The 60,948-nt window shown below is 41.4% G+C and overlaps 1 protein-coding gene across 1 annotated transcript; it reads left to right on the plus strand.

Moving 5' to 3' along the window:
- Positions 1-50,327: 50,327 nt before the first annotated feature.
- Positions 50,328-50,912, plus strand: LOC134367576 (RNA polymerase II subunit A C-terminal domain phosphatase SSU72-like). Its single transcript, XM_063084321.1, has one exon. The coding sequence runs from the start codon at positions 50,328-50,330 to the stop codon at positions 50,910-50,912; it is 585 nt and encodes a 194-aa protein (XP_062940391.1).
- The last annotated feature ends 10,036 nt before the right edge of the window (positions 50,913-60,948 follow it).

The raw sequence follows: 60,948 nt of genomic DNA on the forward strand, positions 1-60,948 counted from the left end.
AATAACTTTCCCAGAGGAGAGGCTAGTAGGATCTGAGGTCCGAATAGTGATACAGATAAGTGCCAAGCATTAAAAGTCTAATACATGTCAGACACTGTGCCAAGTGCTTTGCATGCATTTCATACATTTCAACAGTCCTACAAGACAAACTCATTAGGACACCCATTTCACAGATGATGAACCTGAGGCTCGGAGGGCTTTGGTAATTTTCCTGAAACCACATGGCTAGTAAGCAACAGGACTGGGGCTGGATCCCTGGTGTTATGGGCAAAATTGTGTCTGCCACAAAACTCCTAACCCCCAGTACCTCAAAATGTGACTGTATGTGGAAATGGGATCTTTACAAATGTTATTAGGTTAAAATCAGGTCATTAGAGCAGGCCCTACTCCAGTATGACTGCTGTCTTTCTAAGAAGAGAAGATTGGAACACAGATATGCACAGAGGAAAGACCACGTGAAGACACAGGGAGAAGATGGCCATCTACAAGCCCAAAAGAGAGGCCTCAGGAGAAACCATCCCTGCCCACACCCCGATCTTGGACTTCCAGCCTCCAGAACTGTGAGGAAATGAGTTTCTTGTTGTTTAAGCTGCCCAGTCTACTTTACTTTGTTAGGGCAGCCCAAGCAAACTAATACACATGGTCTGAATTCCTGTAGAGCTCACACGGTTATCACTCCCCCCAACCTAAAGCAGGCCTTCTGTCGCAATTCATTTCTCTTCCCATGACTCTGTAATGTCTCTCAGGCAACCAAACGATGGGCCCCAGTCTGGTGGTACTAAAAGCAGGCATAAAGAAGTGCTAGGGTTTGAATTGTGTCCCTCCAAAATTTACATATTGAAGTCATCATGCCCATGTGATGGTATTTGGAGATGGGGCCTTTGGGAGGTAATTAGGTTAAGATGAAGTCTTGAAAGTGGAGCCCCTCATGATGGGATTGGAGCCCTTATGAGAAGAGGCACCAGACCCTCCCCGCCATCCAGACACATGGAGAATGTGGCTGTCTACAAGCCAGGAATAGAGCCCTCGCCAGACACCCCCTATACTGGCATCTCGATCTTGGACTTCCCAACCTCCAGAACTGTGAGAAAACAAATGTCTGTTGTTTAAGCTACCCAGTCGATGGCATTTTATCATATATAGCAGAAGGAGCTGACTAACACAAGAAGGAAGGTGACAATGCACATCAAACACAATTGGGGATTGGCTGTGGTTCCTTGAGAGCCAATTCTGCCCAGGTGCCAACATTTTTGCACAGTCCCAGCACTTTTCTGCAATGCTGTGGCCTTCTCCTAGTCTTCGCCCATCTGTCCTCCTATCCAACTCTGGAATCTGGCCTGTTTCCCAGCTCTTCATGGCTGCATCCTCTGAAGGCTGCACCCTGCTCCCAGTGGGACAGCCAAGAATCACCTGCCCTACCCCTAACATACAGCATTTTTACTCTTTGCAGAAGTCCCCTCTGACAGCAAAATCCCTTTGACTTTAAATACTGATCTTTATACACCTACTCATCCCTCTGGATGTCTTCAGCACATTCTCCAAATGTTTTCCAGATAAGCTGGTGGTTGGAGTCTGATTTGGCCCATAAGGTACCAGTTCCTAGGATATCACCCTGAAGTGAGAGTTTTTGAAACCACCCTGATATTACAGTAGGATGTTAATGGGCTCTCTCATTTGAAACTAAACACTTAACACATACATAGATGAATGAGCTTTCCCACATGGTCAAAAACCAAAGCTTCTTACATTAGTGAGCTCAGACTACCATAACAATATACCATAGACTGGGTGGCCTAAACAACCGAATCTATTTCTCATATTTCTGGAAGCTGGGAAGTCGAAGATCAGGGTACCGGCAGATTCAATGCCCGGTGAAGGCTCTCTTCCTGGCTTGGAGATGCACACCTTCTCTGGGTGTCCTCACATGGCAGAAAGAGAGAGCAAGCAAGGTCTCTGGTGTCTCTACTTATAAGGGCACTAATTCCATCATGAAGGCCCCCGCACTTACAACCTCATCTGAACCTAATTACCTAATGGCTGAAGGCCCCATTTGCAAATACATCACATTAGGAGTTAAGACTTCAACATGTAAATTCATATTTCAACGTTATATTAGGACATAGGGGGAAGCAGTTCAGTTATGTCATCTCCCTCATAAATGGTAGATGAGGAAAGACCATGGAAATCACTGTGGAGCAAAGATCTACTAAAGCTAGACAGAGGAGCAGTTCCTACTAAACAGAGGAGCAGTTCCTTGGTGTATATGATAGCTCTGATTACAAATGAAAGAAATGACCATCTTTTCAGTGCCTGTGACCTATGTATCTGCCCCACAGGCAAGTCCTGGCTTTCAGTGTGTCTAATGGCACCTGTACAGGGAGATATTTTGGTGTTTGGAGAGTAGCAGAGACGGGCAGGTTAAGATTTTGCCCATGCATCAAAAGCAGGAAAAATTTTTCGGCCTACTGACATTTGAGGTTAATGCAAAGGATAGGCTATTTATTACATAATTCCATTTACATGAAATGTCCAAACAGGCAAATCCATAGAGACCGAAAGCAGATTGGTAGTTGCTAGGGCTGGGTGGAGGGGTTAGCGGGGAGTGACTGCTAGTGGGTACAAGGTTTCCATCTGGGGTGATGAAAAAGTTCTAGGAGTAGGTTATGGTGATGGTTGCACAACACTGTGAATGGACTTAATGCTACTGAAGTGTACACTTTAATGTGGTGATATGGATTGAATTATGTCCCCCAAGTTTTACATATTAGAAGCTTGATCCCCAGTGTAAGAGTTCAGGGTGGGAAATCCTATTTCGGTAATTGAAGGGTGGGGCCTTGAAGAGGTGATTGGATTCTTAGGACCATGCTGGTAGTGCATGAACTAATAATGGTGGTCATGGGCATGGATATGAGGGCTTTAAAAGGAGAGCGTGCGAGAGTCTCTCTCTCTGCTCCTGCCTTCCTCACAATGTGACACGCTGCATCACCAGATGTATTCCCTAGACTTTGGACTTCCCAGCGTCTGAAACCATAAGCAACAAACATTGTTTCTTTATGCATTAACCAGTCCCAAGTATTTTGTTATAAGCAGCAGAAATGGACTAATAAGGATGGTAAATTTTAAATTATGTGTATTTTACCAGAACAAATAATATGGAACTGGTGACAACAATCCTCAAGCTTCCTTTGTCATATTACCTTGTAAAAGTGACCCCTGAATTTCTAATTGCCATTAGAAGGGAGTGCAAGAGAGTGGAGGTGAGCACCTATGTCCATTCTTACCTTCTCCTCTTGAAGACAAACTTTCCAGCACTCTGGTGACAAGATCCCCAAATATTTCAAGTTTCAGCCCAAACCCCACATTTTCGAGCTGGGTTAATTGGCATGAGAACCATGGATGGGTGGGAACACAGGCCCTGCCATGGTCTGAATGTCCCCTCCAAAAGTCTTGTTGGAACTCAACTGCCATTGTAACAGTGTCGAGAGGTGGGACTTTTAAGAGGTGATGAATGCTGTTACTGTGAGAGTGGGTCAGTTACCGTGGGAGTGGGCGCCTGATCAAAAGAACGTTTTTTGGTGCAGTCTCCTCTCTCTTACTCACTTGCCCGTCCGCACTCTGCCTCCTGCCACGAGATGATGCAACACAAGGGACCTTGCCCGATGCCAGCACCCTCTCTTGGACTTCCCAGCCTTTGGTCCCGTGAGCCACATAAACTTCCACTGTTTGTAAATATCCCAGTGTGTGGTGTTCTGTGACAGCAGCAGAGCACAGACGAACACAGGCCCCCACTTTAGGGAAGGCTCACTAGCCAGAAGTCCTGCTGCCCTGCACGGTTATCCTGCCATCTGTGACTCAGCTTCTCCATCAGTACACTGTGCCTAGGACTCTACCCTGATAGGACCTAATAGGACCGCAGTGAGAATCTGATGAGACAGTAAAAACAGACAGTGCACTCAACACATGAGTGCTGTAACCGAGAGCTTTAAAGGAAGTAGAAGGATGAAGGACTTAAGGGAAGGGGGTGGGCAGGGAGGGAGAAGCTGGGGAGGAAGGATCTGGCAAAGGTGTCGCTCCAGGAGATAATTCGGCTCTCCAGTTAGAAGGGCAAGGCGGGGGCCTGAGTTCCAGGAGGGAGGGGAAGGGAAGTAAGAAAGTCTGTCCCTTGTAGCGGACAGGTGTGCGCACTCAGGTGAGCACCGGGGGCAAGTGTGTGCAAACACCCGAGGGAATAGAGTGGGGCAGTCAGAGTGTCCCCAAGGGAAATGCCTGTGTGGCCAGTAGTGGAGGGGATGCGGGGTGCCTGCCCGCAGATGGCCCAGCCCAAGCTCGGGCCACCTCCTCTCCTCCCCCCCGACTGCAGTCTGTGCCTCTGCAGGGAACGCCAAAGGCATGTGTGTGTGGAATTCCATGTCCCCACAGCTCCTGGCCTTGTTCAGCTCTGAACGCCCTGTCACCATCCGCAGAGGAAGGTTTCTGAGCAGGGATGAGAGCACTCATTCATTCGCTAATCCTGTCAGCAAGCATTATGAAGCAGTCCAGAAATCCTTTGTTAGACTAAGTCCCAAGCACTTGAGGCTGTAAAAACACAGGGTGCCATCCTAGTGGGCAGACAGACGCTATTTTTTTGTTGTTCCTTAGTAAATGTGGCTTCTGGTTGAAGCCCGGTGTTACGCATCCGTGGGCTGTCAGTGGGAGGAGCAGGTACTGTTACAGGACAGAAGGAGCCAGAAACTTGGCCTGCTGTGCTGTGTTCTCCTCCACCTGCCCTCCCTCCCCTGTTCAGCCCCTGCCTGGCTGCTGGCCTGGCACTGTGTGGCAGGCTGCTCGGTCCCCACTGGGTATCGGTGCTGTGTCTCCCCTCGCTTTTCTTTGCCGCCTTACACCTCCTGCCACTGTCCTTGACCCCAGCCACTGGTGACCATGTCTCCAAATGTGCATCTGACTGATGGTTCTTGACTTGGGTATCGGGGCTTACCCTGTTCCCCCTTCCCATGATTCTTGCTTGCCTGCCCTGTTGGGACTTCCTGCTGTCCTCTGACCTCAGCCTCAAACACCTGCTGTTTTCTTTGGTCTCTGCCGTGCATCAGTGATCAGCAAGGCCTGGGTGCCGAGCACCTTCTCGCAACACCCCACATGCAGGAAGAGCTCATAAAACTCAACTCCATCCCTGCAGCTGTCTTTGTATGAATTGCTGCAAATCTTGCTCTCCAGGTATACTCAGCACTGGGTATTCTGGTAGGATTGTCAACTTCTTTGGCAGGAAATAGCTTGCCTAATCAAAATTCACTTGCAGCAGTCTCCCCTTATGCACGGGGGACACGTTCCAAGATCCCAAGAGGATGCCTGACACCACAGCTTGTTCTGAACCCTATATATGCTATGGCACAGTAAGAGATGAACAACAATAGCCAATAACAGAACAGTCATAACAAGGTGCCAGCATTGCTGCTCTTGTGCTTTGGGGCCATGCTGAAGTCAAATAGAGGTGATGTGAGCACCAGCCTGTAACACCACGACAGTCGATCTGATCGTGGCTGCGGCTGCTAAGTGACTCACGGGCAGGTGGTGAATGCAGCGTGGATCCACTGGACGAAGGGACGAGTCATGTCCCATGCAGGATGGAGCAGATGGTGAGGGATTTCGTCATGCTACTCAGCACGGTTTGTGATTTGAAACTCGTGAACGGTTTATTTCTGGAATTTCCATTCAATATTTTCAGACCGTGGATAACTGAAGCAGCAAAAAGCAAAACTGTGGATAAGAGGAAACTAGTGTGTTTCAGTGCACTGTTATAATATCTTACACTGTGAATTCTCTACAGCATTTCCTAATCAATCGGACGAGTGTCTGAGGCAGATGCTGCCTGCTCGGTCAGCAGCTGGCACAGGCACCCGTGCTGAGGTGACCAAAAGACAGGGCAGGGAAGGAGAGGAGAGCCAGGTGGGCACACCACTCAGGCCACAGTGTCCTTTCCTGAGAGTAGCTCCATTATGTGGCTGGGGAAACCTTGGCTCGGTGGTCAAGTGAACTGGCCAACAGCAGACACATGCAAGGAAGTGCGGAGCCAGTCCTATCTGCTGTCATCTGACCCCTTCCCCCGCACAGGCACCCCCGCTGCCTCCCAGACCATATCACCTAAAACTGGCAGCAGCTAAGTGCTCTCATGCAGGGTGGAATCAGTGGTCCCGCTTTGAAGATTTCTGGGAACTTGCAGCTGCTAAACACTAAAACTACAATCTGGGGGAAGGAGTCGCTGGCTGGTATAGAATTCTCAACTGGAACAGTGCAGTCATTCAATACTCAGGGTTCCATTTGCCTGTGCTATCCGTATAAATACTGAAAGGGTAAGTACCGCTGCCTTTTAAAAAATCAAATGCCATATCCAGCACGCAAATATCTCACAGGAAAATAGGACCCAAAGGCTAGTGCTTTGCTGATAAATGGAGGCAGCACTTTCACGTTTGGTGCTGAAAAGATAACTCAGGCTGAAACCACAGATTCCTCCAGATCGGGAAGTGAACTGTCTGGGTATTAAGAGCCTTCCCTTTTGGAGGATAAAGGAAATCTCATCTCTCTGGGGTGTGATTTTTCACAGATGCAGAAAATGCCAGTGGGGATTGCACATGTCAGTCCCAACCGCATTTCCTTGACTGACCGATTTTGCCTGGGATTGCTTTGTTAGAACAAAGACCATACCAAAACTCTCTAGTAAGATGCTTCCCACAAGCAATTTTCTCAGCATAACACTTTTGCTCTTTGCTAATCATATTTTCTTTAGGCTTTGAGAAACTGATGTGCAGATAATCCTTTGAAAAGTAGTTTTGTAAAAGCATGGTGTTTCATAAAAAGTGGTAACACGTTAAGTCATTATCAGCCATCAACACTTTATATATTTTTAAAGTATCTACTTAGCTATCTTGTGAGATGAGATGTGGTTGGGTGAATGTTTTGGGGAAGAGAAAAAAGAAAGATCTTGAACAGGCATCGGCAAACTACACCACCTGTTTCTGTCTGGCCAGAGCTAAGAATGTGTTTTATAGATGAACATTTTTAATCGATTTGATGATGGGAACATTAACTTTGAACTTCAGTGAAGTAAAATGCGCCTTGCCACAACAAATTCAATTATTCTCATTTCTAGACCTGGATTATAAGAAAGTTGTACCAATTATTAGTACATTTTGGATTTTGTCAGTAAAATATTTGTGGAAATCGGTTTTTGCTCTTGTTTATCAGGACCTACACAGAATCCTCGATTTTGCCCCCTGGCTCATAAAGGCTACAGTATTTCCTATCTGGCCCTTTACAGAAAAATGTTGCCAGCCTCTCTTCTAGAACAGGAGGCCCTGGAGGGGATTGCAGACTCAACATTGAACATGATACTGAGCCCTTGGCCAGAAAGTAACTTTGCAAAGGACAGATGAGCGACTCGGGTGGAGGAAAGACTTGGAAGCTAGATCAGCCTCCTTCTCATCTGTAAAGGGGGGACAGTATCCCTCTCCAACTTCCAGGGCTGACGTAAAAACAACTGTGATAAAGGCTTTGAGCTATGCGTTTTAAAATGGCACCAGGCTAGCAACACAAATTGTTCTAGAAAGAAAGGGAGAGTATTGAGATTTTGTGCATGGTGGAGAATTTTTCTGGGTTGCAGAACATCCTATGTAAACGTAGATTCTATAGGAAAAAATGAAATGAAAACTAAGTAATTGAGAATAAAAAGATGAAGAGCAAGATAAAACGATACAAGGGTAAGTTTAGCATAGAAAATGTAGGCTTTGACACACGATATACCTGATAAAGGTGGACCACAATTGAGCTGCAGACAGAAACACTGGATTGCAAAGGAAAGGAAATTAGCATACTGAAGAGATATCTGCACCCCCATGTTTATTGGAGCACTATTCTCAATCGCCAAGATATGGACTCAACCTAGGTGTCCATCGACAGGTGAATGGATAAAGAAAAAGTGGTGAATACACACACACACACACACACACACACACACACACACACACACACAAAGAATGTAATACTATTCAGCCACCAAAAAGAAGGAAATCCTGTCATTTGCAGCAACATGGATGCGCCTGGAAGACATTATGTTAACTCACATGTGTGAGCTCACATGTGTGAGCTAAAAAGTAAATAATAATAAGTTGAACTTTTAGAAGTAGAGAGAATTGTGGTTATTAGAGGCTGGGAAGGGGAGGAGGGAGAGAGATAATGAGAGGTTGGTTAATGAACCCCAAATTGCAGTTAGACAGGAAAAATAAGTTCTAGTGTTGTAGTGCTAAGGGATCTATAATCAACAATTTATTGTATGTTCTCAAATGGCTAGGAGAGAGGAGCTCAAATGTTAAATCACAAAGAAATGATAAACTTTTGCAGTGATGGATATTCTAACTACCCTGATTTGATCATCACACATTGTATACATGTATTGATATATAACTCTATACCCCATAAATACGAGCCATCAATACATTTCCATTAAAAAAAATTAAAAAATTCTCCACCGTGCACTGCATTGATCTGTTAATGTCTAGAAGATGTTTTGAAGGGAAGTACAGTTACTTGACCACTAAGACCCAAGAGGGACTTCTCTACTGAGTAGCCTGGTGAGCAGTCTCCTTACAACAGCACTTCAGTAAACACAACAGGCTCCACACATCTGTTTCTTAAAACACTCCTCAGCACCGGCTCATGGTGTGGCCCAGGGACAGTAAAGTGAGAGGAACTGTTTTCAGGGCCACAATGAGGTCCAAGGAGGAACACAGTTTTCTGATGGCCTTGCTTATTTAAGGGCTACATCAGTAGAAAAATAGTTATAAGAAAGTAGTCACATAATAGCATAATTTACTTTGAAATACATGAGAAGACTTTTCTATTCCGGATTTGCCATTTCATCCAGAAGCAGTCATAGCCTTGAGATGAGCTAAGACTGTCAGAGCTGGGATGGAAAGAAGGAAAGGAGATGCTACTTTTCTGTCATGATTATAAAACCAACTCTCGAAGCTCATTTCCGAAACCACAGTCTGGAAGCCAGGATTGAAATGCATGAGCCATGCTCCAGGGACAGAAAAGCACTTTCTAAATTCCAAAAGCCTCCCTTAAACATCCAGGACGGCAGCCAGGTGAAGCCAGGGGTGGAGACAGTGACACGGCTGCCCAGGTCTCGATGCTGGCTCACCTTAAGAGCAGCTGAAGAGCGTTAGAAAATTACCTGGGCTTGGGCTCATTCTCAGACACTCTTATTCGATTGTTCTGCATTCAAATTTGATTCTAAAGTATAACCAGGGTTGAGAACCACTGACATAGGGGATGTTTCCAACCCCAAAAGGAGCCATTCTTCCTGGGTTGGGGGCAAAGTCTGGAGAGAGAGGAGACTGACATTAGAGAAGGCCTCTCCAGGGGAGTTTCAGCCTCACCTCCTGCTCAGGTTGGAATACAGGGAGTGGGCCAAGAAATCCTGCAGACAGGCTTGAAGACGGGATGGCACAGGAGATGCGTGTGTTGCTTCTCACCTAGCAACTGGGGGAGGGTGAATATCTTGCAGAATGCCCCAGGTAGGGGAGCAGAAATGGTAGGGTGATGCTTAGGCACACAGAGGACCCAACATAACGCTCTCAGTGCCCACAGCCAGCTCCTTACATGCAGGAAATCCTGAGGGGCAGAGGTGGCCAAAGGCTGAACAGGCTGGCTCCCTAGAGGATTCAGGGGATAAGGAGGTACAGAAGGGTGAATACTGTGACCAGAGTACAGGACCAGGACCGTGGACATGCACTGTGAACACAGAGGGGACAAAACCTTCAAGACTGGGAGGTGGGAGACAGGGCAGCAGAGGCCAGCCTGCAGCCCAGACACTTCTCCCACCACCACTGGGCAGCACCAGCCCCGCTCCCCAGCTCTCCCCGCTCCCGTGCTACTCAAGAGGGGAGGCGGGAAAGGGGGCACCTTCAAGAGTGAAGCGGAGCCCTTACAAAGAATACTTTTTAAATCCCGATTTAATGGAGCAATTGTCCTGGGAGAGATGGAGTTGAGTTTTCAACTGGAAGAAACTGAGTTATCTTGAAACAAAAAAAGAGTAGTTTACTTTTCCATCATCAGTGAAAACAAGAGCTAGAGAACAAGTTGAATTCAAATATGGGAAAATGAAGTCCCCAGTTTTTTACATCTGGTGTGCAACTAAAATTTAAAACAGGCTACGGGTTTTAAAGTACGCAGAAAAATGACTGGACTCTAAGACATCAATTGGAAACTAGGAGAGAAAAAAAGAGCAAAGGGCTCACATAAGGAAACCCACTTTTCTGAACAGGATTGTGGCAATCTGTCTCATGAGTCTTAAAAATACATATGTCTTAGACCTAGAAATTCTACTCCTAGAAATTTTTCCTAAAGAAGAAGAAGAATTTCTCCCTCTGAGAACGTCAGATTATATAATCTGGGCCAACTCTACAGCTAAAAACAACTAAAGAAACTAGATAAGATTTTTAAAAATCTTAATGGAACAATTAAAAATGAGCAAAGTGGAAATTATTGGGTTGTGATCTGGCTGAGATCAGAAAATAGAGACAGAAAGAAGACTGGCACTGCGTTTACTTCTGTCCTGAGGCTTATTCTTGTCCACAAAGGGGCTCAGAGGCTGAGCTGCAATTTTAGCAACCTCAAAAATGGCCAGAGAGTCAAAAATTGGACTTCAGTACCCAGCAATGATGAGCAACCTGGTAAACCACCCTCCATTTCTGGCTAGGACTCTGATTGTCTATCCCTAAGAGTAACTGTGACCTAGAAAACCACCTGAAATCCACCTAGAAATCCTCCCACAGACTGCAAGACCACTTCATTTCCTCTAGGGGGTCCAGAGAACCCCAAACCCTGGATATCAATTAAGGGGAGCAGGGCCTGCTCCCGTGTTCCTGGCAAAAGTAAGTAAAAATTCTCATGAGTGGCAGATAACATCATCCTAGGTTTTCAATTAATTCGGAAAATATTTCTTTTCAAATACAACGTTTAACAACATCTCTAGCACATACTCAAAGATAATCAAAAGTATGAGGAGTCAGGAGATCAAAAGACCTGTGGAAGTAGACAACAAAAAGGGAGGCACAGGACCTCTAGGTATGGGAACTATCAGACCTACTGCAAAGTATCCATGTTTACTATGCTCAAGGAGACAAAAGGCAAGATCTTTATAGGAAACTGAAAATTGTAAAAGGTGACACACAACAGGTTTGAAAAAGAAAACACAGACAAATCTAGGGCCAAAACATTCAGTGACTAAGGCTAAGAACCCAGTGGCTAGTTTAACAGTAGATTGGACACTGCTAAAGAGAGTATAACTGAACTAGAAGACAAGTCAGAAGAAACTATCCAGAATGAAGCACAGACAGAAAAAAGGATGGAAAATACACAAAAGAAGGCAGGCAACATAGAGAGTACAAAGATAAGGTCTGACACAGATTTGTGAATTCCCAGAGAAGAGGAAACAGCAGAGGCAATGTTTGAAGAGCTAATGTTTGAGAACATCCCAGAACTGAGGAAAAGACATCAACCCACAGATTCAAGAAGCCCAACAAATCTCAAGCAGAATAAGTAAAAAGAAATCCATACCTAGACATTTAACTAAATTTTAGAAAACAAAGACAAAATCTTACAAGTAGCCAGAGGGGAAAAGGTAAAAAAAAATCAGAGATTAAAAAAGAAAGTTTTTGTGTAAGCATTTTGATCAAAACATTATTTCTCATAACGAAAAACTAAAGTTCCTCCAAATTTCCATCAGTGAAGTATATTTTGACATATCCCCATGATGAAATGTACACAGCTATTAAAACATCATTTAAAAAAGTACTGAATGACAAGGGAAAATTTTCATGTTATAATGCTAAAAAAGTCAAAATACAATTGTATCGATGCAAAATCCCTTTATTTATATATATATATGGTATAATGGAAGGTAATATGCTAACAATGTTGCCAATCATTATTTCGAGGTTGTGAGGTCGTAGCTTATTTTTATTTTCTTCTGTAAACGTTTTTTCTTGCCTTTACCATGAGCCTGTTGACTTTCATAATCCAAAAAGAAAGTGGTTTTGCTTAGTTTCATCTAAAATATAACATTAGAAATCACTGTTGGTTTCAGTTTCCAATTGGGGCAGGACTCCTCTGAGCTGGTAGTTATTTGGTACATATCACATTCTAATTATTCTGTTTTTAATGTATGTCGAGTTTTATACTGTGAAAGATGGGCAGGAGATGGTTTTACGTCCAAACATGGTTATTACTTGAGTGAGAAAGTAACATATTCTTTTCTGGATGTTTCTGTGGAGTCTACAAAGACTTCCCTCTGAGCCTCCTTTTCTGCTTTCCCAGAGGTCCCACGTAACAGAATGGGATTCTTTTTTCTCCAAAATTCTTCCAGGAGCTTGCCATGTCTCCATTCTCCCCTGGGCCTGGCATATACCAAACTGGGCATTTTCTAGCACGATTCAAGAAGATAAAAAGAAATAAAGCCTCTTGTAGAACAATAAGACTGATATGCAATTTTACAGCAAATTGTAGTAAGATTTATATCAAGATCTTTTCTAATGATCTTGTAGAGCTCTGTCACCTCCTCCAGTTGCATAGTGGTAAAAGCCTCTGGAACTCCATTCAGGAATCAAGTCAGCAAAGGAGCTTATGTGCAGAAGGACTGACAACCCTGGTGCAGCAGCCCAGTCGTGAGATATACCAGCATGCACGAGACCATGTGAAACATAGGCTGTGCCGTCCCTGCCCTCTGGAAGATCATGGCATGCTGAAGGGGCACACACAGAAGCCACGTGGGCACAGAGGGTACAGAGGCTGGCAGGGGTTTCCCTGTATCCCAGACCCCCAGAGGCTCACAGGCAAAGCTGCTTCTCACACACATGCCCTTGCTGGCCTCCTGGCTCAATGACATGAACTGCAAAGTCATCTCTCTCAAGGCTGATTCATTGATAACTACACAGAGGTGAAACCCATGCAATTAAGCAACACTCTACAGGAACAGGGCTCTTGCTGCCGTTTTCCTTCAGGAAAGCATTCCTTTCTAACAGTGTCTGTTCTGAGCAGGAGACAGGACACTGGTTCCCAACACAAGGACACCAGCTGGCTCTGCCTCAAACACCATCGATGCCCAAAATGCTTCCAGCCTCCCCCAAGTGCAAAGGCAATAGCCTTCCAAAGGTCACTCCCATGACCTGCCCAACGGATTCCAAACTCCTGGGGCAACACGCAAGGTGCACTGAGATCTGGCCCCTTCCTACCTTTCTGAATCTCTTGTCTACAATGCCCTCTGTGAATCCTCTGCTCCTCACTCAAATGCCGAGAGCATCTGTGCCCCCCCCCAACGCCATGTAGGACATCTTTGCCACCTTCTAGTCAAGTTCTAATAGCTTCTGGGGCCAGCTTCCACCCCGCTGCGTCTCCTCCATGGACTCTTTGACTACAGTAGCTCTTGGCTGCTAGAGTCGCACTGACTGCAGCTCTCCTTTGGCAAGCACATCGTGTTTTCATTTCCCCCACATCTCCCCACCCCTATCTCCAGGTATGCCCACAGGCTTTGGCCATGTGGGGATCCTCCAGGTGGTGCTGCATCTCAGCAGTAGAATCCTCTTCAGCCTTTAGTCATTATGACAACAACTGGCATATCCCTATGATATGATAAGATGTATGCACCTATTAAAACATCATTTAAAAAAATATTGAATGATATAGAAAGATGTTCAGGTTAGAATGCTCATAAAAATGCCCAGGAATGGGATTAGTACCCTTACAAAATAGGCCCAAGGGAGGTCGTCTGCCCCATCTACCAGTTGAGGACACAGTGAGAGGGTACTGTCTATGAACCAGAAAGCAGGCTCTCCCCACAATCTGAAACTAGCGGGTGCCCTGATCTTGGATTCCCAGGCCCCAGAAATGTGAGAAATAGATTTCTGTTGTTTATAAGGCACCCAGTTTATGGCATTTTGTTATAGCAGCCCAAACAGACTAAGACATCCTCCCAACAACCTATGAGGTAGGAACTATTAATATCCCCAATTTAAAGATGAAGAAACTGAGGCACAATGGAGGTAAATCATTTTCCCAACAACAAACCACCAGTCAGGGGTGCAGCCAAGACTCTAACCCTGGCGCTCTCACACAAGGCCGGTGGAGCTTCCTCTCCACTGGATCTGACTCATTAGCATTCCTCACCTGTGCGTGGGCCCTTGCCTCAGAGGACCACACTGTGGAGGAGGGGTCCGTGGAGCCTAGGAGAGGTCTGGTTCTCTCCCCGCCCATGGGCTCCTTCAGGCAGATTCTTCCTGCCCCCCTCAACTGCAGCAGCTCCCTGTTCTTCCAGAATCCAGCCACTCATCCCCAGGAGTGTGTGTCTTCCAGCCCCTCTCACCTGCATCCACCCTGCTTCAGCTGGGCCCACCACCTGCTGTACATTCTCTGGGACACAGAATCTGCCAAGTCACAGCCAAGTTTCCAGCCCTGTGCATCAGGGCACCAGAAGGGTCTGAAGAGTGTAAGGGGAGGCCATTGTGAAGGCATGACATAAGCCTCAGATCTAGTGACGATCCGAGTTGGGGTGTCCCAAAGACCACTCCTAGCTTTGATCATTCACTGGGAAGATTCACACGACTCCACAGACAGTTGTACGAATTATTACAGCAAAAGGATAGAGAAAAAAAAAAAAAGAAAGAAAGAAAAGAGAAAAAAATCAGCACAGGGAAGTTGCAAAGGGGGCAGAACAGTCGTGGAAGCAGACACGCTTCCCATCCGGTGGGTGCTTTGGTCGCTCCTCGTATTTGCCCACACTCCTGACCCAGACCTATCTCGCCCCCCACACACATACACACTCATTTGGAGAAAGTCCATCCGCCAGGAAACCACAGCCCCGGTACCCCTGAGAGCTCATCAGGTCAGAAGTCCTGGGGGCCACCCCCACCCGTTTCTTCCCTGACGGTGGGAGGCCTTGTAGCACATGGCTTACAATGGCATCCTGGAGCATGGCCCCAGGCCTGTGCCTCTGCCCTGTGGCCTGAACCATCTGAGAATCATGGCCAAGGGAAGGCAGTTCTCTCCCGGCTTGGGAACAGCTAAAAGCCCATTGCCAAGTCCTGCACATCCACTGAGGTGATCTCTCATTGAAGTCCCTATTCCTTTCCCATCAACACCGACCTGGTTCAGAAGCTGGCCGCGTCTGCACCTAGGTCAGGTGTACTGGGACAGCCGAGCTGATCTGCCTGCCTCCTCTCCTGCCCTTCCTCCCATCTAGCCTCTCTGCACATCCAGGGTGTCCTGCCTAAAACAGACCTAGATCCTGCCTCTCCTCTGCCGAAAGTGCTTCAGCGAGTCCCGACTTTCTCCCAACCCACCTTTCCACATTCTTTCACTGGGCTCCACTCCTGCCATGTTGCAGCCCAACTGAGCCACACTTGCCTGCACATGCCCTGTCATACATATCCTTGCTCAGGTTGTCCTTGCTGCCTGTAGTGTCCTCTACCCCATGTGTCCCTATGTTCAGAATGGCCAGCTCCCTTTCCCCCGAAAGCCTGGCTGGTCCTCCAATTGGAAACCTTCTCTTTTCTCTGAATTCCCAGGCTGTGGCCCCTGATCTTTGCCTTGTTTTGCTCCCTGCTCGTGCTTTTTCCCACCCCCACCAGGCCCGGAGCTCCTTTAGGGCAGAGCCAATCAGTGTCCCTACAGCACCAAGTGGGTGCTCAGGAAACGTGGTAATCACTTCCCTGGCTTGGAATCCTAGAGCAACAACGGTGACAAAACAAAACAGCCTAAGCAATGGGGATCAGAGTAGTCAGCAGGACTGGGTTGGAGCAGAGGTTATAGACTTCGCTTTCACGTGTGGACTCGGGACGTATGTGAACTCCAAAAAGCGGATGCAGCCTTTGGGGCCTCTATGAGTGAGTGTCTTTTGATGGGAGAGGGCATGTAACTTTCACCAGCTCTTCAAAGAGGACTGTGGCCTAATTAAAAATACAAGCCTGTGGGGTCCGGGCCAGCAGCTGTGGGGAAGCCTGCTTTGGAGGTGGGGTCCAGGAGAGACAAGCTGAGGGGCAGGGGTATTCTTGGTGTCCCGGTGTGTATATGTTCCTGGACTGGGAGGGGGTTGGCCAATACACCCCACATTCCCCACTCAGATTCAGGGAGACTGATGCAGCAAAGGTGCCATGCGGGGAGGAAGGAAGTCAGGACACGGGCTCCAATCTGATCTTCAAATGGGGAGGGCTCAAAAAGCACAAAGAGATAGTCAGAAACTGTGAGAAAGAAAAGAGGCATGTTGGGGGACACTAGAACCTTCCATTCCAGGGTGCACCTGTTTTCACAAGCACTGCCTAGTCATTGATCATAAAAGGCTCCAAATGATGGAACCAAATTAGAGCTTTCCCTTTGCCAGCTCGGCCTCTTACCCACTCAGCCCCAGAAGTTTTCTTCACACTAGCTGCTTTAGCCCAGAGAATTTCCTAGAGAACATTCTCGAGTGATCTGGTCAGGGGAGAAAAGGAGGAAAGGGAGCAAAGGCCTCTCAGCTTTTCTCCTGCACCACAGCCTGCCTCCCAGCAACTCTCTCAAGATGCCTCCTGCAGCAGGTCCTGGGAGATGCACACACCACCGGCTTTGTTCTCCATGGGGAGAGGAGCGATGCCAACTGAGAAAATATCAACTGGGCCCCTGCTATATCCGAAGGGATGCAGAAGTGACCAAGATAGAGCCCTTGCCCTCAGAGAGCTCACAGTCCCACAGAAGAAATGAAATGCAGAAATTAATAACCCAGTGCTCCTTGCCTTAAGAGCAGGGGTCAGCAAACTAATTTGGAGTCAAATCCTGCTTGTCACTTGCTTTGTTAATAAAGTTTTACTGGTACCCAGCCATATTCATTCATTAACATATTGTCTACGGCTGCCATTGTGCTACTATGGTAGAGCTGAGTACTTATGACAGAGACTGTCTGGCCCACTAAGCCTAAAATATTTACTATCTCACCCTTCACAGAAAAAGTTTGCCAACCCTCCTTAAGAGTGACCAATAGGCCAACAAGCACATTAAAAGATGATCGACATCACTAATCATTAAGGAAGTACAAATTGATAACACAATGAGATATCGCCTCACACCCATTACAACAGCTATTATATCAAAAAGTGCTGGCAAGGATGTGGAGAGACTGCAACCCTTGTGCACTGCCGGTGGGAATGTAACACGGTACAGCCAGTATGGAAAACAGTATGGCCTTTCCCCAAAATATTAAACATACAACAACTGTGTGATCTAGCAATTCCTCCTCCAAGTACATACCCAAAAGAATTGAAAGAAAGGTTGTTTTTTTTTTTTTTAAATAACATTTTATTTTTTTGTTTTGTTTTGCTTAAAAAGTTTCATATCACCTTCTCAGTACACCCTTCTCCCCCATAGCCTATTAACAATTTGGGGCATATTCATCCAAAACTTTCCCTGTGCTCACACATATTCTCTTCCTTTCTGTCTTTCTGTTACTTTTCTTTTTTAGTATTATTATTAGCAAATTTGTTATTAGAAATCGTAATTATATTTTAGGCCCCTTACCCGACCAATCACTCCACAACCTTCCTCCCTCCCTCCCCCCATCTCTAGTATTCTTAGGTTCATTCTCTTCTTCTGGAAGGTCAGCATGTTATTGTGGTCTTTTCTTTCTATCTATCTATCTATCTATCTATCTATCTATCTATCTATCTATCTATCAGTCATCGATCTATCTATCATCTATCTTTCTCTTTCTTTCTTTCTTTCTTTCTCTCTCTCTCTCTCTCTCTCCCTCTCTCTCTCTCTCTCTTTCTTTCTTTCTCAGCTCCCAGTTATGAGTGAGGACATGTGTATTTCTCTTTCTGTGTCTGGCTTATTTCACTTAAGATAATTTTCTCCAGGCTTATCCACATTGCTGCAAATGGCAGAATTTCATTCTTTTTTATGGCTGAGTAGTATTCCATGGTGTATACATACCACATTTTCCTTATCCAGTTGTCCATTGATGGACACTTAGGTTGGTTCCATATCTTGGCTATTGTGAACAGAGCTGCAATGAATATGGGAGTTCAGGTATCCCTTCAACATGATTCCTTTGAGTACATACCCAGAGGTGGGATTGCTGGATCGTATGGTCGCTCAATCTGTAGTTGTTTGAGAAAACTCCATATCGCTTTTTATAATGGCTACACCAATTTACAGTCCCACCAACAGTGTAGGAGGTTCCTCTTTCTCCACATCCTCACCAGCATTTGTTATTCTCTGTCTTTTTGATAATAGACAGTCTAAATGGACTAAGACGATCCCTCAGTGTGGTTTTGATTTACATTTCCCTGATGTTTTGTGATGTTGAGCATTTTTCATGTGTCTGTTGGCCATTTGTATATCTGCCTTTGAGAAATGTCTATTCAGCTCCTCTTCCTCTTTTTTAATTGGCTTACTTGTTTTCTTATTGTTGAGTTGTTTGAGTTCTTTGTATATTCTGGATATTAATCCCTAGTCTGATGCATAGTTTGCAGATATTTACTCCCGTTCTGAAAGTTGTCTTTTCGCTCTTTTGATTGTTTCCTTCGCTGTGCAGAAGCTTTTTAGTTGTATAGAATCCCATCTGTTTATTTTTTCTTTTGTTGCCTGTGCTTTTGGGGTCTTATTTATAAGGACTTTGCCCAGTCTTACTTCCTGAAGTGTTCCCTGAAAGAACGGTTTTGAAGAGGTATTTGTACAACCATGTTCATAGCAGCATTACTCACAATAGCCCAAAGGTGGAAAGAACCCAAGTGTCCATCAATAGATCAATCAATAAACAAAATGTGGCCTATACATACAATGAAATATTATCCAGCCTTAGAAAGGAAGGAAATTTTAAGACACGCTAGAGCATGGACAAAACTTTGAGGACATTATATTGAGTGAAATAAGCCAGTCACAAAGGACCAATACTGTGTGATACTACTCACATGAGGTTTCTAGAATAGTCAAATCCATAGAGACAGTAAGTAGAACGGTGGTTGCCAGAGACTGGGGGAGAGGGGTGGGGAGTTAATGTTTAATGAGCACAGAGTTTTAGTTCTCCAAGATGAACAAGTTCTGTGGGTGGACGGTGGTGATGGCTGCACAACAACCTCAATGTGCTTAATGCCATGAACTATACACTTTAAAAATGGCTAAGATGGTAAATTTTATGTTAGGAGTATTTTACAACAATTAAAAATATGTTTCTAGGAAAAGTGGCTAATAAGTAAGTGTGCAAGTGCACAGAGGAAAGAGGGGTCACTACAGGAGAGTTCTCAAGGAGAGGTGACTTTCAATCAGTCCGGAAGGATGAGACCGATTTGGCCAGTTTGAGAAGAGGAGGAACCACCATGGGGCTGTGGCTGGAAATGGTAGATGAGGCTGCAGGGGTCAAGGAGCTTGGACTTGATCATCCCCCGGAAAGTGATATGGGGGCATTTGTGTCTGGATGGTGGGGAGAGTGCAGGGAGAGAGACTGGAGGCAGGGGACCAGTGGGAACTACTCTGTAGTCCAGGGGAAAGATGACAAGAGGGTGTCTGTCCTGGGGAACTGGTAACGGAGGTAACAGAGGAGAGGACATAATTGAGAGATGGTTCTGGGCAAGAATGGACAATACTTGGTGATTGATTGGATGTGAGGCCAAGGGAGAGGGAGGGATTAAAGATAACTAGGAGGCTCCAGCTTCGAGGAACTGGTGGTTAGTAGTGCCTCCTGAGTTAGGGACCTAAAAAAGGGCCACGATTTGGGCAGTGGCAAGGTAGAGGTCGAATTCCATTCTGGCCATGGTGAGTTTGATGAATCTTGGATTTTTCAGGTGGAAATGTCTAGAAGGCAAGAAATAGATATTTGAGGGGAGTTGGACTATTGCTACTGCTTGAAGCCATAGGAATGCGGGAGGATGAAGGATGGGACCTTGGGAATTGAGAACCACCCAATTTGGGGAACCACCCAAAAACTAGGGTGTCAAGGAAAGCTGGGAAGGAGAGGATCAAGAAAGAGGGTGGTCAGCAGTGTCGGGCGGTGCAGAGAAGTTGAGGAGGCTGAAGACCAAGAATCGATACCCAGACAGTGAACAAGGAAATGTCCCTGAAGTCTAACAGTCAACAAATACTGAGCTCCTACTCTGTAACTGGCTTCATACTTCTGGGGTTCAGAAGCCAAAAATCAGTTTCACTAAGCTAAAGTCAAGGTATTGGCAGGGCTGACTGCTTCTGGAGGCTCTGAGGGGGGAAATCCGTTTTCTTGCCTTTTTTCAGCTTCTAGTGGCCACCTGTTTTCCTTAGCTTGTGGCTCCTTCCTACGTCTTCAAATATTGCTCCAGTCTCTGCTTTCATGGTCATATTTCCTTCTCCTCTTCTGTAGTGAAATCCCCCTCTCACTTTCTCTTATGAGGACACTTGTGATTACACTTAGGGCCCACCCAGATAATCCAGGATAATCTCCTCATTTCGAGTTCCTTACCTTAATCACATCCGCAAAGTCCCTCTTGCGTATAAGGTAACAGTAACCGATTCTGGGGGTTAGAACGTGGACACCTTTGGGGGGTTGTAATTCATCTACCAAAAGAATTTGAAAGGGGCTCCACTGGGCTGGTGGGGCGGTGGGGCAGGAATGTTTTGGTCCTCAAAGTTTTGCTTGCAAAACCAGGCAAACATTAGATTCTATCTGAACCTGAGCACAAGGAAGGGAGACAGGACTAGCATAGGTGGTGGCGCCAGACAGAGTTGAATCTGCAGCCTGGTCACTAAGCAGAGATGCAGACACAGGAGGGCGCTGAGCCTCCTACTGAGGCATGGAAGGTACTGGGGCCTGGTTACGAGGCTGGGATGCAGCTGCAAGGGGGACCAAAGTTCAGGCAAGTCCTCATAGGTTCAATTGCCAGAATCCTGGGTAGATAACATTGAGTTCTCTGGTCTCACTCTTACTTTAGTGGCTGCCCAGGTCATCACTTGTGCTGGGGATCTCCTCGTCACTGGAGGTGCTGGGGATCTCCTGGTCCATTTGGACCTTCTATGGCTCTTTTTACTGCAGTTCCTCATTCAGCTGTTGATAGTGGCTGAATAGTGTTGGCCTTTTCCCTTTTTGGGGTTTAATTCAGGGGGCGATAATTTTTGCAGTGGCTTTGGTCCTTAGACTCTCTTGAAGGGGTCTTTTAAGTTTCACGGATGTCTTGGGCCCTTGAAAGGACAACAGGGAGATCACAGAAGGGCAAGGTTTGGGGAAGAGGATGGAAAAGGGATGGGAACAAGGGCTTCCTGAGAATGCGTGTGGGCTGAGGGGGTTGTACCAGGCAAGGACATGGTAGGAGTCTTGGGAGAAAGGAGTCAAGGGGAGGACGAGAAGGAGCTTGAGTGGTCATCTCACCTTGCCCTTTCCTCTGGACTTGGGTGGAGAGGGGTTCTTCCTCTTCTTCCCCGATTTGGTGTTTCCGGTGAGCTGTGCTTTCCTGGTCTCCTTTGCCATGTCAGCACTACCCAGTGGTCTGTCCCAGGGCCCCTGGCCTCCCTATATACGCCCTGCACAGGACAATAAGCAGCCACACCCTCCGCTTCATTTGGTCAGCAAGCCAGTCCCCCACCTGTCTAGCTCTGTCCTGGCCAGGGGTGGCTCAGACATCACAGTGGCACATCCTGACTCCTCCAGGAGTGGGGGGAGGCCAAGGTGCCCTGGTTGGAAAATGGGGTGTTTTCTTAGCAACCGACAGCGCCTTCCAAACAGACCTGCCACACTCCTCATGGTTCATTTCTGGGGGATCACATGGCAAGGAGAGGGTGTCTTCTCCAAGCCCTTCCCCAGGGCCACCTGATTCAGTGGCTCATTCTGTTCTCTCCCACCCTTCACCATTACCTGGTTTTTGTATGTCCTACCTACAATCCACCCATGGTAATGTGGCCACGCTTAAGTCTATGAGGAGATATGAATCATCTTACTACCTTCCTAAAAATTTCTCTTATGTACCCTGATGACCACTCACTTCCTGGCTACCACCAGGAAACTTTTCCATCCAACTTGCTTTCCCAGTGTCCACAGAAGTCCCCTCAGTTTTGTTTTCCAGTCTGAAATCACTGCCTTCAGGCTGGCAGACTCAGTAAATAAACTCGCTCTTCTTCGTATCCCAGTCTTGTTTCAAATCTGGGGGATCTACTTATCTCAATAGGTGTAGTACCGAGACTTCGATTTTAAAAGTGTGTGTGCAAGGGTGAGGCAGATATTTACATGCCAGAAGTTGTGGTGGACATTCGCATGCAGGAAACTATTATCCAAGCATTATAAATTCATGATAAGGGGAGGGGGATTGCTCAGTGTTTTACTTGGGTTTCTGTTCAGTGCAACAAGGAAAAAACTAGGCCTCCAGATTGGAAAAGGAGAACTACAACTGTTTTTCACAGGCCGCAAGTTCGTCTTTGCAAAAAGCTGTACCTATCTAAAACAATGCTACTAAAACTAATGATTGAGTTTAGCAAAGTTGAAGAACAAAAATTCAATACACAAAAATAATTGTGGTTTTATAAAGTTGCAATGAACAGTTGGATATTAAAATAGACAACAGTGTCATTTAAAATAGCTCTAGAAAATAAGAATTATGTAGAGAAGAAGCTAGGAAATAGTCACATTAATAAACTCAACATCACTATTTATTAGGAAAATTAAAATCGAAATCACAATGAGAATTCTATACACTATTAGAATGGCTGAAATTGGAAAGAACATCCCATCTAAAGGTTGGCAAGCATGCAAAATACTGGAACTTTCATACATAACTGGTGAGATTATAAAATGATACCTTTTCAAAACAATTTGACAGTTTCTTAAAAAGTTAATCATATCCCTACCATACACTGAAACCATCCCCCTCTCAAGTATTCATATAAACCTTTTCAAAATTCAAGCTAATCTACCATGACAGACAGATCAATAGTTGCTTGGGACTGGTAATATAGGAAGGGGCTGGAACGAGGAATTACAAAGGGCTAGGAGAAACCTTTTAAGGGTAATGGATATGTTTACTATCTTAACCATGGTGATGGTTTTGCTGGTGTATAGATATGTAAAATTTTCAAATTGGACACTTTGGGAGATTCATTGAATGTCAATGTCAAAAATACCTAAACAAAACTCTATTTTAAAATTATATTCTCTTTACAATAGCCAAGAGTTGGAACCAGCCCAAATGTCCATCATCGGATGAGTGGATATGGGAATTGCGGTATATCTACACAATGGAATACTACTCAGCTATAAACACGAATGAAATACTGCCATTTGCAACAACATGGATGGACCTTGGGAGAATTATATTAAGTGAAACAAGTCAGGCACAGAAAGAGAAATGCCACATGTTCTAACTTATTGGTGGGCGCTAAAAATAAATAAATAAATTCACACACACACACACACACACAAACCGGGGGGGAGGGGAAGAAGACATAACAACTACAATTCCTTGAAGTTGATACGACAGGCAAACAGAAAGGATATTGTTGGGTGGGAGGGGGAAGAGGGAGGAGGGAGGGAGGTTTCGGTAATGGGCCACAATAATCAACCACATTGTATATCGACAAAATAAAATTAGGAAAAAAATAAAATAAAATAAAATAAAAATATAAAATTATATTCTCTGTAGAGTAAAGCAACTTTTTAAAAGATTAAACATAAGAGATTTGTGGGGACAGTATTTTTTCACTTCAATTATGTAGATATACTCAAGGCTGGCTTTTATTCAGTCTTATCACTGTTGTGAAATTCTCCATAGGGATTCAACTTCCATTTCTGGAAACATGGAGTAAATGTGTTTTCCCCCATTTCTCCTGCTAAGTACAGCTAAACACTCAGAACAATATACGTAAAACAAGCATAAGAAGACTCTGAACAGTGCAGAGAGAAAGGCAGGCTGGTGAAGATCTTGGGGTCCAAGGAATAACACAGTGGTGAGTTCCTTATGCCTCATATATCTCAGAAATGGAGCTTAAAAAGCTAGCAATTGAAAACGCCAACAGGTGCAGGGGGCAAAAAAAGCCTCAATAAAAGCCTGCCTTGTCTACCTAAAAAAGGCAGGGGTCAGCCTAATAGGATGGAAGTCTTTTAGCCAATAACTGTCCTGCTCCCACCAAACATCACAACCAGAAAAACAATTTTTTTAAAGTAATCTGTGGCTCCCCTCACACCCACACCAACAATTTTATGTGTGACACTTAAAAATAAACATAATTTTGAAATTATTTTAAACCACACCAAAAAAACCTTTAGATAATGCTAAATCAACAGCCATTAATTTTATATAAGAAAAGAAAGGCTGAGTACTAATGAGCTAAGCACCTCTTTTTTAGGCTAAATTCATGATAAATGCAAAGGAGGGAAATAATAAAGCAGAAAATAATGAAATAGGAACTACGTGATAAAGCAGATGAACAAACCAAAATTTGGTTCATTGAACACATTGCTATAACACCAAGGTCAAGGGTTTGGATTCCTGGACTGGCCAGCAGGCAAAAAAAAAAAAAAAATTGATAAAATGGATAAATCTTAGCAAGACTGATCAAGAAAGAGGAGGAATAGCATGAAAAATATTAAAAGTAAAAAAGGAGACATAAGATGCAGCAGAGATTAAAATGCGAATAAAAGGGCATTATTAAATATTTTATAACAAACTTGCAAATTTGGGTGAAGTTGATAAATTCCCAGAAATATACTGGAACAGACTCAGTAAGTAACAGGAAATGTAAATAGTTCCAGAACACAAAAAGAATTTGTATCTGCACAAAAAATCTTTCAACAAAAAAAAAACATCGGTTCAGATGATTCTGCTATTGAGTTCTATCAAACATTCAAGAAAAATAATGATTCTTATCATTCACAGAATTTTTCGAAGTCTAGAAATAGAGGTGAAACTCCCCACCTGACTTTATCAGGCTATCATAACCATGTTAACAAAGCCAGACTAGGAAAGAATATATATAAAAGGAAAAAAAAATTACAGGGAAATTGGACTTATGACATAATTGTAAAAATAATAAACAAAACTGGTAAACCTAATGCATCAGCATTTTTTATTAGATGATAAACTATGTCGTGACAAGAGTGGGACTGTCCCAAGAATGCAAAATTGGATCAACTTTAGAGAATTAATTAATGCCAGTCACATTAATAAAAAGAAAAATTATATAATTTCAATAGATGCACACTAAGTACTTGCTAAAATTTTAAATTCATCAATTAATGGTTTCGGGGAACAGCCCTTCTATGGCACCCTGGAGACCCTGCACAGCTCCACATAGTCCTTCTAGGAAAGGTGCGACCACATTCTGACCCAAAACTTGCCCAGAACATGGCAGAATAAAGAATCTCACAAGGAGTTGTCCCAAGGCCGTTTCTGTTCCCTTCCTTATCTTGTAAAAGGCTACCATGAGCAGTTTCTCATCTAATTTTCTGGTTCTGATGAGGCATGGGATTTTCCACCTTTACCTCCCTTAGGGTACAGTGGAAGTCTAGAAAACCATTTAGTTGTAGTCTAGAGTTGGTTCCTCAGCAACATAATGACCTACCATTCCTGTTGTCTGTTATCTGGCCTCTCCGGTTCAGTGTTTGCCTGTGAAACTAGTGTTGCATGAATCTGACACCATACGGATTTTATTTCCGCAGTTGATATAAGTCTTTAAAAATCTGATTAGGGCTCATTGTTTCCTTACCAGCCAAATCCACGGAAGTGAGGTAAGCCTATCTAGCAGCTGCCATCAGCTGGTGCTTAGGAACTGATTTCTTTCTTTCTTTTTTTTTTTACAGATGACCAGTAAGGGGATCTTAACCCTTGACTTGGTGTTGTCAGCACCACGCTCTCCCAAGTGAGCTAACCAGCCATCCCTATATAGGGATCCAAACCTGTGGCCTTGACGTTATCACACCACTGATTGATTTCTTGACACATGATAATGAGACACTGGTTATCTATATGGAAGGAAATGAAATTGGATCTCTACCTTACATCACACACAATAATTAATTCCATCTGCATTAAAGGTTTACATCTGAAAGGCAAAATTATAAAAACTGTTAGAAAATACAGGAGAATATTTTACTGACATTAGAGGTAGAGAAAGATTTCTTAAACAATACACAAATTTGAAAATGTGTATATTTGTTTATATTAAACTAGATATTCTGTTCTTCAAAATACATTATAGAAATAGAGAAAGGTCAAGGCAAAACTGAAAAGATATATTTTCAAATAAATGACAAAGGATTAGTACCCAAAATATATAAAGAGCTCCTACAAATAAATAAGAAAAAGACAAACTGATAAAAAAAAATTGGCAAAAAATTCAAACAAGCCCTTCATAACAGAAAGAGAAACATGCACGGCAAATAAACCCATGAGAAAACTGCTCAACTTAGGAATCAGAGAAATCAAAGCTGAATAACATTGGAAGAAAATTTAAGTCTGACAATTTCCTGTATTAGCTGGGATCCAGAGCAACTGGAACTCATACTCTGTTGATGAGAGTGCAAATTTGTACAACTACTATGGAAATAAATTGACATTATCTAGTAAACTTGAAAATTAGCATACTTTATGGCCTTCAGTTACACTTCTAGGCATATACCCTGGAGAAATCTTGTACACGTATACTGAGAAACATGCATTGTGCCAAAGGGTATATAGCAGGAAAATAACGGGCAACAATCCGAGGTTCCATCAGCAAGATGAAAAACTTGTGATTTACTTAAACATTCAAACACCATATAGCAATGAAAAATAAATAAGCTACAGCCATATTCATTAATATGGATTAATCTTAAGACTGTTAAACAAAGTCACAAAAGAATATACACAGTATGAGTCCCTCTAATATAAAGTTCAAAACCATGCAGAACTAAGAATCGTATATCATTTAGAAATATAGGCATGGTGAAACTACAATGAAAAGCTAGTGAATGGTAAACAAAATTTAGGAAAACACTTATCTGATAGGGGAGGGAGCTTCAAATACATGGGTAGTGTTCTATTTCCTAAGCAGGGTACATAGGTTTTTGTTTTATTGTTACCCATTAAAACATATACTTTTGTTGAAAATATTCTTGTATATGTAATAAATATTTCATAAAAATTGTATTTGATTCTTGTGGGGACCAGTACTTGAGCTCTGTGGTTGAGCTAAATTGCTGCTTTACTGCTGATTCCCTAGGGAAGGCTTTTTGTGCAGCTCAGGTTTCAATTGTTGACTTTACAGGTACTTCCGGCTCTCATGAGATCCAGTGCACCTGGGTTGTGTAGAAACTCTGGTCTGGGCCTGAGTCTTTTCAGGAAACTGCTCCCCCTACCCCCCACAGTTTTATATTCCTGACCCAGTCTCCTCTGAGTGGTCATCTACTGATTGGGGGGCAGATGAGCTGTCCTTGCTGTGCCTCAGTGTTCTCCCAGTGGGCATGTTTCCCCTGGGAGAACACTGGGGCACAGCAAGGACAGCTGCAAACACTCCCCATGGGACAGGCCCTGCACTGGTCCCTTGTGATGACTCATCAGCCTCTTAGTGGCTCCTTTGGTTCAGTTGCTGTGGCTCCTTGCTCCTGTGTGGGTCCATGGGAACCCTATTAGTGATCTTGCTGGCCTAGGAGCCATCAAGGCCCTCTTCTCCCCTGCTGCCTCCAAGCAACTTCATCCGAAGGGCACAGCTGCAGCTTTTGCCAGCTCCTGCTCTGAGCACTCAGCAGCTCTGGCCTGGAAGTGGCCCGGGCTTGAAATGGTCAGAGCAGTTCTTTCTTTCTCCCATTGTGGTTTCTCCCTCCGTCGTGCACTCCATAGGTCTCTCCTCTTCTTCCCCTGAGCTCTAGTGGTCCCAGCTTGGCTGTTGTTGCTTTTGAATAGTTATAAATTGGTTGATTTGTGGGAGAGACTGACGCTGGGGACCATCTATTCTGCCATCTGTGTCTTCAGCCTCATTCTACCCCTCTTCATCATCTCCTGAGGATGGAACATCTGGTGAGGCAGGGCCTGGCTCTCTGAACTGGCTCCCACTCCAGCTGGCTACCGGCCCGTCCAGCACTCGCAGGGTCCCTCCGGTGGTTGGCCTGCCTGTGCACCCATGCGACGGTGGGCCTGAACCGGACTGCCTTCCCTAGTATTTGCAGTGAATGATGAGAGTTCCGTTTAGAACACAGCAAATGTCCTTATGGCTGTGGCCAACTGCTTGAGGAAGATTTTGGTTTCAGTGTGTGTGTACGTCTGTATGTACATGTATACACATATATAGTACAAAGCAGATCAGGAAGAAGATAAACCAAAATACTGCTAGTGGTTACCCCAGGGAATGGGTCTAGAAATCATTATTCCAGAGGATGGGCCTAGAGATATTTTTTTCATAATATATTTTCTTAGTCTTTAAAATATATGTATCATATTAGTAATAAGACCAAAGCAATCATTGCTTATTTAATGGAAATTGACTCTGTCCTTTATCTACCCGTATATACCTTCCTGGGAACAATGCATGGGAAGGTATACAAAAAGGGCCAACAAGATAGAAATGACAACCACTTATGGGGCAACAAATAGTATTTGTAAAATTGTTTTTTACTTAACCATTAAACACTAGGGATAGAGGCTTGCTGTGATTCATGAGGAATGTATCAGGTTTTGTTCATTTTGTGAAATGTCCCTAAATGAAAAACTTACTTCAGTCTTCTTTCTCTTTTGTCACTTTTTATTCTTTCTGTGGACGGGGAAGTTTTCAAAGTCACATTTTCTGTTGGGTGTTCTGTTAAAACCTGTCTAATTAATAATAAATTAGTTAATCAAATAAATAATATGGAGCACCTCCTTTGTCCCAAGCTTTTGTCTAAGGCCCGAATAAGACGAATGAGATACATTCTTGTCCTTGAGCTGTACAGTAATGTATCTGGGACACAAACACCATGAAGTGTTACAATGAAAGTTTGTATAAGGTAGGGGCACAAAGTCAGACAGGATGTGCACACGTGGTGGGTGGGAGGGGAGAAGGCAAGGGTAGGCAAGGTCCTCAATGTGAAAGTTATGCTTTAGCTGGTGATCAGTTCATTACAAGATTGGCCAGAAATAAGAGGGCCCAGAGAGGTTAAAAAAAATTCCTACAGGCTTCAACTTGATATCTAGATTTAATCCTTACCTGCTGTCTGGTTTCAAAGTTCTATTTCAATACTGTGCTAAGCTCATTAGATTTCCTAGAAGGGCCTCCTTGTAAAGCTTGACAGCTTAGACTTCAAATATACGGAAGAGATGCTTAAACAGCATTGACAATTTCCCCTACCACAGCCCAATACCAGTGATGAGAAAGAGAAAACTAATTCCTGACATATGGGAACTGGCCTGGCACTCACAGCTAGGCCTTGGTGTTCTCCTTTGAGCATAAACAATTTCACAGAGCATCAACATCCGACAAGGTCCCTCTGTGATGGTGATGAAGTCAGACAAAATATGAGACCACTACATAATCATGTCTGAACACAGACAAAACGTGAACGTTGTCCAAGCCACTGAAACAAACAAACATCCCCCTCTCCTGGCTAATGTGAGTGATTGCTGCTGGTATTTTTTTTTGTTTCGTGAATTATAGCTTTAGTCTTAGTACAGTCTAGTATGGTTTTATAAGTTGATTGTAAATATCTATGTCTTTAAGTACTTATGACTTGTATCTTGTCTCCTCTAACAACCATTCTTGAATTTTCCTTTCCCAAATTCAGGATCTAAATTCAGAATTATAAAACTATTAAGATGTCTTTTATTCCTTAAACTTTCTTTGGATTTCCTAAAATTGCCATTAAGTAATAGCAATGAACTGAATGGATATGTCCCCTTGTGTCCCCTCGAAATTCATGGGTTGAAATTCTAACCCTCAATGTGATGGCATTTGGAGGCCGGACCTTTGGGAGGTAATTAGGTCATGAGGCTGGAGCCCTCATGATTGAAATTAGTGCCCTTATAAAAGAGACCCCCCAGAGAACTCGCTCACCCTCTTTCTGCCATGTGAGGACATAAGAAGTCAGCAGTCTGCAACCTGGAAGAAGGTCCTCACCAGAACCAATCACGATATCACCCTGATCTCCAGCTTGCAGCCTCCAGACTGTGAGAAATAAATTCCTGTTGTTTATAAGCCACCTAGCCTATGGTACTTTGTTATATCAGCCCTAACTGAATAAGACAGTTGTTGAGCTAGGGCAGGGTCTGGAGCTCACAGACCCCTCAAGCCCGTTCACAGACTGGGTCACAAACCCTTCATACTCCAGGCTGGGACCCCAGACCCCTCACATGCCAGGCTGGGAACCCAGACCCCTCACACACCAGGCTGGGTCACCAGACCCCTCACACGCAGTTCTATGAGCTGGGTAACAGGCAAACAGGTCCTTGGAAGCCACAGTGTTGCACTCTCTTTGTCCTCACACAGATTTGCCACCTCTCTCCCCTGAGTGACAGAGATGCAAAGGATTACTCAAAGCCCATTTCCTCTGAGCAGTGAGACACCCTGAAGGGGTTAACTTCCTGGAACCCTCAAGAGAGAGGTACTCCTCCTTAGGGAAATTAACACTGAACTGGGGTTCTGTCTCAGTATTTATTCTCCAAATGAGAAAGTTACAGAAAAGCAACATAGGTAGAGTTATGGCTAAGTACAGTTTAACAATAGAGGCTGGTAACATCAGTGAGATAAAAAAGTGATATTCCATAACGCAATTTGAAAAAGGTAAAGTCAATCCAGCAACAAAAGCTTGTTCTTAGCAAACATTTTATTTCCCTACAACAATGTCCTTAGTATGTTTACATAACAATCAAGTAAGATTAACCTGCACCAAGGACATCTACCCTTTGAGCCAGCAATTTTGCTGTGTTACAGTTCTTATCTTCAACAGAGACTTTGGCCTGGGGAAAAGTTTCCTGTCTTTTGCAAGGTGAACATTTCTATACGTAATTCTAAAAAGTTAGGTTAAACCTGAAACTACAGGGCATTGGAAACTAGGCCCTGTGAAATACATTTGCTTTATAAATGTTAGTGTACTCCACACCATAGGTTGGAGCACATGGCTGCACAGGGTGGACGCCTGAAGCAGTCAACACCAGCCAAAACAGTGGTGCCGCGCATGCCACTAACTCCACCCACACACAACTTATTAACAAAGAATGTGCCGCACCACCTCCTACCGGGCCTAAGGTGAGGAGGCCTAATCAAACGGTTCTATTTTCCCAACAACAGTAATATAAAGATTTGCTTCTCAATCTTATAAAAGAAAGGACAGTAAGAGTAAATTTCTCCAACTTTTAATTAAGTCAAAACTATTATGACAGCTTTTGTCTGCCAAACTCATACTAATGGTATAATGATAAGAATAAACTTGAGAAATTTTAAAGGTTTAACTTCCTAAGTTAGTCTAACATAAAGAAATATAATTAAATATCTTTTGATAATTGAATACTTATCAAGTTAAAGCAAACATACATATGTTTAAGCAGAAAGGCTCAAGCAATGACTGTCTCAAAATTTTTCCAGGATTCCAGCTTCACAAACTATTTTCTTTTTTTATTCAAAATGTTTCTGAATAGGCAGTACGAGTACTGACACAGTTATATAGGAATCATCAGGAGTCTGCTGTTTATTTCAGTCTTTCACTACATCCAGTAGCCAAGACTTACCCACTTTGTCTGCCTGCTGTAACAGCAGCAGTGAAATACCTAAAAACTTCAGTGACCTTAGTTCTAAGATCTTCACTAAATGTTACACTTCTCCTTGGCATATAAACTCTTCTATTGAAAAATGCTCAGCACTTTTCGGCTAGTCACCTACCTGCCTAAGATTTTTTTCCTTTCTACTTCACACATGCTATCCATTGCTGCAGCACTCCAAACCCAGCCACTCTTCTTCCTTTAGCTGAAAAAGAAAAACCCCACGGTCATTTACTTCTTTTATGAGATTATCCATGCCCTGGACAGACTTTCTAGAGACTTCCTTGAATAACCCTGACTTAACTGTTCTTGTTAATGCTTGAAAACTAAAAATTGCTAAACAAGATATGCTAACACATACTTAATTTGCCCTTAAAATACAAGCTTTTCAAATAAACTAAATCAATTCAAGAGGTGTATTGTAAATATTTTTAAGTTTTCTGTATATGATGATGTTTTGACACCTTAAAGAACTTTTCCTGATGGGGAGAGAATATCCCTCCTGGGGCTAGCCAAGTTTTAGAAATAACAAAGGCCCAGCAAGGAGCTCCTTTGATATATAAACTAACCAATCCAGAGCCATACCTCCTCTAAATGGCCCAGGCAGCCCAGGAGGCCCGAATCTGCCTTAATGACCCTAGGGCCAGATACCAGGCAACTAGAGACCACCCCTACAGCCCAAAGTCCACATGCATTATTCAAACTATTGCCTGCCTCACCTTTTCCATGGAAACCCCAATAAAGGCAGTGGCCTAAACCTTCTCACTGTCGCCTGCCACCTGACCACACTGGTTTCCTTCCCACGCGGCCCTACATGGCGTGCCGTGCCTCCTGTCTCTAGGACCTGGGAGTATAATAAACTGTGTTTCCCTGAGCCTCTCCGGCATCTCTTCTTGTGACTGCACCTGACTGACCATCACATGGAAGAACACAAAACAGATGGTTCAATTAAGGACTCTTGCTCAGACTCACCAACTGACAAAATAGAAAAGAGGATATTTTATATTCACTGTAAATATGTGGTTTTAGGTTAGCCCATGACATCCAAATGGTTTAGAAACAAAGAAATTACCTGACCTCTTCAGGAACCCCTATAAGACAAATGGTGAATTAAAAACCCTGAAGATGCTTTCACATTATCGAAGAAAATAATCATAACGAAAACAGATTTTAGCAAAAATACTTCATGATTTTACCCTCAATTGCAGGGATAGATAGATTGGCCACAATACCGAACCAGCAATGGTGGGGATTTTAAGAGATATTGCCAAGGATTTTCCTACCCACAATTGCACAATTCTGTAAGACTAAGTAAGACAATGGACAGGATATGGATGGGATCCAAAGCATCAAGGTCGTTTTTAAACCTCTCCAAATGGGCTATGAATGTGTTCCGGTTATCACTGTGTGTTTTTAGTGTAGTTGAGGCCTCTCCTTGCTGAAGAGATGAGTGTATTGTCTTTTATTTATTTGTTTTTAAAGCTTTTGGCCCCAGGTAGAATTTTTATTTTTATATTTTTTACTTTTTAAATTTTTTTTGGCAGCTGGCCAGTAAGGGGACCCAACCAAGAGACATTGGTGTTATAACACTGGGCTCCAAACAACTGAGCTATCTGGCCAGCCCAAGTATATAAAACTTTTGACTTAAAAGATATACGTCACTTCCTCCTACATTAAGGGACATCCATTTCATCAAAAAACCTTAAACTGAGGATTCCTAGGAATTTTCTAGAAGCCGCTGACTGCAGAAATGAACAGCTTCTGCACAAGATAAAACAAGCTGGGACTTCAGAAGTTTCACCCAAGATGATGGAATAAAATTGATTTTCTGATTCTTTAACACGTTTTTGTCCTTTGCCCGTTTACTAATACTACCTATTATTACACTATGACACCCTCTAGAACACTAATATAATCTCTCTTACCTTATCCTATTATTTTGAACCTCTATGGTCGTCTTCTGCTGATTAAGGGAAAATGAAGTTTTTCTTTACGTTTTTCACAGGCCATGGCTACTGATCTGAATTTAACTGATTGCTGGATCTAACATCTACCACCAGACCCTGCTGATCATAATTTCATGGCAATCCCTTTAAACACTTCAGAAGGCCAGTTCCCTTTTATAGTCCCCTTCTGGCACTTAAACTTCCCTCATATCATTAATGCCCATCTTCAGCCTTGCAAAAATGAACTTCAACCTTACATTATCAAATACTTATTATAATACTATCATCAAGACCTTAGCCAATCAGAAACAGACAATAATATTGAAACCTTCCTGAACATAATAGTCAGTTTATTCTCTTCAGAAACATGTCATCCTGCTTTGTTGAACTATGTAATTTACTCAAAAATTCGTCTACCTGGAGGGACACAAAACTGGCCTACACCTATTCCGGTAAATGATACGTATACTCCCAATACAGTCTACCTCCTACTAGGGTACTAAATTTCATATGGATATTAGGCTTCCGCTGGTCTGCCACACACAAACTTATTTTGTGTATTCAGAATAATTGTAAGACACTTTCAGATATTTAAAAATACTATCCCTTCAGTGGATCGTGTTTCCCTGAAAAAAAATACTATTCAGAAACCTCCAAAATGCAGTACACACAAGGTTATTTAAAAACAAATGAACTCCCAGAAAGTATAACTGACTCCCTTTTCATGGATACTATGTAAGTTGCAATTCCCTCATTAGGGATAATACCAGTGGCAAACATGGTCCAAAACTTGCCTCAGACCCTAACGAAACACAACTTCAACTCCGAAAGACAAACTAGTCTACGCTCACTAGCCAAGATTGTTACGGACAACCACATAGTCTTTGATTACATCTTAACTAGCCGAGGGGGAATTTATGCTGTAGCAAACACTCCTTGCTGCACCTATTTATACCAGTCACTCTGTGTTCGTGGGGTGGGGGATTTGCTCCAGGACCCCCCTCAGATAACAAAATCTGAGGATGCTCAAATCCCTTATATAAAATAGCATAGTATTTGCATATAACCGGCACATGTCCTCCCATATACTTTAAATCACCTACAGATTACTTACAATACCAAATACAATGCAAACACATCATTTCATTCACGTGGGTTCAATGTGGTACTCAGTGCGCAGCAAATTCAAGTTTTGCTTTTTGGAACTCTGTGAAATTTTTTTTTTCCCCAAATATTTTCTATGCCAGATTCATTGAACCCACAGATACGAGACCCACGAATACAGACGGCTGATTGTACTACAAAATAAATAGGGATCTCTTTTATAGATGTAAGTTTCTTTTACAAAAGGGTAACTTTTATTCTTGTTTTTAGAGCTTCTCCTGTGTCTGCTGTTTCCCAAAATATCAACTCAAAATAATCCTTGGGCCAAGGAGGCATATTTTTGGGGTGGCATAATCTGGTCTCCTACAGTCATATTTTTGCGGTGGTATGCCCTGAACCCCATCAGTCTTAAATGCTATCCTGCCACCATCAGAGACTTCAACAATTCATCCTGCAATAAAAGGAGCAGGAGAGACTAACGAAACTCCAAATTTAGACTATATTCTCTGCAAGTAAAATCTTGGCTATTGTGAAAATCTGCATATAATGGATGAATGTTCTGCAGGCTGACTTCATCTGCCTTCCGCCAAATGGGGAGACTGAGAAAGAGCAAGGCATCCCCTGACATCCAGGAGCTGGCCTAGTACTGTCAGCTAGATCTTGTTGTTGCCAGGAGCAGGCCCTGCACTCACAGCCGTGCCATGGGGATCTCCTGTTGAACATGAACAATCTCAAAGAACAGCAATACCAGGCAAGGCCACTCTGTAACAATAATGATCAACCAAGGCAAAAAACAAGAACACACAGTAATCGTGTCTTATCAAAGACTAAGCATGGACATTGTCTAACATACAGAAATAACCAACATCCCCCTCTGCTGGCTAATATGTGTGACTACTGCTTTTGTTGTTTGTAAACAATTACAGCTTTGGTCTCTGTATTCTCGCCTCCTCCTAGACAGACTTATTAAGATTCTCAGTCATAGAATTAACCTCACTCCCTGGTAGCATCCGATACAGAGCAAAGCACTAATTCCTTAAATCCTCTCTAAAATCACCTAATACAAACCCAAATCCTAAGATAAATCCTTTCTTAATAGCCTTTTACGGAGGCATTCCATGGTTTCTTCAACAAGCAAAAAAACCCCACTTGTTTCACTACAAGGATGTTTTGACCCTGGAAACAACGGACTCCATCTCCAGATTGTTTGTACAGCCAGCAGTGAGAAAAAGCACTCAAGTTTTCACCCCTACTCACATGCCCAGAACTGGGCTCCTCTTCTCCACTTTTCTCAGGGCCTATTTGTTCGTCTCCTCTGACTTTATCATCTTGGAAAAGGAAAACCATTTTGCAGTACCCCCACTTCACCCTTCGAAGGAGTTCAAAGTACTTAGCATGCAATTAATTATTGTAAAGGTCTAACTGTGAATAATTGCTCTAAGTAAAATTTGGATCGGTTCTCTGTGTTTGATGACCTGTGTTCACGAAGCTTACTGAGGATTCCTAGAGACTTCTTTTTGTTAAAAGAAATTAAATTTAACAGAGTTTAATTGAGCAAAGAATGATTTGAGAATCAGGCAGTCGCCCAAACCGAAATAGGTTCAGAGCGACTCAGCAGCTGCCACGTGGTTGGCTAAGATTTATAGACAGAAAAGGGAAAGTGATGTATGGAAAACGAGAGTGAGGCACAGAAACAGCTGGATTGGTTACAGCTGGGTGTTTGTATTATCTGAACACAGTTTGAATAGTTGACTGCCTGTAATTGGCTGAGAATTGTCTACCTGTTAAAGCAGTAGGTTACAGTCTGTTTACACATCAAGTTGGGTTACAGTTCACTATGTCTAAAGGAACCTTTAGGCCAAACTTAATCTAACAATTTGAAAAACATTTTTCCACAAAAGTGGAGTCTCTGTATTTGCCCTGCATTTCCATAAAAAGTCTCAGGTTTTCCTTCCCGACTAAAGGAGGTTGTTGTTTTTTTTTGTTTTTTTTTTACGAATTCTTAAGTGTGGAGAAAGAGTGTAATGAGGACAAACGTATCACTATGGAAACAATCTAGATGATCAAAATTGTATTTGCTAACGTCATTATCAAAATAAGGATAAACTTGAGAAGATTCAAAAAAAAAAGTTTGTGAAAAACAGAAGTGAAAGATAATACAAATCTTTCCACAAGCTTTTTGAAGTACCCTCATACAAGAAGAGCTCCTTTCGCCAAAACTTCCTAAATTTCTTTTGCTTTCTCTGGGGCTGGCCAGCAGGACCACTTGGGGGTTTTCCCTGCCAGCTTCAGGTTATACTCATGCTGAAGAGGTCCTGCCATCTAGTGGTCGAAATGAATAGTGCCACTAGCTTATTTTATTCTTTTTTATTTTATGTATTTATTCCGTGTGTGGCTGGCTGGTACAGGGATCAAACCCTGGACCTTGGTGTTACCACAACAGTGCTCTCACCAACTGAGCTAATCGGTCAGCCTTTATTTAAAATTGAACCCAATGCTGAAGGAGTCCAGCCAATCCACCACTCTCGGGCTTGGATGAAATACTAACAAAGCCTCATCTATTTCAAAACGCAAGGAACACTTTAAACACCTGGGAAACAGTCTGACTTTGGTGGGAAAACAAGTCTTTATCTGGGAAAGATCTTGATTTAACCTTGAGGCTGAGGTTCCCTTTGACCCTGACTATAAATGATGATGTGTGTGCGTATCTATCTTGGAATCATAATGGGACATACTCAGGCAGCAGAGTTCTGGAAGCACTACAACTGAGCATGGGGATTTCAGGAACAGTCTTTGCCAGTCTGGGCTTCCCCTACATCCTGCAAGGGTGCAGCCAAACCTGAAGGGACCAGGATTTGTGTGCCAGAGGGCCAGAGATAATTGCGACATTCCAGAGGATGCAGGGCCCAGAGAGTCAAGCTTGATGCGCTGAGTTTAGATCTTGGAAAATCAAAGTCTATCTAAAGGCCAGGAGGTGGGACCATGAGGGGAACTAATCCTCAAAGCCCTGAGCAGAGGCAAAGCTGGAAAACACAGGAGCAAGTCAGAAGCCAGGGTGAGATGGTCCTGGCCTCTAGCTTAGAAAGGAATTGCAGTTTCCTGAGCTTGCCTCTATTGGCCTTGGAACTAGACAGGCACAGAGAAGGGGAGCTGGAGCAGGAGCTAGGGCAGGGAGTGTAGAAAAATCAAGTGCTGGGAGCGTTACAGGCAGAGTTGGTTTCCGCCCTAAGATGAAATTTTTAAAAATCTATTTATAGCATGAAGAAAGCAGAGGATTTGCAGCACATGTGAGAACTCCACATGTGTGACTCCATCCTGTGCCACCTGGTTCAACTTGGCAAAGCCATTTAGCCTCTGGGGACTTCAATTTCCTGGAGGAATTAGAATCTCTTTTAACTTTCCACTCTGTAAAAGGTGGGAAAGTTGTGACAGAGCATTAACCCCTCCTCCAATCACCACCAGTTGAAGGCAGCAGGGATTTGGGAGATTTCCTGTGTAGACCTGCAATGCAAATAGGCAGCTGCCTGGTCAAGACAGAGCACTTAAGGGGCCTCTTTGTCCTTCTCCTCCTGCCCTGGTAATTGCAGCTTTACCCAAACAGCAAGGGACTGGGTAAGAATAAAGGGCTGTGAGTCAGGGCCTGAGCCCAAGGCTTGGAGTATCAGGCCAGCAGGTGGCCTTGGGGGCCTGGGATTGTGAGGATCCGCTGGGGGGAGTGGAATGGAGGCAGGAAGTTCTGAGGAAGTAGAGGCCCTCAAAGAACAGTAGTGCTGACCTAACGTTGATGGAAAGATTTCTTTTAAACATGTTCTTAATACATAAATAAATGATTTTATAAACATAAAAAAATTAGTATGCAAGTACACAACAATCTTTTTCTTTCTATATTGAAACATATTGATTATGCATATTTGTGGGGTACAGAGTTGAATTTCAATTTCAATATATGTATGTAATGAAATACAAAACAATCTCTAAGGGTGATTACACTGAGCAGTGGATTTGGACAGGAGTGACTAATTCTTTCTTGAAACAATTCTGTATTTGTGAACTTTTTTTTTTTTTTTTGGAAAATAAATATAATCAAGCAAGAATTACATTTGTCAAAGAAAATAAAAAGGGCCCACAAAAATATCTTCATATTCGATCATTTTTACTAACTAAATAGCTAGCAGGTTACCCATGGGCCTATGGAGCTCACTAGAATATTGCTTTAAAAACATCTTTATTTGTTTCTCACTCTGTCCTTAGGGACAAGGTGTCAGGAAGATACAGGCCCCAATTTCCCACTCCTCATCCCGCATTTCTGAGTGGTGGCACCACTGGCTATCTTTTCCTCTCTACCTTATATATGTCTCCTTAGGTGAACATTATTTTGCAAGAACAGTGTGTTCCTTTTTTTCAAAAGGAGAGAAAATATAAATCAAGGTGAGATAGGAGGTGCTCAGTTTCCATGGGTTTGGGTTTTGAGACACACCTCTAGGTTTCCGTCCACTCCCCAAGGTCTCAGGCCCTTCCTCTAGGCCCTCCCCAAGAGAAGAGTTACTGTTGCAGGTTGGACTTATTTTTTGGTACCAACATGGGGAAATTGAGACCTCAGGGAGCTGATGTATGCACATCCAGTGGCTGGGCATGCTCAGAAGAGAGGGGTTATATAACCCTAGTAGAGGGGACTTTGTCCTTTGAATGACCTTCCACTAGAGGCACTGGAGAGCACTGAATATACTAGGTGTTTTCCAGTGGGTATGTTGGAATTTAACCAATGAATGAGCTCTAAAAAGAGACCAACTGAGCATGTGCAAGAATATGCTACATAACTGGGAACCACCCCCTTAGTTAAATATTCATTAGATAGAGTGAATATGTATTTGATAGTCAAACTATAAAGTTGAGTCCCAGGAGAAAGTGGGACTGCTGCTGCTTCACTCTACAGCCAGTCTGCACTTCACCTGAGGTCTGTATTTCATTTTGCATTAAACTTGCCTTTAGCAGGCTGCTGTTCACTCTGGGGCCAGCCTGCTCTTTGTAAACTTGTAGTTCTTACTTTTGTGTTAGACTTGCTGCGGTTGGTTGCTGGCTTTCCTGGAGCCCACCTGCAACTCTCCGGGAGAGGTGCACATACTTTATTTTCGTGGTAAGCTTATTTCTAAGGGGCTGTTGCTCACTCTCTTGAGCCAGCCTACACTTTGTACTAAACCTCCAGTGTGCATTTTTTACTTTTGTTTTAAACTTGGTGCAGACTCTGCTCAGTCTCTGGAGCTAAGCCACACTAGCTCAGTGAAGCTTGTCCTTCTTAACTGTTACATTGAACCTGTTTTCACTTTATACTGTGTGTCTGTCCTTGAATTCTTTCCTGTGGCAGAGTCAAGAACCTACTAGAGGACAGGGTGGGTCGAGGCCAGCTACGAGGCCTTCACACACTGTCTCCTCTGATATCAAAGACACCAGACAGGCAGGGGAAACCTGCCAGTCGCTGTCACTCCTCTAGACCCAGCCCAGAACATCCCACCCATGTTGGCAGTGTGAATGCCACCTGCAGTGGCCCCTGGAAGAGGTGCTGGTCCCCTAGCAGTTCTGTGGCAAAGAGCTGGAGGAGATAGTGCTCCAGTGGTGCCTGGTCTTGGAGGGAGCAACTAAGGCCTGTGATTGATACAACTTAAGATAACGTCCTTTGAAAATCCACTTATTTAAAAATCTCTGACATGTAAATAGGTTTCTGAATGTTGAATGGTACATTTTCTGTTGTATTGTTCTGTATCGGACATCGTTTGTGCTCTTGCTAGCAGGGATCCTACTCAAAGGCAAATATTTCTCCTTGAGCAAGTGGCACAGAACAAGAGGTTTCTCCTCTGGCTTCCTGAAGCCCATGCCTTCCTGCCTCCTCAGGCAAAAGGGATGGTCCTTCAGGGCACACAATACATAGAATGGATTGTCATCCCAATACCGGACCACAAACATTTGGGGGCTTATCTCTACCCTGGAGGCCAGGAGAAGAAGAGGGGACATGAGAGGTGGTGGCTGCCCAGAATAATGGGACACTACCAACATCATCCTAGCTCCACAGCAGGATGGACAAGCCATGAAGAGTAGAGGCTTCGGTGTCCATTCTTAGAACAAAACGTTATTTCATGGAAAGTGGCCCATTGTCCCTAGTCAGGTGCAGTGGCACAGGGGATTTTCCAAGAGAAAGATAGGCCATAAGGACTAAGAGCTCTCCTGCTAGGTCTGAAGGGATTAACTTTATTTAGAAGAGAGTGGAGAAATCTATGATCACTGGGGGTCTTGGAGGAGAACAGTACAGAAAAGGCTGGTAGCTCTAATACAGGCAAAATAGCATGTTAGCCATTTAAGAGAGAAAATCAGGTAAAGAAACAGCCAAGAAGAGCCCTCTGGATCACAGTCAACTCTGGGTTTGGGGAAGTCTGCACATAAGCATGGCTGTAACCAACCAGAAGTAAACATTAAGCAAGACATTGGGTAGATAAGCAAGCATTCTCCAAGCCACACACAGATCAACACAGGACACAAACTTCACTGGCACAAGGGGTTTAAACACAAACTCTGACAAAACATTGACTGAACAACAAAGCTGCTCTGACTCAGGGGTGACCCCTACGAAGCCAGAATTAGCAATAATATCATAGATACCAACAGCACAAGCAAAAAAAAGATAAAATAGATGTACTGGACAACATCAAAAGAAAACCGTCTATGCTTCAAAGGACACTGTCAAAAAAGTGAAAAGACAACTCACATAATGGGAGTAAATTTTGGCAAATCATATACCTAATTAGGGACTTATATCTAAAATAGATGAACAATCACAACTGATAACTCACAATTAATGAAAAGACAAATAACTCAATTTAAAACGGGCAAAAAGCGGGAGACACTTCAGGAAGTAGAATTGGTCATAGACTTTATAAATACGACCCCAAAAGCACAGGCAACCAAAGGAAAAATAAAAAAATGGGATTATATCAAACTAAAATGTTTCTGCACAGCAAAATAAACAGTTAACAGAGTGAAAAGACAACCAACAGAGTGGGAGAAAATATTTGCAAAATATACATCTGACAAAGGACTAATATCCAGAATACACGAGGAACTCAAATAACTTAACAGCAAAAAAACCAAGTAACCCAATTAAAAAATGGGCAAAGGAGCTGAATAGGCATTTCTCAAAGGAAGATATATGAATGTCCAACAGACACATGAAAAATGCTCCACATCACTCTGCATTCAGGAAATGCAAATCAAAACCACTTTAAGATACCATCTCACTCCAGTTAGGATGGCTAATATCCAAAAGACTGAGAATGATAAACGGGGCCTTGGAGAGTACTAACATTAATAAAACAAATGTATTTCACAGCAACTAACTTTGTAAAATTACACATAGAAATGTTAAGCTTGCAAAAGACAAGAAACTTTCCCCGACTAAAGTCTCTGTTGTAAATAAAGAATTGTAACACAGCAAAATTACTGGCTCAAAGGGCAGATGCCCTTGGTGCAGGTTAACCTACTGATCACTATGTTGAGAAAGTTACTTGATTGTTACGTAAACATAATGAGGAAATTGCTGTAGGAAAAGAAAGTGTTTGCTAAGAATAAGCTTTTCTTGGTGGATTGACTTAACCTTTTGCTAATTGCGTTATAGAATGTCACTTTGTTTACTTCACTGATGTTGCTAGTTTCCATTGTTAAAACTATACTTAGCCAAAACTCTGCCCATGTCCTTGTGTTCTTTGTAATGATTAAATCAACTGAATTTTCTTGCAAAACTTCCTTGTCTTTACAATAAAAGGGAGAAGCTAACTTTGAATTGGGGCTGTAACATTCAGCTTTCTCCTCCTAATGGGGAAATTACTGAAGTGCAGTCATTCCAGGCTTCTCAATGCATTCATAGTGCCTTGAGTAATTGAGGCGATAAGGAAAATGTGCTGTATCTACACAAGGAATACTACTCTGCTGTAAAAAAAGAATTAAATACTGCCATTCACAGCAACATAGATGGACTTGGAGAAAATTATATTAAGTGAAATAAGCCAGGCAAAGAAAGAGAAATACTGCATGTTCTCACTTATTTATGGGAGCTAATAGAAATAAACAAATAAACAAGTATACAAACAGATAAGTGGGGGTGGAGAAGAGACGACAATCACAACAATTCCTTGAACTTGTTAAGACAAGAGAACAGATATGATGTTGATGGGGGGAGGGGGAGAAGGAGGGGGTAAAGAGGAATTGGTAAAGGGACAGGAAAATCAACTGCATTGTATATCGATAAATAAAAATAAGAGACACCATCTAATTAAAGTCTGAAAAAAATAAATAAAACAAATAAAATTTTAAAAAATAAAATGGGCAAAAAATAATGAAATTCTGCCATTTGCAACAACATGGATGAGCTTGAAGAAAATTATGTTAAGTGAAATATGCCAGACACAGAAAGAGAAATACCATGTCCTCACTCATAAATGATGCTAAAAAAGAAAGAAAAACCATAATGATATGCTGAACTTCCAGAAGGAGCAAAAAAACCTACGGTTTCAAGAGGTGGAAACCATGGAGGAAGAGGGGGGTTAGGGAGAAATTGGGTAAGAGGCATAAAGATTAATTACAATTTGTAATAATGAATATGCTAATAATATTGATTTGATCATTATATATTGTACACAAATAATGATAGTCAACATTGTACCCCCCAAATATGTATAATCAATTATGCTTCAACAAAATAAATAAAAAAATAAAATTAGCAAAACATTCGAATAGACATTCTACAAAGAGGATATACAATGGCTAATAAACACTTACAAATATGCTTGCCATCATTAGCCATCAGGCAATACAAATCAAAATCACAAAGAGATGCAACTTTAAACCCACTAGGATGATCATAATCAAAAATCAGATAAAAAAAGCTTTTGATGAGCATTTGGAGAAATCAGAACCCTCATACACTTCTGGTAGGAATGTAAAATGTTACAGCCACCTTGGAAATAAGTCTGGCAGATCTCCACACAGGTAAACATAGAATTACCATATGGGCCAACCCCGTGGCTCACTCGGGAGAGTGCAGCACTGGGAGCGCAGCGGCGCTGGGAAGCGCCAAGGCCGCGGGTTAGGATCCTATATAGGGATGGCCAGTGCGCTCAGTGGCTGAGCACAGTGTGGGCGACACCAAGCCAAGGGTCACGATCCCCTTACCGGTCACAAAAAAAAAAAAAAAAATAGAATTATCATATAACCCAGCAATTCCTCTTTTATATCCAAATTCCCATATCCACATGCTCTGCGGAGCCGCTGTCACACGATCCAGCAGATAGGCTTCACCTCCACCACCTGGCTCCATTCCCAGCCCAGCACAGTGCCCACAGAGTGGGGAGACGTCCGGCAGTGGAGGGGGAGGCTCCGCAGAAACCACACACACTGTGGGGCCACCACTGCGTGATCCAGCAGGTAGGCTTCACTGCAGGAACCTGGCTCCATTCCCAGCCTGGCCTAGTGCGCTAAGAGCAGAGAGACGTCCGGCAGGGGAGACGAGAACTCCACAGGGACCATACCACTGCCGTGCGATCCAGCAGACCGGCCCAATGCATAGGGAGCACAGAGACATCCAGCAGGGCAGATAGAAGCTGCATAGAGTCTACACACCCTGTGGGGGGCTGCCACCGCCGTGTGATCCAGCACCAGCACTGCTGCCACCCAGCTCCATCCCAAGCCCGGCCTAGTGCACATAGAGCAGGGAGACATCAGGCAGGGGAAGGGGAAAGTCCCCAGAGACCACACACTCTGCAGTGTGTACACACAACCCAGCATCCCAACCCAGAGCGCATGGAACAGGGAGAAGTCCAGCACGGGAGGTGGAAGCTTGGCAGAGAACACACACCCTGCGGTACCACCCCGTGATCCAGTAGCCCAGCCAAGTCCAAACTGAAAAGAGAAGTGGCTCCCTGGAGAGGCCCAAGACCTGATGCAACCACACACACAAGGCACTAGTGGCCAACTGAGCAGTCACTGAGGTAGCCATACTAAATTGGCAACCACAGCAACATCTTAGTCAGTCAATAGTGTCAAACCTGTAGACTGTGAAACCCCCTGCCACAATGATTAAACATCAAAGAAAAGATACCAGAAATACGAAAAATCAAGTAAGTACACCACCAAAGGATAATAACTCTCAAGCTCTAGATCCTACAGAACAAGAAGCCCTTGAAATGACTGACAAGGTATTTTGAGTGATAATTCTAAGGAAAGTGAATGAGATACAAGAAAACTCAGGTACACATCATGATGAAAGGAGGAAAAGTATACAGGACCTGAAAGAAGAAATGTACAAGGAAATCAATGCCCTGAAAAAAAATGTAGCAGAACTTGCCGAACTGAAGAAGTTATTCGGCAAAATAAAAAAAAGAACAGAGAGTTTAACCAGCAGGCTTGTGGAAATTGAAGAGAGAACCTCTGACCTTGAAGATGGGCTGTTTTAAATAACACAAGAAGACAAAAAAAAGAGAAAAGAATCAAAGGCATTGAAGAAAATCTGAAAGAGATATCATACAACCGTAAGCGCTGAAATATCTGAGTCATGGGAATTCCAGAAGGGGATGGAAAAGGAGATTGCATTGAAAACTTATTCAACAAAATAGTGGCAGAAAACTTCCCAGGTATAGGAAAAATCACAGATCTTTAGATCCAGGAAGCTCAATGATCTCCAAACGTATTCACCCAAAAAGATCTTCTCCAAGACATATTATAGACAAATTGGCAAAACTCAAAGACAAAGAGAGAATCTTAAAAGCTGCAAGAGAGAAGGGTCAAATCACCTATATGGGAGCCCCAATCAGGCTAACATCAGACTTTTCATCACAAACCCTAAAAGCCAGAAAGGAATGGGATGATATATTCAAAATACTAAAAGACAGAGATTGCCAGCCAAGAATACTCTACCTTGCAAGGCTGTCCTTCCGAAATGAAGGGCAAATAGTATATTTCTCAGACAAACAAAAACTGTGGGAGTTCACCACCACATGACCACCCTTACAAAAAATTCTCAAGGGACTACAGGGTTTGGTTCCTGAAAAATAACTACCACTGCCATATAAACCGAAGAAAAATCATAACCCACTAGTATAATGAAAATGGCATTCATGAAGAGAAAACAAACAAACAAAAAGGCTATCTATAACCCAGGGAACCAACAAACACAGAAAACCAACCCTAAATCAGAAAGTAAGGAACAAAAGACACCAAAATACAACCAAAGAATAATCAATAAAATGCTAGGAATAAATCAACACTTTTCAATAACAACTCTTAATGTAAAAGGCTTAAATTCCCCCAATCAAAAGACACAGACTGGCTGACTGGATTAAAAAGGAGTACCCAACTATATGCTGCCTTCAAGAGACCCACCTCACCCATAAAGACTCACATAGACTAAGAGTGAAAGGATGGAAAAACATTTACCATGCAAACAGAAAAGAAAAACGAGCTTGAGTAGCTATTCTTATATCTGATAAAATAGACTTTAAACTAAAAACCATAAAAAGAGACAATGAGGGACACTACATAATGATAAAAGGATTGATCCATCAAGAAGACATAACAATCATAAATATATACGCACCCAATGTTGGAGCAGCCAGATTTATAAAACAAACTCTATTAGACCTAAACAAGGAAATAGATATTAATACCACAATAGCACGGGACCTGAACACCCCACTGCCAATATTGGACAGATCATCTAGGCAAAGAATCAGCAGAGAAACAGAAGATCTAAACAATATTCTAGACCAATTGAACTTGGCAGATATTGACAGAACATTCCATCCAACGACCTCAGAATATTAATTCTTCTTATCAGCACATAGATAATTCTCCAGGATAGATCACATATTAGGTCACAAATCAACTCTCAACAAATTCAAAGTAATTGGAATTACACCATGTATTTTTTCAGAGCACAATGGATTAAAATTAGAAATCAGTGACAAACAAAATTATGGAAAGTATACAAACACATGGAAATTAAACAGAATTCTACTTAATGACATGTGGGTCCAAGAAGAAATAAAACAGGAAATTCAAAAATTTATGGAAACTAATGAAAATAATGATACATCATACCAATACCTGTGGGATACTGCAAAAGCAGTACTAAGGGGGAAATTTATTGCATCAAATGCACACCTCAGAAGAATGGAAAGATGGCAAGTGAACAACCTAACACTTCACCTTAAAGAACTAGAAAACCAAAACAATCCAAACCTAAAGTTAGCAGACAGAAAGAAATCATTAAGATCAGAGCAGAACTGAATGAAACTGAATGAAATTGAAAACCAAAAAACAATACAAAAGATCAATGAATCAAAAAGATGGTTTTTTGAAAAGATAAATAAAATTGACAAACCATTAGCATGGCTAACTAAAAAAAGAACAGAGAAGATTCAAGTAACAAAAATGAGAAATGAAAAAGGTGATATTACAACTGATTCATCTGAAATACAAGGAATCATTCGAGACTACTATAAACAACTATATGCCAACAAATTTGAAAATCTGGAGGAAATGAATAAATTTTTGGACACACACAAGCTCCCAAAACTGAGCCATGAAGATGTAGAAAATCTGAACAGACCAATAACAATAAAGGAGATTGAAGCTGTTATCAGAAGGCTCCCAACAATGAAAAGCCCAGGACTAGATGGATTCACAGCAGAATTTTACCAAACTTTCAAAGAGGAATTAATACCGATTCTTTACAAACTATTCCAAAACACTGAAACAGACGCAAATCTCCCAAACTCATTCTATGAAGCAAACATCATCCTGATACCAAAACCAGGTAAAGGTACAACCAAAAAAGAAAACTACAGGCCAATATCCTTGATGAATATAGATGCAAAAATCCTCACTAAAATCCTAGCAAACAGAATACAGCAACACATACGTAAAATTATTCACCACGATCAAGTGGGATTCATCCCAGGGATGTAAGGTTGGTTCAACATATGCAAATCAATAAATGTGATACACCATATTAATAAAATCAAACACAAGGACCATATGATCATCTTTATAGATGCTGAAAAAGCATTTGATACACTGCCAATATCATCCTGAATGGGGAAAAGTTGAAAGCTTTTCCTTAAAGAACAGGAACTAGACAAGGATGCCCACTCTCATTACTCCTATTCAACATAGTATTGGGAGTACTAGCCAGAGCAATCAGAGAAGAGAATGAAATAAAGGGCACCCAGATTGGAAAAGATGAAGTCAAACTGTCCCTGTTTGCAGATGACATGATCCTATATATCGAATAGCCTAATGCCTCTACAAAAAAACTCTTGGAGTTGATAAATGATTTCAGCAAAGTAGCAGGATACAAAATCAACACACAAAAATCAGTAGCATTTCTATTCTCCAATAGTGAACATGAAGAAAGAGAAATCAAGAAAGCTTTCCCATTTACAATATATAGCCACCAAAAAAATAAAATACTTAGGAATTGAGTAAGCTAAGGATGTGAAAAATCTCTGTAATGAGAACTACAAACCACTGCTGAGAGAAATTAGAGAGGATATAAGAAGATGGAAGATATCCCATGTTCTTGGATTGGAAGAATCAACATTGTGAAAATGTACATACAACCCAAAATGAAATACAAATTCAATGTAATCCCCATCAAAATTCCAATGACATTTTTCTCAGAAATGGAATTATCCAGACATTTATATTGAAAATCAAAAGACCACACATAGCCACAGCAATGCTGGGCAAAAAAAATAAAGCTGGAGGCATAACACTACCTGACTTTTAACTATACTACAAACCTATAAAAACCAAAACGTATGGTACTGGCATATAAACAGACACACCAAACAATGGAATAGAATAGAGAATCCAGAAATCAACCCACACACCTACAGCCATCTGATCTTTGACAAAGGCACCAAGCTTATACACTGGGCAAGAGAATGCCTCTTCAGCAAATGGTGCTGGGTGAACTTGATATCAATATGCAGGAGAATGAAACTAGACCCATACCTTTCACCATACACTAAAATCAACTCAAAATGGATTAAAGAATTAAATATACACCCTGAAACAATAAAGCTTCTTAAAGAAAACATAGGAGAAAAGCTTCAGGAATTAGGGCTGGACACAGACTTCGTGAATACAACCCCAAAAGCACGGGCAACCAAAGGAAAAATAAACAAATGGGATTATATCAAACTAAAAAGCTTCTGCACAGCAAAAAAAACAATTAATATAGTTAGAAGAAACGCAACAGTATGGGAGAAAATATGTGCAAAATAAACATCTGACAAAGGGTTAATATCCAGAATATACAAGGAACTCAAACAACTTTACAAGAAAAAATCCAGCAACCCAATTAAAAAATGGGCAAAATAGCTAAGTAGGCATTTCTCTAAGGAAGATATACAAATGGCCAACCGAGATATGAAAAAATGCTCAACATCACTCAGCATTCAGGAAATGCAAATCAAAACCACACTGAGACACCATCTCACCCCAGTTAGGATGGCTAAAATCCAATCGAGTGTGAATGATAAATGCTGGTGAGGTTGCAGAGAAAAAGGAACTCTCATACATTGTTGGTGGGACTGCAAAATGGTGCAGCCTCTATGGAAAATGGTATGGAGGTTCCTCAAACAATTGCAGATAGATCTACCATATGACCCAGCTATCGCACTGCTGGGCATATACCCAGGGGAATGGAAATCATCAAGTCGAAGGTATACCTGTTCCTCAATGTTCATCGCAGCACTCTTTACAATAGCTAGGAGTTGGAACCGGCCCAAATGTCCATCATCAGATGAGTGAATACGGAAATTGTGGTATATCTACATCATGGAATACTACTCAGCTATAAAAAAGAATGAAATACTGCCATTTGCAACAACATGGATGGACCTTGAGAGAATTATATTAAGTGAAACAAGTCAGGCACAGAAAGAGAAATACCACATGTTCTCACTTATTGCTGTGAGATAAAAATAAATAAATAAATTCACACACACACAAAACAAAAAAGCGGGGACCCAAACTGATACCAGCACATCAATGTTCACAGCACCATTACTCACAATATACAAAAGGTGAAAGCAACAGATGTGTCACATCAACAAATTCATGGATAAACAAAATGTGATCTATACCTACAAGGCAATATTATTCAGCCATAACAGGAATGAGACTCTCAGTGCTGGCGTAGGTCGCTGTGAGATCAGGAGGCTGGCGCAAAGCGCCTGACCCGCAGGCTGCACATGAACAGACTGCAGGGAGCTGGCCTGGAAGCCCGAGGGGCGGGGCCTCCTCTCTGGCCCAGGCCTGGTGCTCCGGGACCCATGGAGGACTTCCGGGAGCCTTGGAGTCGCCCCGCTGTGCGTCCCTATGTGTTGCGTCACAGCTGAAGCTTCCTCCTACCTGACTTCCGGCCGCCACCGCCACCATTTTGCTCATGCTGAAGACCCACAGCCGGGTGGGCGTCCTGGAGCTGAACGGAGCTGACAGAGCTGCTGTCGCCATGCAGTCGTCACCACTGAGGGTGGCTGTGGTGTGCTCAAGCAACCAGAATCGGAGCATGGAGGCACACAACGTCCTCAGCAAACGAGGATTCAATGTCCGGTCCTTTGGAACAGCAACTCGCGTGAAGCTTCCAGGATCAACACCCCACAAGCCGAATGTTTATGATTTCAGTACCACATATGATCAGATGTACAATGATCTTCTTAGGAAAGACAAAGAATTCTATACAAGCAAAGGCATTTTGTATATGCTGGACAGAAATAGGAGAATCAAGCCCCGGCCAGAAAGGTTCCAGAGCTGCAACGATGTGTTTGATCTGATCCTCACGTGTGAAGAGAGAGTCTATGACAAGGTGGTAGAACATCTGACTTCCAGAGAACAGGAGACCTGCCAGCCAGTGCACGTGGTCAACGTGGACATACAGGACAACCAAGAAGAGGCCACCCTTGGAGCGTTCCTCATCTGTGAGATCTGCCAGTGTCTTCAGCTCCTGGAGGACATGGACAACAAGATGGAGGAGCTGCTGCAGGAGTTGGAGAAGAAGAGGGGCAAGACCTTTCTGCACACCGTGTGCTTCTACTGATGCTGCTGGCCACTCGTGGCTCAGCCTCCTGAAGGTATCTTCTTGAACTTCCAATTGTTAGGACGTTTCCTTCCTAGTATTTCTTTTGGCTTTTAGGTATTGCCTCGGTAGACAGCACTGTTACTTGAATAACCTGTACATGTGAAATGGGAAGACACATATAAATACCAGATTAAAAACAAGTTTTTTCTATCCCCCTTTTACTTATGAATAAGACATAGAAAACGAAGTTTTTTTCTGTAACCAAAAAAAGAAGAAAAAATGGTTTATAGTACATTTCCCCCAACATATGTGCGTCTGTGGTTGTGCGTGCCTTTCTCTTTTCTTCTCCCCTAACTGGCTGGACTGTAGAAATACCTGAATAAAGCCACGAGCTGCCTCTTTTTAGGAAAGAACCTGGAATTGTCCAGTAAGTGGATGCTACTGGTCAAAAAAGGGGGGGGAGGAGATTCTGATATATGCTACATATTTATGGGGTACCATCTGATGTTTTGACACATATATAATGTTGTATAATAATCAGACTATGGTACTTAATGTATCAGTCACCTCGTGCATTTATCATTTCTTTGTGGCAAAAACATTCAAAAGCCTCTCGAGCTATTATGCAGTATGCTATCAAGTACAGAGATTTGTGTTTGAGAATGATTTTTTAAAGTTGTGGGTATAGATAGTGTTACAGTCCAAATGTTTGTGTTCCTCTAAAATTCATGTTTAACACCAAGGTCTGGGGTTCCATCCCCGTACTGGCCAGAAAAAATAAAAAAATGTAAAGTTTATGTGTTGAAACCTGACTTACAAGGTGACGATATTAAGAGGTGAAACATTTGGGAGGTGATGATGTCATGAGGGCTCATCCCTCATGAATGGGATTTGTACCTTTATAAAAGAGCTTGAGGGAGCCGGTTTGCTCCTCCCACCATGTTAGAATACACTGTTTGTCCCTTCTGTCACGTGAAAATACATAGAAGGTGCCATCAGGAGGAACAGCCCTTACCAGACACCAAATCTGCTGGCACCTTCATCTGGGACTTCCAGCTTCCCGAACTGTGAGCAATAAATTTCCATTGCTATAAATGACCTGGGCTAAAGTATTTTGTTACAGCAATCCAAACAGACTAAGATGGTGATGAGGTTTACACAATAATATGAAGGTATTTAATGTCCCTTAATTGCACACTTATATATGGTTAAAATGCTAAAGATTCTATGTATATTTTACCACAGTTAAAAAAAAAACTGAGATATCAGACTCTTTCCCGTCAGACTGGGTGTGTACACACACACACACACACACACACACACACACACACACACACACACACACACACACACAAGCAAATCTGATAATACCCAATGTGAGTAAGGTCTGTATTTATGAATAGTCCCATAATCTTCTAAGAAATGCCAAGATATTTTGGATGTAGGAGGCAAAGGAGCTGAAGAGAAAAGGAGGAAATGTCAAAGGAGGGTGAAATGGGACCCAGTGTGTAATGTTAGTAGGTCAGCACTTGAATTGTAGACGGAACCAGTGAACACTTCCCAGTGGCAGGTCTAGGAACAAACATGACTAACGTTCAACTTTTAAATTAAGGTGTGCTTTTTTTTTTCTTTTTGCTGTTCATCTCTGAGTTATATGGAAAAACCGATTTTTTCCTTTCATTAGTGAAGAAAAACAGCATCTGTAAACAGCATTTATTTTATTTGAACAACACACAAGAAGAAAAAAAACTCAGATTATAAGTCTATACAATTTTCTCATTGGCAAGAAAATTTATGTTGAGGCAAATGGTAATAAGGCCAGTGAGGTAATAAGAAATGGGTTTGTTATCACGACGTCGTTTAGCAAATGTAATTTTCAGTGACAAATTTGAAGTTCTATCATTTTTAACTTTAGAAATACAAACACATTTCTATAATAAACATTTAAAATGTAATTCCTGTAGTAAATTTAAACACTAAGGTTACAGACTACAGCCTTTGTAGTTAAAAATGTCATATTACAGGCTCTCTCAACCATTGAAGACCAAACATACAATGGAAACTGTCGTTATATTTACAAGAGACAGATCATGTATTCATTGAAAGTTAAAGGAAAATCTTTATTCCCCTTGGCTTAAGGTTCTTCTTCCACTGTGTTCTCCAACACTACCAAACGTAGCCACTCCATTTTGTCTTCCTTATCCCTTTGAATAATAAATAACCGAGGACTTTAAAGAAATTGTGACCTATGCTTTAGTTTTAATTTTAAAGAAGGTGGAACAAAATTATTCTTTAATTTATAGATATACATACATATAACTTACACAACACATCCTTTAATGCCTTTTTGAAAACATTTAAGTTTTTAATGTATTTTAGGATGTTTTTTATTTGTTTTGATAGGTATAGTTAGTCGCTCTTAATCATCATTTTTTAGATGTAAAGCGAAAATCGTTTTTAGTATAATTTTATTACCTGGAACAATTTTAGTTCTTAGCCTTTTAACATATTGCCCCAGACTAATTATACCAATACTAGGCTCATACAATATGAAGGCTTCTATATTACTATGAGTGGTTATACAAGAGTACTTCAAAAAGTTCATTGAAAAATGCAATTAAATGATAATACAAACTTTCCCATGACCTTTTTGAAGACCACTTGTATTATGGATAAGTTCTGAATTAATTTTAATGTATATGTGCCATGATTCATTAATAATGTCACATACTCCTTTTTGCTGGATAAAATAATATTGAGAATCCATATGACTTTACATTTTTTTCTTGTCATTTGGTCTGAGGAGTTGTCTGTGTTATTAGTCATCTGTAGTATACATAAGCCCTGTCTTTCCTCACTCAGAAAACTTTGTTAGCTCCCATACTTACTACAGTTAAGGTAGCTTTTACTCAAAATTTTTCAAATGACATATTATCACACCAAGTGAAAGTTACTGCATCATGGGAATATTTCTTTAGAACTATGAGGAATATTGGCACAGACACACATTTAGATATTTAAATCTCTCACATACTGATCCGCCATAAAGATGGTAGCACTGCTTTTAAGTCCTTGAACTTGTGAAACAAAAAGACATTTGCAGGAAGCAGATGAAAGCTGATCAATTTCATGAAGATTAAACTATTCACTCAGTTGTAGCGAGCCCCTTTCTCTCTGCATTGCCAAAGTCTCTTATCCTTCCCTTTGGAATGGCATTTTTTAATTCTAAGATTCACTGACACAAACCAGCAACCTCTAGGGTGATTGTTATACACAGGTAAATTCATAGTGGTTATGCCCTAGAACATTGTTTTTACCTGTCATGAGAGCAATTACGAGTACATTCTTTTCTAAAAATGCTAGTTTTATTTGATATGAGGAGACTGAAAGTGAAGTTGGGGCTGAAGAAGGTTCTAGTTGGGTCCTGTGCTAACTGTTGCTCGGTCAGAAATACTCACAAATCCCTCCCTGAAGTGTTATGCTGTACAATGCACTATGATATGAGAACTCAGGATCTTACATCCAGTAAAGCACGTTCTTTATTTCAGTTTAGGTTCTGAACAGGACTAGGTATGGCCTTAGGCAGGGATATATGACACCATTTTTGATGTGGTTCTCATCTTCACACTGTAGAACATGGCACGGTTCATATAGGTCGATTGGTTAGTTTTTCATACCTGTATACGGAATGCCTCAACAAACTGTGATATCAGTCTGTCATCTTCTCCTCATAAAATCACCTGAGTATAGTACTAGTCATTTGAAAAGGAAGAAATAATAATTTTCCCCTTTGAGTACATTATAGAATCTTGGCATTTCATAGACTTGTCTGGTTTTAATTTAATATAATAATTCTCTCTTCGATGATCATATGTGACAGTTTGGCAGTTGGTAGCTCATTTGAACTGGCTCCTGTGTCTCGTACTCCTAGACTATTTAAAAACAACAAGACATATAGGTTCAGCTTGCACACTCCCGTTTGCATCACAAAAATCAACTACTCCCCAAGGGACCCTGGTTTACTAGAGGATAGCACTAGAACAATTCAATAGATCTACACAATTTTATAATAGTTTTTGAAAGTAATTTAATATTACTTATTTAGATTTTAATGCATCCCAGTTGTGAACCTTTATTTGCTTGGACATTACAATCAACTTAAGTAACGTTACTTGAGATTTATAAAGAAAGGTAAGTGTAATAGTTGTAACAGAACAATTTTAGCTTTGATTCAGACATCTGAATTTTTGCATCAACATGTATTTGAAACCTCTATCCCAATTTTTGGATAAATGGGTTATCATCACAATGACAAAAGAGACAATTATATTTAAAGTAAAAACACAAATTATTTTTATCTAGTTGAAACATTACTTGGGATTATATTACACATATTGTCACACTGTAATTCTAGTCTTAAAAGATTTTAATGTTTAAAAGGTTCTTGAACGGAAGGCATTTCAAAATTATAAATATTTTAAATTATCTTATATTATAAAAAGCATGGGGTACACCATCCCCATTACAATCATACATGGTAAAGACAGAAAAAAAATATTAACCTCCTTTTTAAAGTATGAGGTTTCAAGACATAATAATCTTCAAAAAGTATTTCCCATGTGTGGTTGGTATTATTCATCTTGTAACAAAAGGTCATAATATCTGCTTTTCAAGTAAATATATTTTATATGCATGTAATCTATCTGACCAAATCTCAACATACATTCTATTTCGAAGTCCAGGGAACACATCTGGCGAAGGCCTTCTTTGGTGGCGGCTTTACAGCAATGCAGGGTGTCACGCAGCGGGAATGGCAGAGCAGAGCTAACTCCTCACCGCTGCTTTTAAAGCCCTCAGAACCAGGGTGCCCATGACCACCATTAAACAATCAACTTATTAATCCATTTACCAGGGCATGGTCCTTAGAATCTAATCATCTCTTCAAGGTCCCAACTTTCAATTACCATAATAGGATTTCTCACCCTCTTAACACTGTCACATTGGGGTTAAGTTTCTAATACATGGACCTTGGGTGACACAATTCACTCCACAGCATGTTCTAAGTAGAAAATTATTTTTAAGAAGTTTGTCCGTTGAACACTAATTTTTAAGGTTCATTCATTTGTACAAACACAGTGTTTAAATTTTTCAGTTCCATATCTAAGCGCATATCTTTGTCTTTAAATATATAAACATTAGTAAACATAACTTTCAAGAGAGGATGTGAAGATAAGAAAAATAGAGAAAAATTGAACCAGCTTTTCCCCTGTCTACACCACAGTTTTACAATGTGTCTGTGTGTGAGAGAGAGAGACAAAGAGAGAGGCACAATCACATCCAAACTTTTAGTCCTAGGTTCATGTATGTATTTTCTTTAACTATTTCAATTTGATCATTTAATTTTCCTAAAATCTGTGTGATTTTATGCAGAAATGTTACTTATCCAGATTACCTCTGGAATACGGTAGTTACTAATGGTAGGCCAAGCTGCTAAAACAAATAAATAAATAAACAATCCCCGGATATTCAGTGGCTTCAAAACAAGAAAGCTCCTTACCACTTTGGTTGAGGGCCAGAGTTCCAGTCAGCAGCCACCATATTCATTTTAATCATTCCCCGGAATTATTACAAGGATTGATGGATGATTACCAGAGGGATGGGGGCCTTGTCAACTTCAACAAATGGTTTTTCCCACCACTCTAGTTCTCTGTGTTCCAGACACTTGGAAGGGATAAAGAGAATGGAGAATATCACATGGTAGACTTTTATATGCACCGGGTACATCCCTTCTGTTCACAATCTACTAACTAGAAAACGATCACTTGCAACATCTTGAGTTGGCACAGATTTGACAGGAAAGGATAGTGTTATCACAGAAAGTAACACAATTCAACTGGCATACCTCCGGTTTTGTCTCCATTTTCTGATGATTCAGCTTAAAATAAGTATGGATTTGATGCTGGATATCTTCTGTTTGCCATATATAACAAGCTCACAGCTATCATCATACTCAACAGTGAAAAACTGAAAGCTTTTTTCCTAAGGTTAGGAACAACATATGTTTCATACATAGTAAACACTAAAGACTCCAATAGAAAACTGTTAGAACGTTTTCCAACATGTATTCAACATTTTGCAGGATACAAATCATACAAAAATCAGTAGTGATTCTATACACTAAAAATGAACTCTCCAATAAAAATTTTTCAAAAATCCCTTTTGCAACAGCCAACAAAAACATTAAATACTTAGGAATACATTTAACCAAGGAGGTGAAGAATTGATACAGTTAAAACTATGAAATATTGATAAAAGAAATTGAAGAAGACAAAAATTATTGGAAAGATGTCCTGTGTTCATGGAGTGAAAAAATTAATATTGCTAAAATGTCCATACTGCTCAAACTAATCTACAGATTCCATGAAATTCCTATCAAAATTCCAATGAAATTTTTCACAGAAATAGAAAAAAATCCTAAAATTCCTATGGAACTACAAAAAAGAAAAAAAGACTACAAATGCAATCGTTTTTCTTTTTTTAGGGTTCTAATTTCTCCACATCATCTCAACACTTGTTATGGTTCATTTTTTTCATTATATCCATCCTAGCCACTGTGACGTAGTATATCATTGTGGTTTTGATTTACATTTCCCTAATGAATAATGATGTTGAGCACTTTTTTCATGAGCTTATTGGCCATTTGTATGTCTTCTTTGGAGACTGTCTATTCAGATCTTTTAACTACATTTCTTTTTTTTGTAAAGTAGTAAGAAAGTAGATTTTATTTAAACTTAAACACAACAAAGAATTTCAACATTAAGCATTGGAAAAGGACATTCTGAGCAAATACTAAGCAATTCTAAATCTTAAGCAATTTAAGCAAGTACTCATTTTAGATCTTTTGGAGGCAATCAGAAATTTTTTCCAAAGAAAATAGAAAACCCAAATGATTGCAGAGATATACAATGTTCTTAGAAGGGAAGAATCTGTTTCACCAAGTTGTTTATATTCTCCCCAATACTCCATAATTAGATATATTTCTATGCAATCTTTACAATTTTCTTACATGGAATTCATGGAAATTGACAGCTCTTAAAATCTGTATGGAAATAATCAAGGCTATTTTGAGAAAAAGTGTGAATTCTGCCCTTGATATATTAGAAATATGTTTATTTGTATATATTACGAATTAAAATAAAGAGGCTAAACAATTTAACAGGAAAATGAGCAGTGGAAGTGAGCTGAGAAAAATGAGTTAATAATCAATCATAGAAAAGGCAACTGAGATAGCCGGTACACATATGAAAAGGAACCTACAAACAGCAGTGAGTAATAAAAAGCATTTTAAAACAAATTTCTTTCCATACATCAGGTAAAAAGTTTAATAATTCCAAGTCTTGGTGAAGAAGATGTGGAGAGAAAGGGATTTTTTTTTCTTGGATTCCCTGCTCAATCACTTATTTATTTTATTTTATTTTATTTTGTTTTATTTTGTCAATATACGATGTGGTTGATTATTGTGGCCCATTACTGAAAACTCGCTCCTGCTTCCCTCTCCCCCCTCCCTCCCAACAATGTCCTTTCTGTTTGCTTGTTGTATCAATTTCAAGGAATTGTGATTGTTATGTCTTCTTCCCTCCTCCCCCCCAGTTTTTTTCAGTATTTATTAATTTATTTTTAGCTCCCACAAATAAGTGAGAACATGTGATATTTCTCTTTCTGTGCCTGACTTGTTTCACTTAATATAATTCTCCCCAGGTCCATCCATATCATTGCAAATGGCAGTATTTCATTCTTTTTTATAACTGAGTAGTATTCCATTGTGTAGATATACCACATTTTCCTATATCCACTCATCTGATGATGGACATTTGGGCTGGTTCCAACTTTCAGGTATTGTAAAGAGTGCTGCGATGAATATTGCGGAACGGGTATACCTTCGACTTGACGATTTCCATTCCTCTGGGTATATGCCCAGCAGTGGGATAGCTGGGTCATATGGTAGATCTATCTGCAATTGTTTGAGGAACCTCCATACCATTTTCCATAGAGGCTGCACCATTTTGCAGTCCCACCAGCAATGTATGAGAGTTCCTTTTTCTCTGCAACCTCGCCAACATTTATCATTGACAGTCTTTTGGATATTAGACACCCTAACTGGGGTGAGATGGTATCTCAGTGTGGATTTTATTTGCATTTCCTGAATGCTGAGTGATGTTGAGCATTTTTTCATATGTTGGTTGGCCATACATATATCTTCCTTAGAGAAATGCCTATTTAGCTCCTTTGCCCATTTTTTAATCGGGTTGCTTGTTTTTTTCTTGTAAAGTTGTTTGAGTTCCTTGTATTTTCTGGATATTAATCCTTTATCAGATGTTTATTTTGCAAATATTTTCTCTTACTCTGTTGGTTTTCTTCTAACTATATTAATTGTTTTTTTTTGCTGTGTAGAAGCTTTTTAGTTTGATATAATCCCATTTCTTTATGTTTCCTTTGGTTGCCCGTGCTTTTGGGCTCATATTCATGAAGTCTGTGTCCAGTCCTACTTCCTGAAGTGTTTCTTCTATGTTTTCTTTAAGAAAATTTATTGTTTCAGGGTGCATATTTAAATCATTAATCCATTTTGAGTTGACTTGAGTATATGGTGAGAGGTATGGGTCTAGTTTCACTCTCCTGCATATGGATATCCACTTATCCCAGCACCATTTCCTGAAGAGGCATTCTCTTCCCCAGTGTTTAGGCTTGGTGCCTTTGTCAAAGATCAGATGGCTGTAGGTGTGTGGGTTGATTTCTGGATTCTCTATTCTATTCCATTGATCAGTGTGTCTGTTTAGATGCCAGTACCATGCTGTTTTGGTTATTATAGCTTTGTAGTATAGTTTAAAGTCAGGTAGTGTTATGCCTCCAGCTTTATTTATTTGTTTATTTTTTGCTCAGCATCTACCAATGCAATCTTGAGGGAAAAGAATGTAGAGGCATCACAGTATCTGACTTCACAGTATGAGTATACTACAAAGTTATAGTAATCAAAACAACGTGATACTCACATAAAGACATAGACCACTGAAACTTTATAGAGAACCTGAGAATAAATTCACATACATACAGGAAACTGATGTATATGCCAAGACACACAACTGCAGAAAAGACAGTTTCTTCAATAAATGATGCTGGGAAAATTGGATATCCATATTCAGGAGAAAGATAATAGACCCCCACCTCAGACCATATACAAAAATCAACTCAAAATGGGTTTATGACTTCAATGTAAATTGCAAAACGATAAAACTACTAGAAGAAAACATAGGGGCAATGCTTCACAACATTGGGCCAGGCAAGGAATTTTGAAAAAAGACATCAAAAGAACAGGAAAGAAAGCAAAAATGGACAAATGGGTTTACATTCAACTAAAAAGTTTTGCAGAACAAAGGAAATGTTAGAGTGAAAAGACAACTTACAGAGTCAGAGAAAATATTTGCAAACTATACATAAAAGTGTTAATATCCAGACTATATAAGGAACTTAACTTAAAAGCAAAATAAATAAATAAATAAATAAATAAATAAATCTGATTTAAAAAATGGTCAACAAACTTTAATAGATGTTTCTGAAATGAAGACATTCAAATGGCCAGCAAGTACATGAGAAATAGCTCAGGTAAATGTGAAATAAAAACATAATGAGATACCATCTCACTCCTGTTAGAAATGCTATTATCGAAGGACAAAAGACAAGTATTGGCGAGGATGTGGAGAAAAGGAAACACATACTGTTGGTGGGATTGTAAATTAGTGCAATCACGATTTTAAAAAAAAACAGTATTAAGCTTCCTTAAAAAATTAAAAATTGAACGTATATCAAAGAGATATCTGCTGTCCCATGTTTATTGCAGCACTATTCACAATAGCCAAGATATGGAATCAACACAAGTGTCCAATGATGGATGAATGGATAAAGAAAATGTGCTATACATGCACAATAGAATACTATTAAGCCATTTTTTAAAATGTCATTTTAAAAAAAATGTCATCTGCAACTATATGGATGAACCTGA

This window comes from Cynocephalus volans, chromosome X (assembly GCF_027409185.1).
Source record: "Cynocephalus volans isolate mCynVol1 chromosome X, mCynVol1.pri, whole genome shotgun sequence".
NCBI lineage: Eukaryota > Metazoa > Chordata > Mammalia > Dermoptera > Cynocephalidae > Cynocephalus > Cynocephalus volans.

Excerpts from the sequence above, each read along its gene's own strand:
- LOC134367576 (XM_063084321.1), top strand. The coding sequence starts at position 50,328 with ATGCAGTCGTCACCACTGAGGGTGGCTGTGGTGTGCTCAAGCAACCAG.